Here is a 57,287-nt window from a genome sequence, read left to right on the forward strand (position 1 = left end):
AAAAAGATTATAGCTTCCTTGTAGATATGTACAGTGGGTGTTTTACAGATCGGCACACAGTGGGCCTAAGAGGTCGACGCTATTCAGTACAGGTTGACACACGACTCGGTACTAAGTCGAAAATGTACGTTAGAGGTCGATACACACTGTGCCACAGTATGCTATAGAAGTCGACACTTGCCATATGGTCGACAGTATGTGCCTCACAGGTCGATATGACATATGCCAAAGGTTTGCGTTTCATGTGTTCGAACAGCAGATACTGAGTTTCGAAGCTTTGCTTCGACACTCTCTAACGCTCCCACACGTTTCGACATTGCCTTAACACCGCCCCTAATGTTTTACCAAGAAGCTTGACGAACAAAACTCATTTGGCCTCAAGAGACAGAAGTTAATAATAGTGCACAACAATGCACTGCCCCTGCAGAAATGGGAATGGTCTCATGGTTTTACGAAAGGCTTAGAAAACTCCGCGGACATGAAGAAAACATTTTTGTCTGCTTCAAACGAAGCTCTGAATCTTCTACACGAACGTGGTCTTTAGCAAGTCTTATATTCATGACAAATTGTGGTTTTTGTGTCACATCAATAAACGAATATGTAAAGCGAAGAAAAGACACCTAAACATCGACGGAGATTATCCGCAACAAATGCAGGTAAGAGGTCGAAAAAAAAAGGAGTGTTACCATTTGCTGGGATTTTCTTTAGCCCGCGACATGTGGCTGAGCCCAGAACCTGAGTGACGTCTAACGGGGAGATGATACTGTTGGTCAAATGGTTGATACTTTGCGTCATATGGTTGATACCGTTGTTACTGTACGTCAGATGGTTATACCGTTGATACTGTACGTCAGATGGTTCATACCGTTGTTACTGTACGTCAGATGGTTCATACCGTTGATACTGTACGTCAGATGGTTCATACCGTTGATACTGTACGTCAGATGGTTCATACCGTTGTTACTGTACGTCAGATGGTTCATACCGTTGATACTTTGCGTCAGATGGTTCATACCGTTGATACTTTGCGTCAGATGGTTCATACCGTTGGTACGTTGCGTCAGATGGTTCATACCGTTGGTACGTTGCGTCAGATGGTTCATACCGTTGGTACGTTGCGTCAGATGGTTCATACCGTTGGTACGTTGCGTCAGATGAGAATAAGCATCCGGGACTTGGGTCGTGTAATGCACTGGATCCAGGCGAAGCTGCTGCTGTTGGTTGGCTGGGTAATTTGATGCTGTTGCCTGACTGAGCTGCTGCTGGGTTGCTAAGCTATTGGTTGGTCGGCTGGCTAAGCTGGTTAAGTCGGTGCTGCTGACTGGCTAAGCTGCAGCCGGCTGCTTGGCTGGGTTGCTGCTGAATGGCTAACTAGATGCAGCTGGATGGCTGGTTAGGGTGTTCCTAGTTACCTTGCTAGGCTGTTCTTTGCTGGCTGATTAGGTTGCTGGTAGTTAGCTCGTTAGGTTGCTGCGGCTTGCAGTGCGGCTGGTGGTTTGTTAAGGCGCTTCTAGTTCGCAATTCGTTGGATAAGCTTCTGCTTGGCTATTCATCGTTGCTGCTTGGCTGCTACTGGCTGGCTGAAGCCGCTAGTGGCTGGCTAGGTTGATGGCTGGTTGGCTCGCTAGGATGTTGTTGTTAACTGGCTATGCTGCTACTGATTGGCTAAGTTGCTGTTCACCGCTAGGCTGCTTGCTTGCTGCTGCTGCTGCTGCTAGCTGGCTGGCTGCTGCTTGCATGCTAACGTAAACACCAACGGCTGCGGTCTCTAATTTTACCCGGAGTCAGCCAGTCAAGGAATGAGTCATGTGAACTGGTCCACTGAAACGAAGGCTCATCAAATAAGTATTTCTCTTTCAACCTAACAAATAATACAGCAAAATCCCGCGAAGAGTTGCCAAAATCATGTCAGGTAAAAGATATATTAAGGGAGTGAAGACAACTGTGTGCACATGGTGGTTGTACCTGGTACACAGTTCATTCCTTACGAGGAAAAAATATTTTCTTGGAAACAGTTCCTTCAACAAACGAACTGTAAGCCATGAGAGTTGGTAAATATCTGTTTATAGTCGAGATAATTCAGGGTTATACAAAGGAATACGAAGGAAGACAAGAAGTAACAGATTGTCATTTCGAAACTAATTTTGTAAGTGGAAGAAACTCAGATTAATGTGTAAGGAGACGCAAATAATGTGTATGTCGTGGACTTGAAGAAAAGTATATGTCATCATAAGCATATCTATAGTACTGCTTTCAACAACTCTAAAATACCTAATCGTTCCATCCGTGAACGATCCTGTTGAAGAAAAAGCACTTCGCCTCATTCGTGGTAAGAACTTACATCGTTGTCCTCAACATTATTCAAAGCCTGAAACCGATTTCTTGTAATTACTGACATCAAAGTTAAATGTTTGGGATTTTCCACCTCGTTGCGCCAATGTTTTCTCAAGCACACGTGTAGTATTTTTTTTTTTTTCTCAATTTCCTGCACTCCAATGTGTTATACAACTAGCTTAACACTTCAAGACACAGAAAAACATTCTGTTTGAAAAGATAGTGACAACACTGAAAAATCACAACAAAAAGGATATTAGATGCGATCCAGTAAATCGCTATGTGAAGCACACTGGAATGTCTGACCGTACCATACGTTTGTGACAGTCATTGCTGGAATATCATTTTTGTTATTTATTTTGAATGTAAAACGGATGGCCCTAGAGACGGCCAAGACGAGTACTGAAAGATAAGGACTGATACAGTGTGACTTGCTGATGTAGTCATGATACCAGCGTTATATTTTCATCTTGCAATGCATAGTGAATGAGTAAGAGGCACTGTAGTACACTGAAAGACTGTATCTAAAGCACATTGAACTTTGAGAGACTTGTAAGTTACGTGAGTTGATGGGCGTTGGAGCTCATGATCCAGCCCATGTAAATAATGTCATATATAAATAGTCACGAGGCAGACCTTCTGTCTTCCACCGTACTGAAACTCAAGATTATTCTCTCTATATTTTGTTGTTTTCCCCACATGTTCTCATCTGCACCATCGCATCTGTCCCTTCCTTCACATGTATACTTGCTTACACAGACTTCACTTATGCACCAAGTTGCATTTCTAGGTGCGAGGAAGCGGCAAGAGCTGTTACTAGCGGGTGTAAAGAGTCGAGTGATAGTGGTCGTGGCTCAGATGTTTGTGGTACATACATCCTACAACCTGGCAGTTTGCCTGATGTATGAGGAAGGAGACATAATGGGCTCAGCGTTTTTACCACTGTCAGGGTTTACATGGTAAAAGCCCTGGTAAGGGGTCTCAAATCAGTCCTTTCAAGCAAACATCTTTATATTCTTCCCTGGAGTGCCTCGGCCGCCACATGAGTTCTACATTAGTTTGCCTATCCGGGTATACAGGAAACAGTGGTCAGGTTTCAGGTGAAGATCACTGTCCATTTTTGCAAGTGGCTGAACCAGATCGACTTCTCTACAGACTCGCTCTCTATCATCCAGAAAAGAGTCCATTTGTCCAGACCTTAAGTAGGTGGATGCAGCAGCATTCACAGACTCAGCAACAGCCACTGAGAACAGAGGCATGGAATGTATTTTCAAGCCAAGATCATTTCATTCATTCATCCCTCAAATAAGCGTTTTTATTTTGCACATAGTTGATTAGAACAACGAAATTTAATATTGTGCTATGTAGGAGGCAACGTGCTGTCAGGAGGTTGAACCGGGTTATATGAAGCGGTCAGGTTAAGCCATGAAAGAGTCTGTGAGGCTTGGCAGTGGCTGGTTGGCGCTGGTTTGAGTCCAATGTCCATGACAGTGGATGTGTGCAAATGAGCACGTTGTCCGTCTTTCCTAAAACAATATCACTAGGGCAAAAAAAGCAGTTAGGTTTACATTCTTTTATTCATGGATCTGATTTCTTATTGCTGTTCCTGTACCTTTTTTTTTTTTTTTAAAGGTTTCATCGTAACTTATTTATTCCGGTTTGCACTGGCCAAAGAAGGATGCCTGGAGTTAATTCTACTATACCACCTGTTCATCCATAATTGATAAATGGATGAATTAAGCACAAGCGTCCATATGGTAACGTTATACACTGTTCTCACAGATTACGTAAAACACGACCCGGTCGATCTTGGAGGCGATTAACGCCTATTTGGGTATTCTTATGTCTGCGTCTTATACCTTGGGGAATCTAAGTTTGATATCAGGGCTATGTACAAGTTGCTTATATCTAAACATATTCACATGAACACTCATTATTACATAAAACACAGATCGAGTTACATTTTTGGTTCTCGAGGATGCTGCTAAAATTATCAAACGAATGATGAAAATAAAGTAATCAAAGACAAATGTTTATGGGCACCGCTGAATTACTTTTAAATAACACCGTGAAAAGTGATGCAGAGCTACTCATTAATCTTATACCATGATTACTACCTGCTTTACATATAATAAATGTAAGGAATTATATACAGAACACATTACTTATGGCTAGTGAGGCTAGGAATAGGTTCGGCCATGTGACTGTGTAATCCTTCTAATCTTAGGCATGACCCACGACATGACTCCTTCCCTCTGTATATAAAGTATAAAAATAAACAATTAAAGCGTCGGGACGGCTAATGTATGTCACATTTTAAGGAAAATAAGCCTAGTGCTGCTGTAAATTCTGCTCTCGTCTTTAAAGTTCTAATTTATACTCTGCTGGAAGGCTCGCGGAGTTGATCAAGCCTTGTTCCTCTCCCCTGTTAAATGGAAATGAAAGACTGCGAGTGGAGGTCCTTTCAAAACCCTCGTATCTCAGATAAAGGATTGGAAACGAGATTAAGACATAGACACTATAAAGACAGAAACAAGACAGAGATGGAGGCAATAAATTATTACAATAACTGCCGTGCGTCGTCAAGTAACCACAGTAATTTCTGATATACCACGTAAAGAATGAGGGCGCTTCAGTTCACTAGGGGGAGGGGGTTAAGATTAGCTGCCATGGTACATTTCTTGCCTGGCTACACCTCTGGGAGCCCAACACATGAACCGAAGAACCTTGTATGGTAAATGCTGTTAACATCTGATTTCTGCCAATCATAAAATCGAAAATGACATTAGACATAAACAGCTACAAATCCGAATGCTTTAATTCGTATCAAATCCAGATTACCAATATTTTAACCCGTTTTACATTCAGGTACGGTTACTTTATTTATAGCACTTATCTAATATATACATATAATACATTTTTAAGATTTCTAGAATTTCTGCATCATAGCCTAGCCTGCGCCAAACCCAAGTCGCCCAAGCCAGTGGTGCTGAGGTGAGGGTGGCTCTTAAGTTTAAATATGGAATGCAAAGAAATTCGCAGGCTTGGCACCGGTCCTGGAGCCTATCCTACTTCCTCACCTTTATCATACTTAAAATGTTGATTGCTTGGTGTTTACAGGAGGTAACTCAATCTTTTATAACGTCATAGCACTTCTCATAAACTGCTATGACTCAAACAACTATAAAGTCGTAATTTCTAATCTGTAGGATGACAAAACGACTGCATAGCTTCCACTGGACTCTGAATCATCTTCATTTTAACGGCAGTGTACAGGATATAAACCGGTAATGTCTAAAAGCATTTAATAATGGTGAAAAGAAACTGCCCGCATGTAAAGGCATTGTAGAAAAGTGGGAAAAAAGATACAGCTAATTTCTGAACTTCTTAGTATCATTGAAGTCTGACATTTTATACTACGCAACATCGTTAACTTCAAAATGTAAAGAACACAAAATAGAGTTGTTGCAGTTAACCATTTTCTCAAACAACATAAGACTAATAACGTTATTCCTTATGGAAGGGAAAAAAAATTCACCTTAAGTAATTGTCAAGAAATATTAAAATGAATTATAAAGGATATTCGTATCCATGGCGTCCTCACTCAAAACTTTGAATGCTAATTACAAAAGAATGCAAAAGGGTCGTTATTGTGAACTACTCTAATTACTAAGCAACATGAAAAAATCCAAAGAGGTTAGCAAAGTACTCGAGAATCTCCGCAATTGTAAGTACGAAAAGAATGTGTCAGCTATGAGAAGTTGCTGAGGAAAAGTCCACAAGGGGAAAAAAATAATCCACAAATTGATATATGACCAATTCACTCGTTTTGCTGACCCCACGTCCAAAAACATATAAATAGATTTGATATCTCACAGCAACATTATCATCTACTGTTTTATGCAGGTTGTTCCCTACCGTGACCAGGTGACCTTCACGTCCGTAGATGGTTAAGGATATTCTTTATAAAACAAACCAATATTCCATCAGAACCACTTGCGAGACACCATGTGAACGCCCACGTCTCACAGGAGCCACTGTCCGAGCTTTCAACCTCTCAACCGTTTCACAGCGGCCACTTACACAATATGAACTTGCCCTCTCTCCAGCTCCCCTCACTGTGAGAGATCCAAGGTGATCGCCGGCAAACCTCCGACCGGGAGCCTGAAATAGAACTACCTTTGCCTTTAGGAGAAACCTGTTACCAACATCCAAACAGGTGCCATACGTTTTCTTCATTTCTCCTACCATTACAGAAAATGTTACTTTTTATGGGCTACCTAATCAAATTATCCTTACGTTCCAACCTATTCGTGAGAAATGTATTTTGTGCTCAAATAAGTACTATTTTACCGTAAACTACATATTAAAACTATCAGGAATTTATTTAACATTAAAGTATGTAATATCAAATTAAAGTGAATACGTTCAAAGGGTAAACACAGGGTTTTTGGGCAAGCGGAACATGATGCCTATAACTTAAACCAAACTCGGTATGATCCTGGTGCAGGAAGTATATTAGCCTCAGCTTTTGCTACCTAATCTCCGTCATCAGATACTGGAAGATTACCTAAAAGGAATGGATAGACTAACACGACTTGACACTCAAGAGATATGGACTGATGCATTCTAATTTACCTGTCAGTTTCCATCGTAAGTCAGTTTCCTGACAGTGTCCCGTTAGGTCTGACTGTGGCTGTTGGGTCTGGATAACAGGGATGTCATGGAAAACTTTTAATCAGATCACGGAACCGAAAATTCAATAAGATTATCTGCTGCCATGAACAGATCATGTGTTTTTTTGTACTTCATTTCCTATTCCACTCGATTACTACCATTGCTATTGTTACAAATTAAATTCGAATCATACGTGCATACAAGTAAAGATCCGACGTAAGATTTTTATTTTTCACGTGTGTTTAATGTCACGACATAAGTAGAAAAATGAAATGGTAAAACTCAGAGAGAATCGGAATCACCCATAGTGTGAAAGTATTCAAGAATTGTATAACAAAAAGTTGGCACTGGTCAAATAGACTGCTATTTCCACAAGTATGGCATCACACGTGCGATAATGTGACGTGGTTAGCTGTGTTTTATATAACGAATCCTACACCAAGAATGGAAGGTTTAAGTGTGGTCGCTGAAACTGTCTCAGGTATTTATAGCACGTCACAAGTCTTGTTCCTAAGTTGAAACAAGATACAGAATCATCATCTGTACATTCAAACTCTCCCTTTCCTCCAAACGTTTTTCTTGGCTAGGGTAGTGTAGTGTTTCAGTTGGGGTACAGATCTAACTAAACCAAACGTAACCTAATTTAGCCATATATTTTCTAGAAAAATATGAAATAAATCGTTTTATTGGCGCAATTGTAATGTCCAGAGTGCTAATGATTCTTGTTGTCTTAAAACCAGTGATGGCAATATTTGCATGCACAATTATAGGAAATTTCTCCTATATCCTCAACACTATGATTTAGCATGTGTACTGTACATTACATCTGATTCTGGTGTTGTACGGTACGGTTGTAGATCTATACTATCTATCGCCTAAATAGATGTGACTCAGGTTCAACTATAGGGTGTTTGTGACGTCACGCATTCTCCATCTGTCATTATGGAGGACACACTAAGCGTGTGCATGACAGAAACTAAAGCCACATACTAAACTTTTATGCTGTTTTTGGGTGCACAAATCGTTATGACCAAGAAACGGGAAAGAGCTTCATTTCGAATTCGAAATGAAGTTGAACACGAGGATAGAGAAACATGAATTATACAAGAAACGAAAGCAAAATGGATACCAGAGCTCATCAAAACTTTTACTTCTCTCACCCAGTCACAGGCATAATACTTGTATGCTTCCATACGTTTGTAATTTTTATAGTTCGTAGTTGAAGGGTGTTGGTGCAAAAAGCAAGTCAATGCCATCCTATTTACGGGAATATGGACCTATACTTCCCATTGATTTATATTTTCGCTAATATGTCGTTTTTATATTTCCATGAAGGCTCTTGTAGTCTTTGTTTTTTTCTATCCGCGATTGTCTGGTTATACTCCATAATAACAAATGCGTTTCTGTTATGACGTCGACGACGACACCCTATATAGAGCTCTAGCAGGCATCGGATTCTTTGGTATGCTCACAGCGAGGAGCGTCTGGCATCGCTGTACAGACACGACACCTTAGAATAACGTCCCCAGAACCTGTCACAGTACAGACAGTGTGTGCGTGTTTGTGTGTGTTTGTGTCCCATCTCTCAGAACTTTACTATCATTCAACTCTTTAAACCTTTATTTACTGCTAACGTTCACAATTTTAGCTTATTCAATTCATTTTCCACTCTTATACAAACATAACATACGGGTCTACTGCAAGTAAAGATGAATAATTTTCGCAGAAAATTTCAAAGGCGAAAGTTAAATCAGTTAATGTGGAAAGTTTCAAAGTTTGTGAGTTGTCCACGAGTTTAAAAGTCCTCCGTTTGTACCACGACAAGTTCCAATGATACTGTTTATACATTATTTATCAACTGAATTAACCATTAACTAATGCGCTTCAAAATGCTGATTGCTGATTCGTCTTTGTTGTTGAAACATTTTCAAAGTGCCAATGTCAATATATATGACGCACTGTAATTCACATTCCTGTTGGTACAGAATAGTCTGGCTTAAAAGAACTCATGACACTTGTTAATGACAGACTCATCATTAAAATAGTAGACCTGGACGTAAATGACACCGACATTGACGATTTATCAAGGTTCACGTCTGGAACTCATCGGTTCCGAAACCCTCAGCTGCTGCCACATATCGTCCGATTCACTGGAGACTGACTTAGACTCGCGCAATCAAACAAAGTTTCAATGTCATCAAGTCTCTTCATAAATACTGATAATTTGAATGTACATATGTATTTAGTGTATTTTTATGAAAAGAATTGTACCTCTGAATTGGAAAATATTGATGAGTGATATATGGATTTTTAAGTCATGATTTGGGATGAGTGTTTACAAACTGGTGTGGGTGAGAGAGACGTGAAGTGGACGCTGAATTTACTTACCAAGGGGAGAAAAGTGTAACGAAGTGCCCCATATCTCTGTTCTTCTTTACATCACTCCCTTCTAAAGGGACGCTGACGAAGAAGAGACCAGTAAGTCTTTTCGTGATAGCTTAGAATGATTGCTGACGTTTGTGATGATTCTTGTTGTGGTCGTAAACGTCAAGCTTTTCATTTTTGAAGGGTTAAGATACTGAGTTTTGAGATGAATCTTATCCCCGGTTTGAGATCTGTTTTAAGCAGAAGTCATTCCTGAAACATGTTGCGCTCTTTTTAGGATCTTGAAAGTGTGAGACGATATAGCATACCGCTGCCGGGTCATGTATTCAAACTGCCCTTCACGTACATGGTCATTTGGAAATTATTAAGCACTAAGAAATTTATTTACTTTGCCGCTGTGATTGTTTATTGCTTCCTTAGACCATGTTACATACTTGGCTGTGAATGATATGAAACATGCAGTTTTTTCATAAGGGTGTAATAACACTTCGTAAAACTCAACATTGTATTCTATATTGGGTTCAAAGCGAACTCTGAAGTTTGCAAAAATCAAGTTTTCATTGCTATGGTATTTTAAAACTAACCCGGTAATTTTCCAGTTTAGGGACTCGTATAGCTTTGGGTCCTCGACCTGCGCTCATGTTTTTATTTGGATTCACAATAAGAAGTTGAGAGAATGGCTTTTTCATCAGCATTTCAGGTAGGAATAAGTTAGTAATGAGGAGGATATGAAGGAAATGAATAATGAGGGGTTTGGTAAGAATAATGTAAAGTATACATGACCAAGAGGATATATGTGTCGGAGGTGGAGGGAACGAGGAGAAGAGGGAGACCAAATTGGAGGTGGAAAGATGGAGTGAAAAAGATTTTGTGTGATCGGGGCCTGAACATGCAGGAGGGCAAGGAATAGAGTGAATTGGAGCGATGTGGTATACCGGGGTTGACGTGCTGTCAGTGGATTGAATCAAGGCATGTGAAGCGTCTGGGGTAAACCATGGAAAGCTGTGTAGGTATGTATATTTGCGTGTGTGGACGTATGTATATACATGTGTATGGGGGGGGGGGGGCCATTTCTTTCGTCTGTTTCCTTGCGCTACCTCGCAAACGCGGGAGACAGCGACAAAGTATAATAATAATAAAAAAAAATACTAATTTACTAAAAACTATTATGACATCCATTATGGAGTGCTAAAGATGAAATGTTCGGTCTTGTATTAGCTAATTAACAGCATTTCAGGTTGGTTGGTTGTTTGTGCTTTAGGCCTATCAACTGCCAGGGTCATTAAGGCCGCCAATGTAAGTTACATCCACCAACCGAAATATCTTTAACACCTTCTTCAGGTGTTGAAGATAATTATAAGATCACATACACTCTCACTATGCATGTGGTCCATGACTGGGCATTTCAGAGGAGATGCACCTTTGTTATCAGCAAAGAATGATGCCATATATCATAGGGCTTGAGATGTAAACAAAATAGAGATAACTTATATGGAATTTACCAAAGACAAAAGAGGAGTCAGCATGTTATAGATGCATTTCAGTACCTTCCAAATAGAATGTGATACCTTAGTCCATGGTATTTATTTTCTCTGACAGATGTAATATAAATCTGTTTATAAAGGACTGGATGTTCAATAGGATATGAGTCTGTTTCTAGGGGAAATAAGGGGATACAATTACTTTTTAATGATGATTTATTATTGTTCTTTATCTGCATGACATCTTGAAATGTCTTTGATTTGAACGTGCTTAATATGATGTACTTCAGTTTCATGATATACATTCCTTAGATCCATTTCCCCATGCCCCAAAACTCAGCAATTATGATTTGTAGTTCTTTTCCTTATGTTTAGTTTACACTTGTTTATACAATGGCTAGTAGCCAGAGTACACAAGCAGACAATACAGGGCATGAGCTACATATTATCTTGGTGAATTGCTGGTTCCTCTGTGGTTACATGCTCACTGGGTGAAGGAAGCTTTAACTTTTCATGTTTTTGTTTATTGCCCACATATGTTTTGTTGTAGTTAAAGAGTTCATGCAGTTTTCATTACTGTATTGTAATATTTGCACTCATTTGAACTGATTGAGAATTTCTTAGAACATTTCTAATCTTTAATTTTAATACGTAAATATCAGAAGTATGTGAGAATTTCTTAGAACATTTCTAATCTTTAATTTTGATACATAAATATCAGAAATGTGAATAAGAGCAAGGTTATTAGGTACAGTAGGGTTGAGGGTCAAGTCAATTGGGAGGTGAGTTTGAATGGAGAAAAACTGGAGGAAGTGAAGTGTTTGAGATATCTGGGAGTGGATCTGGCAGCGGATGGAACCATGGAAGCGGAAGTGGATCATAGAGTGGGGGAGGGGGCGAAAATTCTGGGAGCCTTGAAGAATGTGTGGAAGTCGAGAACATTATCTCGGAAAGCAAAAATGGGTATGTTTGAAGGAATAGTGGTTCCAACAATGTTGTATGGTTGCGAGGCGTGGGCTATGGATAGAGTTGTGCGCAGGAGGATGGATGTGCTGGAAATGAGATGTTTGAGGACAATGTGTGGTGTGAGGTGGTTTGATCGAGTAAGTAACGTAAGGGTAAGAGAGATGTGTGGAAATAAAAAGAGCGTGGTTGAGAGAGCAGAAGAAGGTGTTTTGAAATGGTTCGGGCACATGGAGAGAATGAGTGAGGAAAGATTGACCAAGAGAATATATGTGTTGGAGGTGGAGGGAACGAGGAGAAGAGGGAGACCAAATTGGAGGTGGAAAGATGGAGTGAAAAAGATTTTGTGTGATCGGGGCCTGAACATGCAGGAGGGTGAAAGGAGGGCAAGGAATAGAGTGAATTGGAGCGATGTGGTATACCGGGGTTGACGTGCTGTCAGTGGATTGAATCAAGGCATGTGAAGCGTCTGGGGTAAACCATGGAAAGCTGTGTAGGTATGTATATTTGCATGTGTGGACGTATGTATATACATGTGTATGGGGGTGGGTTGGGCCATTTCTTTCGTCTGTTTCCTTGTGCTACCTCGCAAACACAGGAGACAGCAAAAAAAAAAAAAAAAAAAATCAGAAGTATATGTCACCTGTATAGCACATTTTTTTCTCTCTGACAGGCATGACCAAGTAAGTCAGATGAAGGATAATGACTTCCAATGCTGCATGTGAAGACGGCACTGTGGTGCCATCATATCTCCGTCCACCTCATCTTTCCTTCCTTGCTGCAGGAGCTGTTGCTCGATGTCTTACATATGAAGATTATGAGGAATGTAATCATTATAGGTAAGAATACATTATCTCTGTCATTGATTAATTTTTGATGGATGTAATGCTTTTGTTATCAAGTAGAGCAGCTAAAAATGTTTGGCGTTCACAGGTAGGCTGTTCACGTTATATATCCTCCAGGTTTATGCATTTCCTCACTCTGTGCTTTTATTTGATGTAAGATTTTCTTTACACCTATTCACACTCATTCATTTTATCAGTTCATGGCTCTGAGTTCCTTTCCTGAATTGTCATTCAACCTCACATTTTTTATTTTTTGATTTACTCCTTTCATTGCATCATACCTTCTGCATGTGTCATTTTTTCCTCACTTTCCATTATTTAACCCTATTATTCCTCAGTCATTTTTTGATTGTAGTTCCTTTATCCCCATTTCAGAAAGTTCATCAAAGAAGCTTTTACTTCTCAAACTCCCAACATTGCTATATTTTCCTATGAAGCATTAATAGGCATTAAATGCAAACTTTCACTTTTGTACTTCTGTCATTGGAGTTGCCATGTGCCTGCTCCAGAGTATACTGTTCTATCATCCTGTTTTCTCCTTTCTAGATTTCTGATCAAATGTTTATTTTGAACATCGGGTCTGAGTTTATTTTTATTTATGATCAGTGGACTGAACCCACCCCCATACACATGTATATACATATGTCCACACACGCAAATATACATACCTACACAGCTTTCCATGGTTTACCCCAGACGCTTCACATGCCCTGATTCAATCCACTGACAGCACCTCAACCCCGGTATACCACATTGATCCAATTCACTCTATTCCTTGCCCTCCTTTCATCCTCCTGCATGTTCAGGCCCCGATCACACAAAATCTTTTTCACTCCATCTTTCCACCTCCAATTTGGTCTCCCACTTCTCCTCGTTCCCTCCACCTCCGACACATATATCCTCTTGGTCAATCTTTCCTCACTCATTCTCTCCATGTGTCCAAACCATTTCAAAACACCCTCTTCTGCTCTCTCAACCACGCTCTTTTTATTTCCACACATCTCTCTTACCCTTACGTTACTTACTCGATCAAACCACCTCACACCACACATTGTCCTCAAACGTCTCATTTCCAGCACATCCATCCTCCTGCGCACAACTCTATCCATAGCTACGCCTCGCAACCATACAACATTGTTGGAACCACTATTCCTTCAAAGATACACATTTTTGCTTTCCGAGATAATGTTCTCGACTTCCACACATTCTTCAAGGCTCCCAGAATTTTCGCCCCCTCCCCCACCCTATGATCCACTTCCGCTTCCAAGGTTCCATCCGCTGCCAGATCCACTCCCAGATATCTAAAACACTTTACTTCCTCCAGTTTTTCTCCATTAAAACTTACCTCCCAATTGACTTGACCCTCAACCCTACTGTACCTAATAACCTTGCTCTTATTCACATTTACTCTTAACTTTCTTCTTTCACACACTTTACCAAACTCAGTCACCAGCTTCTGCAGTTTCTCACATGAATCAGCCACCAGCGCTGTATCATCAGCGAACAACAACTGACTCACTTCCCAAGCGTGTCGTAGAAGGCGACTAAAAGGGGAGGGAGTGGGGGGCTGGAAATCCTCCCCTCTCTTTTTTTTTAAATTTTCCAAAAGAAGGAACAGAGGGGGCCAGGTGAGGATATTCCAAAAAAGGCCCAGTCCTCTGTTCCTAACGCTACCTCGCTAACGTGGGAAATGGCGAATAGTTTAAAAGAAAGAAAAAAGAATATGTATATATATATATATATATATATATATATATTATCCCTGGGGATAGGGGAGAAAGAATACTTCCCACGTATTCCCTGCGTGTCGTAGAAGGCGACTAAAAGGGGAGGGAGCGGGGGGCTGGAAATCCTCCCCTCTCTTTTTTTTTAAATTTTCCAAAAGAAGGAACAGAGGGGGCCAGGTGAGGATATTCCAAAAAAGGCCCAGTCCTCTGTTCCTAACGCTACCTCGCTAACGTGGGAAATGGCGAATAGTTTAAAAGAAAGAAAAAAGAATATATATATATTTTTTTTATTATACTTTGTCGGTCTCCCGCGTTTGCGAGGTAGCGCAAGGAAACAGACGAAAGAAATGGCCCAATCCCCCCCCATACACATGTATATACATACGTCCACACACGCAAATATACATACCTACACAGCTTTCCATGGTTTACCCCAGACGCTTCACATGCCCTGCTTCAATCCACTGACAGCACGTCAACCCCGGTATACCACATCGCTCCAATTCACTCTATTCCTTGCCCTCCTTTCACCCTCCTGCATGTTCAGGCCCCGATCACACAAAATCTTTTTCACTCCATCTTTCCACCTCCAATTTGGTCTCCCTCTTCTCCTTGTTCCCTCCACCTCCGACACATATATCCTCTTGGTCAATCTTTCCTCACTCATCCTCTCCATGTGCCCAAACCACTTCAAAACACCCTCTTCTGCTCTCTCAACCACGCTTTTTTTATTTCCACACATCTCTCTTACCCTTACGTTACTCACTCGATCAAACCACCTCACACCACACATTGTCCTCAAACATCTCATTTCCAGCACATCCATCCTCCTGCGCACAACTCTATCCATAGCCCACGCCTTGCAACCATATATATATATATATATATATATATATATTATCCCTGGGGATAGGGGAGAAAGAATAATTCCCATGTATTCCCTGCGTGTCGTAGAAGGCGACTAAAAGGGGAGGGAGCGGGGGGCTGGAAATCCTCCCCTCTCGTTTTTTTTAAATTTTCCAAAAGAAGGAACAGAGAATGAGGCTAGGTGAGGATATTCCCTCAGAGGCCCAGTCCTCTGTTCTTAACGCTACCTTGCTAACGCGGGAAATGGCGAATAGTATGAAAGAAAAAATATATATATATATATATATATATATATATATATATATGCTCTGTGGAAGGTATTAAGAATATATGGTGTGGGAGGCAAGTTGTTAGAAGCAGTGAAAAGTTTTTGTCGAGGATGTAAGGCATGTGTACGTGTAGGAAGAGAGGAAAGTGATTGGTTCTCAGTGAATGTAGGTTTGCGGCAGGGGTGTGTGATGTCTCCATGGTTGTTTAATTTGTTTAGGGATGGGGTTGTTAGGGAGGTGAATGCAAGAGTTTTGGAAAGAGGGGCAAGTATGAAGTCTGTTGGGGATGAGAGAACTTGGGAAGTGAGTCAGTTGTTGTTTGCTGATGATACAGCGCTGGTGGCTAATTCATGTGAGAAACTGCAGAAGCTGGTGACTGAGTTTGGTAAAGTGTGTGAAAGACGAAAGTTAAGAGTAAATGTGAATAAGAGCAAGGTTATTAGGTACAGTAGGGTTGAGGGTCAAGTCAATTGTGAGGTGAGTTTGAATGGAGAAAAACTGGAGGAAGTAAAGTGTTTTAGATATCTGGGAGTGGATCTGTCAGCGGATGGAACCATGGAAGCGGAAGTGGATCATAGGGTGGGGGAGGGGGCGAAAATTCTGGGAGCCTTGAAGAATGTGTGGAAGTCGAGAACATTATCTCGGAAAGCAAAAATGGGTATGTTTGAAGGAATAGTGGTTCCAACAATGTTGTATGCTTGCGAGGCGTGGGCTATGGATAGAGTGGTGCGCAGGAGGATGGATGTGCTGGAAATGAGATGTTTGAGGACAATGTGTGGTGTGAGGTGGTTTGATCGAGTAAGTAACGTAAGGGTAAGAGAGATGTGTGGAAATAAAAAGAGCGTGGTTGAGAGAGCAGAAGAGGGTGTTTTGAAATGGTTTGGGCACATGGAGAGAATGAGTGAGGAAAGATTGACCAAGAGGATATATGTGTCGGAGGTGGAGGGAACGAGGAGAAGAGGGAGACCAAATTGGAGGTGGAAAGATGGAGTGAAAAAGATTTTGTGTGATCGGGGCCTGAACATGCAGGAGGGTGAAAGGAAGGCAAGGAATAGAGTGAATTGGATTGATGTGGTATACCGGGGTTGACGTGCTGTCAGTGGATTGAATCAAGGCATGTGAAGCGTCTGGTGTAAACCATGGAAAGCTGTGTAGGTATGTATATTTGCGTGTGTGGACGTATGTATATACATGTGTATGGGGGTGGGTTGGGCCATTTCTTTCGTCTGTTTCCTTGCGCTACCTCGCAAACGCGGGAGACAGCGACAAAGCAAAAAATATATATATATATATATATATATATATATATATATATATATATATATATATTTATTTATTTATTTATTTTTATTTTGCTTTGTCGCTGTCTCCCACATTAGCGAGGTAGCGCAAGGAAACAGACAAAGGAAATGGCCCAACCCACCCACATACACATGTATATACATACACGTCTACACATGCAAATATACATACCTGTACATCTCAATATATACATATATATAAACACACAGACATATACATATATACACATGTACGTAATTCATACTGTCTGCCTTTATTCATTCCCATCGCCACACATGAAATAACTACCCACTCCCCCCTCATGTGTGCGAGGTAGCGGTATGAAAAGACAACAAAGGCTCCTCCATTCGTTCACATTCAGTCTCTAGCTGTCATGTAATAATGTTCCGAAACCACAGCTCCCTTTCCACATCCAGGCCCCACACAACTTTCCATGGTTTACCCAAGACGCTTCACATGCCCTAGTTCAATCCATTGACAGCATGTCGACCCCGGTATACCACATTGTTCCAATTCACTCTATTCCTTCCACGCCTTTCACCCTCCTGCATGTTCAGGCCCCGATCACTCCAAATCTTTTTCACTCAATCTTTCCACCTCCAATTTGGTCTCCCACTTCTCCTCGTTCCCTCCACCTCTGACACATATATCCTCTTTGTCAATCTTTCCTCGCTCATTCTCTCCATGTGACCAAACCATTTCAAAACACCCTCTTCTACTTTCTCAATCACACGTCTCTCTTACCCTATTATTACTTACTCTATCAAACCACCTCACACCACATAGTGTCCTCAAACATCTCATTTCCAGCACATCCACCCTCCTGCGCACAACTCTGTCCATAGCCCACGCCCGCAACCATACAACATTGTTGGAACCACTATTCCTTCAAACATACCCATTTTTGCTTTCTGAGATAATGTTCTCGACATCCACACATTCTTCAAGGCTCCCAGAATTTTCGCCCCCTCCCCCACCCTATGATTCACTTCCGCTTCCATGGTTCCATCCGCTGCCAAATCCACTCCCAGATATCTAATACACTTCAGTGCCTCCGGTTTTTCTCCATTCAAACTTACCTCCCAATTGACTTGACTCTCAACCCTACTGTACCTAATAACCTTGCTCTTATTCACATTTACTCTCAACTTTTTTCTTTCACACACTTTACCAAACTCAGTCACCAGCTTCTGCAGTTTCTTACATGAATCAGCCACCAGCGCTGTATCATCAGCGAACAACAACTGGCTCGCTTCCCAACCTCTCTCATCCACAACAGACTGCATACTTGCCCCTCTTTCCAAAACTCTTGCATTTACCTCCCTAACAACCCCATCCATAAACAAATTAAACAACCATGGAGACATCACACACCCCTGCCGCAAACCTACATTCACTGAGAACCAATCACTTTCCTCTCTTCCTACACGTACACATGCCTTACATCCTCGATAAAAACTTTTCTCTGCTTCTAACAACTTGCCTCCCACACCATATATTCTTAATACCTTCCACAGAGCATCTCTATCAACTCCATCATATGCCTTCTCCAGATCCAGAAATGCTACATACAAATCCATTTGCTTTACTAAGTATTTCTCACATACATTCCTCAAAGCAAACACCTTATCCACACATCCTTTACCACTTCTGAAACCACACTGCTCTTCCCCAATCTGAAGTTCTGTACATGCCTTCACCCTCTCAATCAATACCCTCCCATATAATTTCCCAGGAATACTCAACAAACTTATACCTTTGTAATTTGAGCACTCACCTTTGTCCCCTTTGCCTTTGTACAATGGCACTATGCAAGCATTCTGCCAATCCTCAGGCACCTCACTATGAATCATACATACATTAAATAACCTTACCAACCAGTCAACAATAGTTACCCCCTTTTTTAATAAATTCCACTGCAATACCATCCAAACCTGCTGCCTTGCCGGCTTTCAACTTCCGCAAAGCTTTTTCTACCTCTTCTCTGTTTACCAAATCATTTTCCCTAACCCTAACTTTGCACACCACCTCGACCAAAACACCCTATATCTGCCACTCTATCATCAAACACATTCAACAAACCTTCAAAATACTCACTCCACCTCCTTCACACATCACCACTACTTGTTATCACCTCCCCATTAGCCCCCTTCACTGAAGTTCCCATTTGTTCCCTTGTCTTACGCACTTTATTTACCTCCTTCCAAAACATCTTTTTATTATCCCTAGGGATAAGGGAGAAAGAATACTTATCATGCATTCCTCACGTGTCGTAGAAGGCGACTATAGGGTACAGGAGCGGGGGGGCTAGAAACCCTCCCCTCCTTGTATTTTAACTTTCTAGAAGGGGAAACAGAAGAAGGAGTCACGCGGGGAGTGCTCATCCTCCTCGAAGGCTCAGATTGGGGTGTCTAAATGTTTGTGAATGTAACCAAGATGAGAAAAAAGGAGAGACAGGTAGTATGTTTGAGGAAAGGACCCTGGATGTTTAGGCTCTGAGTGAAACGAAGCTCAAGGGTAAAGGGGAAGAGTGGTTTGGGAATGTCTTGGGAGTAAAGTCAGGGGTTAGTGAGAGGACAAGAGCAAGGGTAGGAGTAGCACTACTCTTGAAACAGGAGTGGTGGGAGTATGTGATAGAGTGTAAGAAAGTAATCTCTAGATTGATATGGGTAAAACTGAAAGTTGATGGAGAGAGATGGGTGATTATTGGTGCATAAGCACCTGGGCATGAGAAGAAAGATCATGAGAGGCAAGTGTTTTGGTAGCAGCTGAATGAGTGTGTTAGTGGTTTTGATGCACGAGACCGGGTTATAGTGATGGGTGATTTGAATGCAAAGGTGAGTAATGTGGCAGTTGAGGGAATAATTGGTATACATGGGGTGTTCAGTGTTGTAAATGGAAATGGTGAAGAGCTCGTAGATTTATGTGCTGAAAAAGGACATGATTGGGAATACCTGGTTTAAAAAGAGAGATATACATAAGTATACGTATGTAAGTAGGAGAGATGGCCAGAGAGTGTTATTGGATTACGTGTTAATTGATAGGCACGCAAAAGAGAGACTTTTGGATGTTAATGTGCTCAGAGGTGCAACTGGAGGGATATTTGATCATTATCTTGTGTAGGCTAAGGTGAAGATTTGTAGAGGTTTTCAGAAAAGAAGAGTGAATGTTGGGGTGAAGAGAGTGGTGAGAGTAAGTGAGCTTGGGAAGGAGACTTGTGAGGAAGTACCAGGAGAGACTGAGTAGAGAATGGAAAAAGGTGAGAACAAAGGACGTAAGGGGAGTGGGGGAGGAATGGGATGTATTTAGGGAAGCAGTGATGGCTTGCGCAAGGGATGCTTGAGGCATGAGAAGCGTGGGAGGTGGGCAGATTAGAAAGGGTAGTGAGTGGTGGGATGAAGAAGTAAGGTTATAAGTGAAAGGGAAGAGAGAGGCATTTGGACGATTTTTGCAGGGAAATAATGCAAATGACTGGGAGATGTATAAAAGAAAGAGGCAGGAGGTCAAGAGACAAATAAGAGGGCAAATGAGAGTTGGGGGTGAAAGAGTATCATTAAATTTTAGGGAAAATAAAAAGATGTTTTGGAAGGAGGTAAATAAAGTGCGTAAGATAAGTAAACAAATGGGAACTTCAGTGAAGGGGGCTAATGGGGAGGTGATAACAAGTATTGGTGATGTGAGAAGGAGATGTAGTGAGTATTTTGAAGGTTTGTTGAATGTGTTTGATGATAGAGTGGCAGATATAGGGTGTTTTGGTCAAGGTGGTGTGCAAAGTGAGAGGGTTAGGGAGAATGATTTGGTAAACAGAGAAGAGGTAGTAAAAGCTTTGTGGAAGATGAAAGCCGGCAAGGCAGCAGGTTTGGAAGGTATTGCAATAGAATTTATTAAAAAAGGGGGTGACTGTATTGTTGACTGGTTGGTGCCTGAGGATTGGCAGAAAGCTTGCCTAGTGCCATTGTACAAAGGCAAAGGGGATAAAAGTGAGTGCTCAAATTACAGAGGTATAAGTTTGTTAAGTATTCCTGGGAAATTATATGGGAGGGTATTGATTGAGAGGGTGAAGGCATGTACAGAGCATCAGATTGGGGAAGAGCAGTGTGGTTTCAGAAGTGGCAGAGGATGTGTGGATCAGGTGTTTGCTTTGAAGAATGTATGTGAGAAATACTTAGAAAAGCAAGAGGTGCAAGAGGTGAAAAAGAGGGCAAATGAGAGTTGGGGTGAGAGAGTATCATTGAATTTTAGGGAGAATAAAAAGATGTTTTGGAAGGAGGTAAATAAAGTGCGTAAGACAAGGGAACAAATGGGAACTTCAGTGAAGGGGGCTAATGGGGAGGTGATAACAAGTATTGGTGATGTGAGAAGGAGATGGAGTGAGTATTTTGAAGGTTTGTTGAATGTGTTTGATGATAGAGTGACAGATACAGGGTGTTTTGGTCGAGGTGGTGTACAAAGTGAGAGGGTTAGGGAAAATGATTTAGTAAACAGAGAAGAGGTAGTAAAAGCTTTGCGGAAGATGAAAGCCGGTAAGGCAGCGGGTTTGGATGGTATTGCAGTGAATTTATTGAAAAAGGGGGTGACTGTATTGTTGACTGGTTGGTAAGGTTATTTAATGTATGTATGACTCATGGTGAGGTGCCTGAGGACTTGCGGAATGCTTGCATAGTGCCATTGTACAAAGGCAAAGGGGATAAGAGTGAGTGCTCAAATTACAGAGGTATAAGTTTGTTGAGTATTCCTGGGAAATTATATGGGAGGGTATTGATTGAGAGGGTGAAGGCATGTACAGAGCATCAGATTGGGGAAGAGCAGTGTGGTTTCAGAAGTGGTAGAGGATGTGTGGATCAGGTGTTTGCTTTGAAAAATGTATGTGAGATATACTTAGAAAAGTAAATGGATTTGTATATAGCATTTATGGATCTGGAGAAGGCATATGATAGAGTTGATAGAGATGCTCTGTAGAAGGTATTAAGAATATATGGTGTGGGAGGTAAGTTGTTAGAAGCAGTGAAAAGTTTTTATCGGGGATGTAAGGCATGTGTACGTGTAGGAAGAGAGGAAAGTGATTGGTTCTCAGTGAATGAAGGTTTGTGGCAGGGGTGCGTGATGTCTCCATGGTTGTTTAATTTGTTTATGGATGGAGTTGTTAGGGAGGTGAATGCAAGAGTTTTGGAAAGAGGGGCAAGTATGCAGTCTGTTTTGGATGATAGAGCTTGGGAAGTGAGTCAGTTGTTGTTTGCTGATGATACAGCGCTGGTAGCTGATTCGGGTGAGAAACTGCAGAAGCTGGTGACTGAGTTTGGTAAAGTGTGTGAAAGAAGAAAGCTGAGAGTATATGTGAATAAGAGCAAGGTTATTAGATACAGTAGGGTTGAGGGACAAGTAAATTGGGAGGTAAGTTTGTATGGAGAAAAACTGGTGGAAGTGAAGTGTTTTAGATATCTAGGAGTGGATTTGGCAGCGGATGGAACCATGGAGGCGGAAGTGAATCATAGGGTGAGGGAGGGGGTGAAAGTTCTGGGAGCGTTGAAAAATGTGTGGAAGTCGAGAACGTTATCTTGGAAAGCAAAAATTGGTATGTTTGAAGGAATAGTGGTTCCAACAATGTTATATGGTTGCGAGGCATGGGCTATAGATAGAGTTGTGTGGAAGAGGGTGGATGTGCTGGAAATGAGATGTTTGAGGACAATATTTGGTGTGAGATGGTTTGATTGAGTAAGTAATGAAAGGGTAAGAGAGATTTGTGGTAAAAAAAAAAAGAGTGTGGTTGAGAGAGCAGAAGAGGTTGTTTTGAAATGGTTTGGTCACATGGAGAGAATGAGTGAAGAGAGATTGACAAAGACGATATATGCGTCATAGGTTGAGGGAACAAGGAGAAGTGGGAGACCAAATTGGAGGTGGAAAGATGGAGTGAAAAAGATTTTAAGTGATCGAGGCCTGAACATGCAGGAGGGTGAAAGGCATGCGAGGAATAGACTGAATTGGAACGATGTGGTATACTGGGGGCGACGTGCTGTCAGTGGATTGAACCAGGGCATGTGAAGCATCTGGGGTAAACCATGGAAAGTTTTGTGGGGCCTGGATATGGTTTCGGTGCATTATACATGACAGCTAGAGACTGAGTGTGAACTAATGTGGTCTTTGTTTTCTTTTCCTAGCCCTACCTCGCACACATGCGGGGGGAGGGGGTTGTCATTTCATGTGTGACGGGGTGGCGACGGGAATGAATAAGGACAGACAGTATGAATTATGTACATGTGTCTTTATGCATATGTCTGTGTGTGTATATATATGTATACATTGAGATGTATACGTATGTAGGTGTGCTGTGTGTGGACATGTATGTATATACATTTGTATGTGGGTGGGTTGGGCCATTCTTTCATCTATAACATGAAAAGAAGTATTAAAGCTGGAAAAGATTTATTCTGAGAAAGATGTTCGTAAGATCATTACAGTGTGCAGTACGATACACAGCTAGAGTAGCTGACCTAGATGTACGAGTGGTTTAAGCAACTATGGGGTAAATTCATACCTATTGCTTGCCCACTTTTTTCAGTTTTCAAGAGCTGAAAATTAGTGAGCCTTGTGAGTTTACCCCGAGCACTTCATCTTTATAGTTGCAAATATCTACTTAAGCTACAGTATACTTGTTAGAAGTGAAGACAGGGAAGAAGTATGGGTAAGAATAACAGATTATGTTTGTTTAAATTCACATAGATCACATATAAACTTAAAAACTACATTGGGTTTACAGACTCACCGGAATTATAATTATGAAATGGTAGGACTTAGTCTTGGCCAAGTGGAAAGATTGCTTCCTGTAATTTGAATAAATTTTCATACAAACATTGCTTATTCCAAAGGAAATTGGACAGATCTTCTGTATTAATCCTCTTCATGTCTTAAGCATAGTTTATTACAAGATAGAATTAATTTGTCTCATTCTTCTTTTTTTTTATGCCACAGATGGGACCCAGTTATGATATGGCAGTTTGAGTTACCACAGAAAAAGAAAAAAAGTAAAAAGTCTACAGAGAGAAGTCAGATCTACAATCTAAATGAGGTGACCATGCCACCTCCCAAGCCACAGTGGGTATGTTCTCTTAAATGCTTACTAGACATAGGTATTAACTCTATTGCTGTAAATTGCAGGGTGTAGTTTATCAGGAATAATCATATGATAATTAACCTGTATGAGACACATTCTTGGGAGGAAAGCAGTTTTCAAGAAAGACAGGCGTATTTCTCAGATGGGTATGTCTTCTATTCAGGGATGGCATGATGATTCTTACTTGTCCAGTAACTATCACTTATATCAGACGATGCCTATATGGTTAATTTGGAACCAGTGCATCAGGTGTAACAATTCAGTTATGTTCTTTTAAGCTTTTGGAGTAATTATTTGTCTGTTTTACCAGTTTGATTGACTTAGGCATCTCATTTAGACTGACGACTTCAAATAACATAAAGATAGCATATTTGTGAAAACTGTTTTCTAGTGTCATCATGTAGCAGTAATTGAGAAACTTATATAGTACTTGCATGCTGCTTTAGCCATCATATAAGTTATAGTTGCCTTTTGTTTCACAATGAGAGAAGCTTGTAATATACAAGAGTAAGTTATTCGAGGCGGATGTAGTTATAAATGTCTCGTGTAATATTGATATAAAGGGAAAACCATTTGTCCCAGAAAAAGTTTTAACCATTTTTTTTACCATTACTATGAGATGTAAATGTAATTAATTTCTGTTAAACTGAAATGCAGTACTTGCTATATAGCTACTGTTTGATTTACTCTACAGCAAGAAATTAAGAAGTTTCGTGATTGGTGGTGGAACACGAGCACTCTTGGAAGTTTAGATTCTGTATTACGGTCGCAGATTGTGGATGCGTTTGAGCAGCTGAGTTGGACTTCAAAAACAGAAGAAGAGTTTGTTCTTTTTTTACTACTGCGACTTTGTGTTGATACAAAAATTGAGCTTGGAGGAGAACGCTTCGAAATTTTAAGGTAGGGCCATCTTTAGCATTTCTTTATATTAAAGACAAAACTTAAACATTAAACATTACAAGTGTTGATATTTTAGAATTATTTATATATATTTATCTTATTCTTTACTTCCTAGTGTAAAGTGTATATATATATATATATATATATAAGTGTATATATATATATATATATATATATATATATATCTTTCTTTTTCTTTCTTTTAAACTATTCGCTGTTTCCCGCGTTAGCGAGGTAGCATTAAGAACAGAGGACTGGGCCTTTTTTGGAATATCCTCACCTGGCCCCACTCTGTTCCTTCTTTTGGAAAATTAAAAAAAAACGAGAGGGGAGGATTTCCAGCCCCCCGCTCCCTCCCCTTTTAGTTGCCTTCTACGACACGCAGGGAATACGTAGGAAGTATTCGTAATCCCCTATCCCCAGGGATAATATCCTCCCCTCCTTGTATTTTTAACTTCTAAAATGGGAAACAGAAGAAGGAGTCACACGGGGAGTGCTCATCCTCCTCAAAGGCTAGACTGGGGTGTCTAAATGTGTGTGGATGTAACCAAGATGTGAAAAAAGGAGAGGTAGGTAGTATGTTTGAGGAAAGGAACCTGGATGTTTTGGCTCTGAGTGAAACGAAGCTCAAGGGTAAAGGGGAAGAGTGGTTTGGGAATGTCTTGGGAGTAAAGTCAGGGGTTAGTGAGAGGACAAGAGCAAGGGAAGGAGTAGCAGTACTCCTGAAACAGGAGTGGTGGGAGTATATGATAGAATGTAAGAAAGTAAATTCTCGATTAATATGGGTAAAACTGAAAGTTGATGGAGAGAGATGGGTGATTATTGGTGCATATGCACCTGGGCATGAGAAGAAAGATCATGAGAGGCATGGGAGCAGCTGAATGAGTGTGTTAGTGGTTTTGATGCACGAGAGCGGGTTATAGTGATGGGTGATTTGAATGCAAAGGTGAGTAATGTGGCAGTTGAGGGAATAATTGGTATACATGGACTGTTCAGTGTTGTAAATGGAAATGGTGAAGAGCTTGTAGATTTATGTGCTGAAAAAGGACTGGTGATTGGGAACACCTGGTTTAAAAAGCAAGATATACATAAGTATATGTATGTAAGTAGGAGAGATGGCCAGAGAGCATTATTGGATTACGTGTTAATTGACAGGCGCGCAAAAGAGAGACTTTTGGATGGTAATGTGCTCAGAGGTGCAACTGGAGGGATGTCTGATCATTATCTTGTGGAGGCTAAGGTGAAGATTTGTATGGGTTTTCAGAAAAGAAGAGTGAATGTTGGGGTGAAGAGGGTGGTGAGAGTAAGTGAGCTTGGGAAGGAGACTTATGTGAGGAAGTACCAGGAGAGGCTGAGTACAGAATGGAAAAAGGTGAGAACAATGGAAGTAATGGGAGTGGGGGAGGAATGGGATGTACTTAGGGAATCAGTGATGGATTGCGCAAAAGATGCTTGTGGCATGAGAAGAGTGGGAGGTGGGTTGATTAGAAAGGGTAGTGAGTGGTGGGATGAAGAAGTAAGATTATTAGTGAAAGAGAAGAGAGAGGCATTTGGACGATTTTTGCAGGGAAAAAATGCAATTGAGTGGGAGATGTATAAAAGAAAGAGGCAGGAGGTCAAGAGAAAGGTGCAAGAGGTGAAAAAGAGGGCAAATGAGAGTTGGGGTGAGAGAGTATCATTAAATTTTAGGGAGAATAAAAAGATACTCTGGAAGGAGGTAAATAAAGTGCGTAAGACAAGGGAGCAAATGGGAACTTCAGTGAAGGGCGCAAATGGGGAGGTGATAACAAGTAGTGGTGATGTGAGAAGGAGATGGAGTGAGTATTTTGAAGGTTTGTTGAATGTGTTTGATGATAGAGTGGCAGATATAGGGTGTTTTGGTCGAGGTGGTGTGCAAAGTGAGAGGGTTAGGGAAAATGATTTGGTAAACAGAGAAGAGGTAGTAAAAGCTGTGCAGAAGATGAAAGCCGGCAAGGCAGCAGGTTTGGATGGTATTGCAGTGGAATTTGAGGGGGTGACTGTATTGTTGACTGGTTGGTAAGGTTATTTAATGTATGTATGACTCATGGTGAGGTGCCTGAGGATTGGCGTAATGCGTGCATAGTGCCATTGTACAAAGGCAAAGGGGATAAGAGTGAGTGCTCAAATTACAGAGGTATAAGTTTGTTGAGTATTCCTGGTAAATTATATGGGAGGGTATTGATTGAGAGGGTGAAGGCATGTACAGAGCATCAGATTGTGGAAGAGCAGTGTGGTTTCAGAAGTGGTAGAGGATGTGTGGATCAGGTGTTTGCTTTGAAGAATGTATGTGAGAAATACTTAGAAAAGCAAATGGATTTGTATGTAGCATTTATGGATTTGGAGAAGGCATATGATAGAGTTGATAGAGATGCTCTGTGGAAGGTATTAAGAATATATGGTGTGGGAGGCAACTTGTTAGAAGCAGTGAAAAGTTTTTATCGAGGATGTAAGGCATGTGTACGTGTAGGAAGAGAGGAAAGTGATTGGTTCTCAGTGAATGTAGGTTTGCGGCAGGGATGTGTGATGTCTCCATGGTTGTTTAATTTGTTTATGGATGGGGTTGTGAGGGAGGTGAATGCAAGAGTTTTGGAAAGAGGGGCAAGTATGAAGTCTGTTGTGGATGAGAGAGCTTGGGAAGTGAGTCAGTTGTTGTTCGCTGATGATACAGCGCTGGTGGCTGATTCATGTGAGAAACTGCAGAAGCTGGTGGCTGATTCACGTGAGAAACTGCAGAAGCTGGTGACTGAGTTTGTTAAAGTGTGTGAAAGAAGAAAGTTAAGAGTAAATGTGAATAAGAGCTAGGTTATTAGGTACAGTAGGGTTGAGGGTCAAGTCAATTGGGAGGTAAGTTTGAATGGAGAAAAACTGGAGGAAGTAAAGTGTTTTAGATATCTGGGAGTGGATCTGGCAGCGGATGGAACCATGGAAGAGGAAGTGAATCATAGGGTGGGGGAGGGGGCGAAAATCCTGGGAGCCTTGAAGAATGTGTGGAAGTCGAGAACATTATCTCGGAAAGCAAAAATGGGTATGTTTGAAGGAATAGTGGTTCCAACAATGTTGTATGGTTGCGAGGCGTGGGCTATGGATAGAGTTGCGCGCAGGAGGGTGGATGTACTGGAAATGAGATGTTTGAGGACAATGTGTGGTGTGAGGTGGTTTGATCGAGTAAGTAATGTAAGGGTAGGAGAGATTTGTGGAAATAAAAAGAGCGTGGTTGAGAGAGCAGAAGAGGGTGTTTTGAAATGGTTTGGGCACATGGAGAGAATGAGTGAGGAAAGATTGACCAAGAGGATATATGTGTCGGAGGTGGAGGGAACGAGGAGAAGTGGGAGACCAAATTGGAGGTGGAAAGATGGAGTGAAAAAGATTTTGTGTGATCTGGGCCTGAACATGCAGGAGGGTGAAAGGAGGGCAAGGAATAGAGTGAATTGGATCGATGTGGTATACCGGGGTTGAGGTGCTGTCAGTGGATTTAATCAGGGCAGGTGAAGCGTCTGGGGTAAACCATGGAAAGTTGTGTGGGGCCTGGATGTGGAAAGGGAGCTGTGGTTTCGGGCATTATTGCGTGGCAGCTAGAGACTGAGTGTGAATGAATGGGGCCTTTGTTGTCTTTTCCTAGTGCTACCTCGCACACATGAGGGGGAGGGGGATGGTATTCCATATGTGGCGAGGTGGCGATGGGAGTGAATGGGGGCAGACAGTGTGAATTGTGTGCATGGGTATATATGTATGTGTCTGTGTATGTATATATATGTGTACATTGAGATGTATAGGTATGTATATTTGCGTGTGTGGACGTGTGTGTGTATACATTGTGTATGGGGGTGGGTTGGGCCATTTCTTTCAACTGTTTCCTTGCGCTACCTCGCAAACGCAGGAGACAGCGACAAAGCAAAAATATATATATATATATATATATATATATATATATATATATATATATATATATATATATATATATTTTTTTTTTTTTTGCTTTGTCGCTGTCTCCCGCATTTGCGAGGTAGCGCAAGGAAACAGACGAAAGAAATGGCCCAACCCACCCCCATACACATGTATATACATACGTCCACACACGCAAATATACATACCTACACAGCTTTCCATGGTTTACCCCAGACGCTTCACATGCCTTGATTCAATCCACTGACAGCACGTCAACCCCGGTATACCACATCGCTCCAATTCACTCTATTCCTTGCCCTTCTTTCACCCTCCTGCATGTTCAGGCCCCGATCACACAAAATCTATTTCACTCCATCTTTCCACCTCCAATTTGGTCTCCCTCTTCTCCTCGTTCCCTCCACCTCCGACACATATATCCTCTTGGTCAATCTTTCCTCACTCATTCTCTCCATGTGACCAAACCATTTCAAAACACCCTCTTCTGCTCTCTCAACCACGCTCTTTTTATTTCCACACATCTCTCTTACCCTTACGTTACTTACTCGATCAAACCACCTCACACCACACATTGTCCTCAAACATCTCATTTCCAGCACATCCATCCTCCTGCGCACAACTCTATCCATAGTCCACGCCTCGCAACCATACAACATTGTTGGAACCACTATTCCTTCAAACATACCCATTTTTGCTTTCCGAGATAATGTTCTCGACTTCCACACATTCTTCAAGGCTCCCAGAATTTTCGCCCCCTCCCCCACCCTATGATCCACTTCCGCTTCCATGGTTCCATCCGCTGCCAGATCCACTCCCAGATATCTAAAACACTTCACTTCCTCCAGTTTTTCTCCATTCAAACTGACCTCCCAATTGACTTGACCCTCAACCCTACTGTACCTAATAACCTTGCTCTTATTCACATTTACTCTTAACTTTCTTCTTTCACACACTTTAACAAACTCAGTCAGCAGCTTCTGCAGTTTCTCACATGAATCAGCCACCAGCGCTGTATCATCAGCGAACAACAACTGACTCACTTCCCAAGCTCTCTCATCCCCAACAGACTTCATACTTGCCCCTCTTTCCAAAACTCTTGCATTCACCTCCCTAACAACCCCATCCATAAACAAATTAAACAACCATGGAGACATCACACACCCCTGCCGCAAACCTTCATTCACTGAGAACCAATCACTTTCCTCTCTTCCTACACGTACACATGCCTTACATCCTCGATAAAAACTTTTCACTGCTTCTAACAACTTGCCTCCCACACCATATATTCTTAATACCTTCCACAGAGCATTTCTATCAACTCTATCATATGCCTTCTCCAGATCCATAAATGCTACATACAAATCCATTTGCTTTTCTAAGTATTTCTCACATACATTCTTCAAAGCAAACACCTGATCCACACATCCTCTACCACTTCTGAAACCACACTGCTCCTCCTCAATCTGATGCTCTGTACATGCCTTCACCCTCTCAATCAATACCCTCCCATATAATTTCCCAGGAATACTCAACAAACTTATACCTCTGTAATTTGAGCACTCACTCTTATCCCCTTTGCCTTTGTACAATGGCACTATGCACGCATTACGCCAATCCTCAGGCACCTCACCATGAGTCATACATACATTAAATAACCTTACCAACCAGTCAACAATACAGTCACCCCCTTTTTTAATAAATTCCACTGCAATACCATCCAAACCTGCTGCCTTGCCGGCTTTCATCTTCCACAAAGCTTTTACTACCTCTTCTCTGTTTACCAAATCATTTTCCCTAACCCTCGCACTTTGCACACCACCTCGACCAAAACACCCTATATCTGCCACTCTATCATCAAACACATTCAACAAACCTGCAAAATACTCACTCCATCTCCTTCTCACATCATCACTACTTGTTATCACCTCCCCATTCGCGCCCTTCACTGAAGTTCCCATTTGCTCCCTTGTCTTACGCACTTTATTTACCTCCTTCCAGAACATCTTTTTATTTTCCCTAAAATTTAATGATACTCTCTCACCCCAACTCTCATTTGCCCTTTTTTTCACCTCTTGCACCTTTCTCTTGACCTCTTGTCTCTTTCTTTTATACGTCTCCCACTCAATTGCATTTTTTCCCTGCAAAAATCGTCCAAATGCCTCTCTCTGAGTAATGTGGCAGTTGAGGGAATAATTGGTATACATGGGGTGTTCAGTGTTGTAAATGGAAATGGTGAAGAGCTTGTAGATTTATGTGCTGAAAAAGGACTGATGATTGGGAATACCTGGTTTAAAAAGCGAGATATACATAAGTATACTTATGTAAGTAGGAGAGATGGCCAGAGAGCGTTATTGGATTACGTGTTAATTGACAGGCGCGCGAAGAGAGACTTTTGGATGTTAATGTGCTGAGAGGTGCAACTGGAGGGATGTCTGATCATTATCTTGTGGAGGCTAAGGTGAAGATTTGTATGGGTTTTCAGAAAAGAAGAGTGAATGTTGGGGTGAAGAGGGTGGTGAGAGTAAGTGAGCTTGGGAAGGAGACTTGTGTGAGGAAGTACCAGGAGAGACTGAGTACAGAATGGAAAAAGGTGAGAACAATGGAAGTAAGGGGAGTGGGGGAGGAATGGGATGTATTTAGGGAATCAGTGATGGATTGCGCAAAAGATGCTTGTGGCATGAGAAGAGTGGGAGGTGGGTTGATTAGAAAGGGTAGTGAGTGGTGGGATGAAGAAGTAAGAGTATATATATATATATATATATATATATATATATATATTTTTGCTTTGTCGCTGTCTCCTGCGTTTGCAAGGTAGCGCAAGGAAACAGACGAAAGAAATGGCCCAACCCTCCCCCATACACATGTATATACATACGTCCACACACGCAAATATACATGCGTACACAGCTTTCCATGGTTTACCCCAGATGCTTCACATGCCCTGTTTTAATCCACTGACAGCACGTCAACCCCGGTATACCACATCGATCCAATTCACTTTATTCCTTGTCCTCCTTTCACCCTCCTGCATGTTCAGGCCCCGATCACACAAAATCTTTTTCACTCCATCTTTCCACCTCCAATTTTGTCTCCCACCTCTCCTCGTTCCCTTCACCTCCGACTCATATATCCTCTTGGTCAATCTTTCCTCACTCATTCTCTCCATGTGCCCAAACCATTTCAAAACACCCTCTTCTGCTCTCTCAACCACGCTCTTTTTATTTCCACACATCTCTCTTACCCTTGCATTACTTACTCGATCAAACCACCTCACACCACACATTGTCCTCAAACATCTCATTTCCAGCACATCCTTCCTCCTGCGCACAACTCTATCCATAGCCCACGCCTCGCAACCATACAACATTGTTGGAACCACTATTCCTTCAAACATACCCATTTTTGCTTTCCGAGATAATGTTCTTGACTTCCACACATTCTTCAAGGCTCCCAGAATTTTCGCCCCCTCCCCACCCGTATGATCCACTTCCGCTTCCATGGTTCCATCCGCTGCCAGATCCACTCCCAGATATCTAAAACACTTTACTTCCTCCAGTTTTTCTCCATTCAAACTGACCTCCCAATTGACTTGACCCTTAACCCTACTGTACCTAATAACCTTGCTCTTATTCACATTTACTCTTAACTTTCTTCTTTCACACACTTTACCAAACTCAGTCACCAGCTTCTGCAGTTTCTCACATGAATTAGCCACCAGCGCTGTATCATCAGCAAACAACAACTGACTCACTTCCCAAGCTCTCTCATCCCCAACAGACTTCATACTTGCCCCTCTTTCCAAAACTCTTGCATTCACCTCCCTCACAACCCCATCCATAAACAAATTAAACAACCATGGAGACATCACACACCCCTGCCGTAAACCTACATTCACTGAGAACCAATCACTTTCCTCTCTTCCTACACGTACACATGCCTTACATCCTCGATAAAAACTTTTCACTGCTTCTAACAACTTGCCTCCCACACCATATATTCTTAATACCTTCCACAGAGCATATATATATATATATATATATATATATATATATATATATATTCTTTCTTTCTTTTAAACTATTAGCTATTTCCCGCGTTAGCGAGGTAGCGTTAAGAACAGAGGACTGGGCCTTTTTTGGAATATCCTCACCTGGCCCCCTCTGTTCCTTCTTTTGGAAAATTAAAAAAAAAACGAGAGGGGAGGATTTCCAGCCCCCCGCTCCCTCCCCTTTTAGTCGCCTTCTACGACACGCAGGGAATACGTGGGAAGTATTCTTAATCCCCTATCCCTATATTTTATTTATTTTGGTTTGTCGCTCTCTCCCGCGTAGCAAGGTAGTCCAAGGAAACAGACGAAAGAATGGCCCAACCCTCCCACATACACATTTATATACATACACGTCCACACTCACAAATATATATACCTATACATCTCAATGTACACATATATATACACACACAGACATATACATATATACACATGTACATAATTCATACTGTCTGCCTTTATTTACTCCCATCGCCACCTCGCCACACATGGAATAACAACCCCCTCCCCCCTCATGTGTGCGAGGTAGCGCTAGGAAAAGACAACAAAGGCCCCATTTGTTCACACTCAGTCTCTAGCTGTCATGTAATAATGCACTGAGACCACAGCTCCCTTTCCACATCCAGGCCCCACAGAACTTTCCATGGTTTACCCCAGACGTTTTACACACCCTGGTTCAATCCATTTACAGCACGTCAACCCCGGTATACCACATCGTTCCAATTCACTCTATTCCTTGCATGACTCACCCTCCTGCATGTTCAGGCCCCGATCACTCAAAATCTTTTTCACTCCATCTTTCCACCTCCATTTGGTCTCCCACTTCTCCTCATTCCCTCCACCTCTGACACATATATCCTATTGGTCAATCTTTCCTCACTCATTCTCTCCATGTGACCAAACCATTTCAAAACACCCTCTTCTGCTCTCTCAGTCACACTCTTTTTATTTCCACACATCTCTCTTACCCTTGCATTACTTACTTGATCAAACCACCTCACACCACATATTGTCCTCAAACATCTCATTTCCAGCACATCCACCCTCCTGCGCGCAACTCTATCCATAGCCAACGCCTCGCAACCATACAACATTGTTGGAACCACCATTCCTTCAAACATACCCATTTTTGCTTTCAGAGATAATGTTCTCAACTTCCACACATTCTTCAAGGCTCCCAGAATTTTCACCCCCTCCCCCACCCTATGATTCACTTCCGCTTCCATGGTTCCATCCGCTGCCAGATCCACTCCCAGATATCTAAAACACTTTACTTCCTCCAGTTTTTCTCCATTCAAACTTACCTCCCAGTTGCCTTGACCCTCAACCCTACTGTACCTAATAACCTTGCTCTTATTCACATTTACTCTTAACTTTCTTCTTTCACACACCTTACCAAACTCAGTCACCAGCTTCTGCAGTTTCTCACATGAATCAGCCAACACCACTGTATCATCAGCGAACAACAGCTGACTCACTTCTCAAGCCCTCTCATCCACAACAGACTGCATACTTGCCCCTCTTTCCAAAACTCTTGCATTCACCTCCTTAACAACCCCATCCATAAACAAATTAAACAACCATGGAGACATCACACACCCCTGCCGCAAACCTACATTCACTGAGAACCAATCACTTTCCTCTCTTCCTACACGTACACATGCCTTACATCCTTGATAAAAACTTTTCACTGCTTCTAACAACTTGCCTCCCACACCACACATTCTTAATACCTTCCACAGAGCATCTCTATCAACTCTATCATATGCCTTCTCCAGATCCATAAATGCTACATACAAATCCATTTGCTTTTCTAAGTATTTCTCACATACATTCTTCAAAGCAAACACCTGATCCACACATCCTCTACCACTTCTGAAACCACACTGCTCTTCCCCAATCAGATGCTCTGTACATGCCTTCACCCTCTCAATCAATACCCTCCCATATAATTTCCCAGGAATACTCACCAAACTTATACCTCTGGAATTTGAGCACTCACTCTTATCCCCTTTGCCTTTGTGTGTGGGTTGGGCTATTCTTTTGTCTGTTTCCTTGCGCTACCTCGCTAATGCGGGAGACCGGAAAAAAAAAATATACACACACACACACACACACATATATATATATATATATATATATATATATATTTATTTATTTATTTTTTATTTTATTTATTTTGCTTTGTCGGTGTCTCCCGCGTCTGCGAGGTAGCGCAAGGAAACAGACGAAAAGAAATGGCCCAACCCAGCCCCATACACAATGTATATATATACACGTCCACACACGCAAATATACATACCTATACATCTCAATGTACACATATATATACACACAGACACATACATACATACCCATGCACACAATTCACACTGTCTGCCTTTATTCATTCCCATCGCCACCTCGCCACACATGGAATACCATCCCCCTCCCCCCTCATGTGTGCAAGGTAGCACTAGGAAAAGACAACAAAGGCCCCATCCGCTCACACTCAGTCTCTAGCTGTCATGCAATAATGCCCGAAACCACAGCTCCCTTTCCACATCCAGGCCCCACACAACTTTCCATGGTTTACCCCAGACGCTTCACATGCCCTGATTCAATCCACTGACAGCACGTCAACCCCGGTATACCACATCGATCCAATTCACTCTATTCCTTGCCCACCTTTCACCCTCCTGCATGTTCAGGAGGTGGAAAGATGGAGATCTTTCCACCTCCAATTTGGTCTCCCACCTCTCCTCGTTCCCTCCACCTCTGACACATATATCCTCTTGGTCAATCTTTCCTCACTCATTCTCTCCATGTGCCCAAACCATTTCAAAACACCCTCTTCTGCTCTCTCAACCACGGTCTTTTTATTTCCACACATCTCTCTTACCCTTACATTACTTACTCGATCAAACCACCTCACACCACACATTGTCCTCAAACATCTCATTTCCAGCACATCCTTCCTCCTGCGCACGACTCTATCCATAGCCCACGCCTCGCAACCATACAACATTGTTGGAACCCCTATTCCTTCAAACATACCCATTTTTGCTTTCCGAGATAATGTTCTCGACTTCCACACATTCTTCAAGGCTCCCAGGATTTTCGCCCCCTCCCCCACCCTATGATTCACTTCCGCTTCCATGGTTCCATCCGCTGCCAGATCCACTCCCAGATATCTAAAACACTTTACTTCCTCCAGTTTTTCTCCATTCAAACTTACCTCCCAATTGACTTGACCATATATATATATATATATATATATATATATATATATTTATTTTTTTTTTTTTTAATTTTCCAAAAGAAGGAACAGAGAAGGGGGCCAGGTGAGGATATTCCCTCTAAGCCCCAATCCTCTGTTCTTAACGCTACCTCGCTAATGCGTGAAATGGCGAATAGTATGAAAGAAAGAAAGAAATATTTATATATATTATCCCTGGGGACAGGGGAGAAAGAATACTTCCCACGTATTCCTAGCATGTCTTAGAAGGTGATTTAAAGGGATGGGAGTAGGGGGCTAGAAATCCTCCCTTCCAGATTTAACTTTTCCAAAAGAAGGAATAGAGAAGGGGGCCAAGTGAGGATTTTCCCTCAAAGGTTCAGTCCCTATTCTTGATATTACCTCGCTAATGTGGGAAATGGTCAATGTTTTGAAGGATTGCTGAATGTTTTTGATGATAGAGTGACAGGTGTAGGGTGTTTTGGTCGGGACGGTGTGCAAACTCAGAGAGTCAGGGAGAATGGTTTGCTGAAGAGAGAAGGAGTGGTGAAAGCTTTGCAGATGATGAAATCTGACAAAGTGGCAGGATTGGATGGTATTGCAATTGAAATTATTAAGAAAGGGGTAACTGTATTGTTGATTGGTTGGTAAGGATAATCATTGTATGGTGAAGCACTTGAGGATTAGCAGAATGCTTGAATAGTGCTACTGTATAAAGGCAAAGGGGATAGAGTTGAGTTTTCAAAACTACAGAGGCATAAGTTTGTGGAGTATTCCTGGGAAATTATATGGAAGGATATTGATTGAGAGGGTGAAGGCATGCACAGAGCATCATATTGGGGAAAAGCAGTGTGGTTTCAGAAGTGGTAGAGGATGTGTGGATCAGGTGTTTGCTTTGAAGAATGTATGTGAGAAATACTTAGAAAAGCAAATGGATTTGTATGTAGCATTTATGGATCTGGAGAAGGCATATGATAGGGTTGATAGAGGTGTGTTGTGGAAGGTCTTAAGAGTATATGGTAAGCTGCTAGCAGTGAAAGTTTTTACCAAGGATGTAAGGCATGTGTATGAGTAGGAAGAGAGGAGAGTGATTGGTTCCCAGTGAAGGCTGGTCTGCTGCAGGGGTGTGTGATGTCCCCATGGTAGTTTAATTTGTTTATGGATGGGGTGGTTAGGTAGGTCAATGCAAGAGTTTGGAGAGAGGGGCGAGTATGCAGCCTGCTGCAGATGAGAGGGCCTTGGAAGTGACTCATTTGAGTGAGAAACTGAAGAAGTTGGTGATTGAATTTGGAAAAGTGTGTGAAAGGAGAAAGTTGAGAGTAAATGTGAATAAGAGCAAGGTTATTAAGTTCAGTAGGGTTGAGGGACAAGTTAATTGGGATGTAAGTTTGATTGGAGAAAAATTGGAGGAAGTGAAGCATTTTAGATATGTGGGAGTGGACTTAGCAGTGAATGGAACCATGGTAGTAGAAGTGAGTCATAGGGTGGGGGAGGGGGCAAAGGTTCTGGGAGCGATAAAGAATGTTTAGGAGAGAACATTATCTCGGAGAGCAAAGATGGGTATGTTTGAAGGAACAATATTCCAACAATATTATATGGTTGTGAGGCATGGGCTTTAGATAGGGTTGTACATACGAGGGTGTATGTGTTGGAAATGAAATGTTTGAGGACAATATGTGGTGTGAGATGGTTTGATTGAGTAAGTAATGAAAGGGTAAGAGAGATGTGTGGAAATGAAAAGAGTGTGCTTGAGAGAGCAGAAGAGGTGGTGTTGAAATGGTATGGACATATGGAGAGAATGAGTGAGGAAAGATTGACAGAGAGGATATATGTGTCAGAGGTGGAGGGAACAAGAAGTGGGAGACCTAATTGGAGGTGGAAGAATATAGTGAAAAAGATTTTGAGTGATCAGGGCCTGAACATGCAAGAGGATGAAAGGCGTGCAAGGAATAGAGTGAATTAGAATGAGGTGGTATACCAGGGTCAACATGCTGTCCGTGGACTAAACCAGGGCATGTAAAACGTCTGGGGTAAACCATGGAAAGGTCTGTGGGGCCTGGATGTGGATAGGGAGCTGTGGTTTCACTGCATTACGTGTGGCAGCTAGAGACTGAGTGTGAATGAATGTGGCCTTTTTTTGTATGTTTTCCTTGCGCTACCTCACATGTGGTAGCGTGTCGTAGAAGGCGACTAAAAGGGGAGAGAGCGGGGGGCTGGAAATCCTTCCCTCCCATTTTTGATTTCCTGCTTCTGCATGTAGTGCAGCCATGGGCTGCAGTTACATTTTGAAGAGCCCTTGGTAACACCAGGAATTTTTTATAGAAATTGATCAGGCGTGATTTTAAATTTATAGTTTTCTTCATGAAGGGATTGTGTTAGTTTTATGGCAAGCTTTATTTATGTGTTCCAATTCATTCTCCTCAGAATGACTTTGCTTTCTTAGGAGTGCCAGTTGATACTTTATTTTTTGATTATTTCCAGTGAGTGGTGTATGGATATTGCTCAAATAATAACTCACTTAGGACCATACCCAATGCAGAAATTGTTTGTCACTCATGATGCATTGGGAATCAAGCCTGTCCTTACTGCACTGGTGCAACAATCGCCACATTTGCAGGTCAGGATCTACAATATTGGTAAGGTATATGTTCTTCATGAATATATGAAATTTTTGAAATTCTTAGTATATTTAGTTTTGACATTCTTATTTACTTATAGGTAGTTTATAAATCATGGATTTTCATAATGTAATGTCTCTTGCAACAGGTCGTCAGAATGAACCAATGGGCCCTTAGTAACGACTTTATGATGTCCTTGGGCAGTCACTGTGGAATGCTCACAGAATTTGCCATCCCGTACATGCAGCCAGAAGTATTTATGAGTGATGAAGCTCTTTTTGCATGTTTCTTTGATGGCATGACCAGTGAAGAAGTCATGCAGTGTTGGAAAGAAGGCACAAAACCAAGACTTTCATTTAGACAAATGAGATATGTTGATATCCTATACTGGAAGCAAACAGAAAGGTTTATTCAAATGTTGTGTGTGTTTTATCCAAGTGTGCGCTTGTGTGGAATTGATGCCTATATTGATGATAATGAAAAAAGTCTTGTGAAGCCCTTTTTAGATGTGGGTGCCCAGGTCTCTGCTCTGAGAGTAAGCTGCAGGACTAAAGGTGTCCTTGATGATAGATTAAAGTGCCTAATAAATAATGCTCCATATTTACGAGAACTTAGACTGCATGTGGATGACAATTTTGAAGGGGCAGATTGTGACTCCGTGTTTGAGAGGAGACTAGAAGAAGCAGGAACAAAACTAAAGAAATTGGTTTCTCAGATGGGTGCATTTGAGTCTTTAGCTCTTCGCCCTCATGATGGTGTTGATATTACAAAAGTAGTGTTACCAACACTGCATGCACAAGGGAGCTGTATCACCAGCCTCCAGATATGTTATGAATATGCACAGCTGAATTCCAATACACTGTTTCAACTCATCAACCTGTGCCCAAGATTATATTATCTTGCTGTATCTATGGTGATGGGGGACAGTGATGATGCATCAACAAGTTACAGGTGCGTGAGCATGACCTATGAGTTTTTTTTTCTTATCCCCAAATAATGCAGCAAAACATATTTTTGGGTCCAGTGTTTGTCCATCTTTACATGAACATCCTTATGTCCAAAGCTCAATACAGCCAGAACATTGAGTACTGCATGATAAGGATTTAGATGTGCTTTGACCAGACAGTTAATCATGTGATTAGATTTTGATATTCTTAGGTAAATTTTTACTTGGGTTTTGATAAAACTAAATCTGTGGACACGGTGTACACATGACCATAATATTTGTTAACAGTAACCCTCCAGATAAGACTTGTAAGTACTGAAATTTACTGGCAGTCTGACTGGTTTCAGAGAAAAAAAAATCTACCAGTAGAAGTTTGAGATTTGCAAAAGAATGACTACTGTACTGCAGTCATGCACTTAGGGTTGGGATGAGTAAGGAGTACTAGCATGTACTTCTGAGAGAGTATCATGAAAATTTTTTTTGCGTATGTTGCTTATACTGAATTTTCTTCATATTTAAAGACTTTTAAGGATAACGAAATTTGTCACCCTTGTTTTCAGTGCAGAAGTTCTTTAATTTGTAGTTGCCAAATCATTTTACTTAAAATTCAGTTGATACATCTTTTAACAAATGGAAGGGAGTCGTGTGAATTCGAGGGAAAGGGTTATTTAGGAAGTGAATATATTGTTAGTTCAAGTATATAATACCTGCAGTACATTCTCATGTTTTGTTTAAACTGAGAAGTGTAAGAGTTTCTGAGCATGTGTACACAATAGGAATTTGTGGAAGGCTTGAAAGAAAATTACTCGTAGAATCTTTGTCAATTTTTTTAGTGGTATCATCACCAGATTAAATTATTTTTCTGTATATTTACTACATTAAAAGTATAAGTAGTAATTTTAAAGTTAAGGCCTCTGTAATTTTACCTAATTTCCTGTTTTGCATACTTTAGGGGGAAAAAGAATGAGTTGCACTAAATTATATGATGGAAATTTGGTACCAGATAGTTTTTAATTTCTTCTCTGAGAAGTTGTGTCACGTTGATAAGCACAACCAGCTACAAAGTCTTTTCTGAAATGAAAGTATCACAGCCTTCAAGGCCATTTACATTTGTATGAATATGAGTTTTCCATTTATTGCAGTATTGTAATGATAAACCCCTGAGGATGAGATTTCTGATATTCCATGAGAGGTACATTTCTAAGTTTTCATTTTTGCATTATTATTAATGATGATATGAGAAGACTACCTAGTATATAGGGAAATAAGAGTGGAAGAGTCCTGAAGGGAGAGTAGTGGGGGAAGAATGTGAGGAATGGTGTATGCAAGGGAGGCATGGAGGGACAGGAATAAGTGGAGACTTTTACAGTGGCCACTCCCTCTATGTAAGTGCTTAAAGGGAATGGATATTAGAGATATAGATGGATAGATATTAATGAGGAAGTAAAATTTATCTCCCCAGTATTCTTTCTGCTGTTTTTATTAGTTTATAATGCATTGTTGAAGCATGAGAGACAAGTGTTTTAGGAGCAGCTGAGTGAATGTTTCAGCATTTTTGATGCAAGAGACTAGGTATTAGTGTATTAGTAATGGGTGATTTGAATGCAAAGGTGAGAAATGTGGCAATTGAGGGTATAACTGAGGGGCATGTGGTATTTAGTATTATGAATGGAAATGATGAATAGCTTTTGGAAATGCAATGAGTTTTACTGAACATAGTCTCATTTATGTTTTGTTTTCCAACAGGACCATACTTCATCCATGTGTGGCTTTACATACCCTTGTTATTCAGGATATATCTTCGGAGACAGATAATACACGTGACTCTGCCTTCACCAGGGTGGCGGGCCATATATTGAAAGCAGCCCCAAATTTAGAGGTGAGTATGTTGTAAGTAAAAGACTTATTTACAACAGTCACCAATAGACTTGTTTTTCCCCGTTCTTGACCTGTTCCATCTTAACCTTTAACCACCACTCCAAAATTATATCCCTCTCATGTCATAGTTTCATACTACTCCAGAACCCCACAAGCAACAAATGTCAATCAGCAAAACATCTGAACATAGAGTGCTGGCTGAAACAAAGTAGCATGATAGTATTACACCCAAACATTTCAATATTCAGTCAACCACTGTTGCATGTAAATACCAGACCATTCTTAACATGACATTTGATGAAAATTTGACAGTTACACAGTACATTTCAAACATTAACATCACATATTAATACACTACAAACATTAACAGTCTCTACATATTAACAGCAAGAAAAAATATCACTTAAGATAACATAACTAATTCATCTGTAGGACAATAATTTGAGGTAGCCCTATTGGATTCTACAAGTACTTTTTATAGCACTCATAACCTTTAAAAAAATCAAAACAAAGCACTGTGCATAACAATGTGCTGTACATGCCAAAGCATGAGTGATATTAGATTCCGTGTACACAATGTCATACTGTGATTGAAAAGCTGCCCTTTGGCATTTTTTTATCACTTTCAGTGGATGAAAAGAGTACAATCTTGTTGAAGAACTTTTCACACCATAAGAGTCCAACATTTCCATGCAGCTTTTTTGTCGTGTAGCTCTTAAAGTAGATTAATGAAAATGTAAGATGGATTTGTTCAAAAAAGATAATTCAGAATGTGATGTACAACTTTAAAGACAGAAAATTGAGGCATTAGAAATATATAAGTACTGATATTGATAAATCTTCAGTCAGAATATCCACATATGCCACCTTGTCATGTAACATTCAGCAGTCTTTCAGAATACTCCTTTATCATCTGTTTACTTATTTCTTGCTTATTCCACTTCATATCTGCTCCCTCATTTTTTCTTGTTTTTCTCACAGTTCACCTCCTTTCATATAATTTTCTTGTTCTCCCTAAAGTTTGCTGATACTTTTTCACCCCATCCCTCATTTTTCTCCTTTTTCAGTCCCTTCCTGTCACTTTCTATTGTACATGTCCCAGCCACCCAGCAGGTAGCTTCAATTCCCTTTCCTTTCACTAGTTTCATTCACTCTCACCTTATGTCATTCCTCACCCAATCTTTCTTTGTACTTCTGTACACAAGCCAGAAAGAGGATATATGTGTCAGAGGTAGAGGAAACGAGAAGAAGCAGGAGACCAAATTGGAGGTGGAAGGATGGAGTAAAAAAGATTTTGAACGATTGGGGCCTGAAAATACAGGAGGGTAAAAGGCGTGCAATGAATAGAGTGAATTGGAACGATATGGTATACTGGGGTCGACATGTTGTCAATGGATTGAACCAGGGCATGTGAAGCATCTAAGGTAAACTATGGTAAGTTTTGTGGGGTCTGGATGTGGAAAGGGAGCTGTGGTTTTGGTGCATTACACATGACAGGTAGAGACTGAGTGTGGACAAATGGGGCCTTTTTGTCTTTTCCTAGTGCTACCTCGTGGGTGTGTGTGTGCTATTTTATGTGTGGTGGGGTGGCGACGGGAATGAATGAAGGCAGCAAGTATGAATATGTACATGTGTTTATATGCATATGTCTTTATATGCATATGTTTTTCCAAAAGAAGGAACGGAGAATGGGGCCAGGTGAGGATATTCCCTCACAGGCCCAGTCCTCTGTTCTTAATGCTACCTTGCTAATGTGGGAAATGGCAAATAGTTTGAAAGAAAAAGAAAGTCTGTGTATGTATGTATATGCTGAAATGTATAGGTATGTACATGTGCATTTATGAGTATTTATGTATATACATTTGTATGCAGGTGGGTTGGGCCATTCTTTCATCGGTTTCCTTTTCCTACCTCGCTTTAACAAGGAAAAGTGAATTAAATAAATAAAAATATAAATATTTCTGAAGTAAACTTGCAGAACTAGAATATAGTTGCACCCTTCATACTAAAGAACCCAGTTATTTTTGCAGATTGTTGAGATGCATGCTATGTCTGAAGAAAAATGAATAGGCTGAATCAGGCAACCAGAATTGCAAGTTCTGTGAAATATTTGAAAACCTCGAGATGGGTAACTTTTACATACATTTTTGCAAGTAATATGTACTAAAAACAAAACACTCAGCAGTGTAGTGCAATAGTCTCATTCTTTTCTTCATTGCAGATGCTGGGACTATCTTGTGCAATGCATATGGAAGAAGATTTTGCTGTGTTATCATCTGATGTTGTTACAAACCTTCATCTTCAGTTTTGCTCTAATTTAAGCAGTGTGTCAGCCTTACATTTTTTCTTGCAGCATCTGCTACCCAATTTTCCCAACCTGAGGATGCTATCTTTGGAAGAAAGAGATGGTATTTTTGAGAGTGAGTCTTTGACTTTTTTGTCAAGGAGAAGCATAAATGTTACTAGATGGAAACCAGAGTTTTTCCAATTGCCAAAGTGGGACAGCTCCTGCGGCTCACAGAACACATTTGCTCTTTATGTGATGTGAACATATCAGAAAGGAGTCTTGATGAGGAAGTTTTATAGCTTGTTCTTCAAAGAATTTTATACATCTGACCATCTTTATATGAATTTACAATGGTATCAATGTCTGTTTTCCCACCAGATTAACATTCGTTTATATGTTGGGTTACATACTCGGATAAGCCATTTTTGCTGGCTTATACAATAACATTTTATAAACCTGCTGGGACATTGGTTAACCTGCATCATCTTAAAACCAACCTGTTCATCTACAGCTTAGGACTTTACTTACCAGGAACTTGTAAAACCAATGCAATTTTCAGTTGATGGAAGTTGGTGACACACCTTTTCATGTTAATATTAGTTGGGCCTATGTAATGAACAACACTTCATGCATGTCAAGTGTTAATACTGTGTATTTTAATAAGTACTGCAGCCAGTTGTTCTTGAGTTGATGAAATGACTTCATTTGCAATTACCTCAGAATTGATATTTCACCTGAAGTTATACAACTAAAATGAATAATGAAAAGTGAAGATGGGCATTCATAGATAGCTATCCCAGCTCCAATATCATCTTGTTTATGTTTAAAATTTTCTTTGTATATTATCATTGTAAGATGCATGTAGAACAGGTGCAAAAATTATATTCTTTAAGAAGGATCTCCCTCTTCGAAAATTGCTGAAGGATATGAAAATCTGTTTAGAATACACACAGGTTATTAACCCCTTCAGAATGATGTGCTGGCGTGTAGGTGTGAGCAGCAGTGCAGTGCCCTCTGAGGTTGTCATATATTTTTTTTAATATACATAAGTAAACAAAAAGCAATAAATATATTTAGTATATTACATTACACATTATATAAAGCATTATGTATCTAACAAAATGTATGTTAATAGAGATGTTGGATAGATTGTACCAAACAACACAAAAAGTTTTAGAGGTGCAGCAAAATTAACAACGTGTATCTCACACTCATCCTTGAGAATCATGGTTAGTTTATTCTTTCAGAAACACACACTCATGTAATTTTAAATGTGTGTGCATTTATGTGTGTCACATATTGTATTTTTCTGTCAGAAGAGAGAAAATATGTATTTGTACAAAAAAGAGGAAATTAAGAACTGATGAATGTGGGAGAAGATGAGGCAGCAGTTATTACATGCATGGGTATGGAGGATGGAAGGAAAAGGATACAAGTGCAGGATGGGTTTGATGAAAAGGATACAAGTGCAAAGACCTACAGCAAAGAGGGAGGAAAAAGGGTGATAGGTTGAAGGAAGGAAAGGCACCTGGAGTGGATGGGATTATGGCTGAAATGTTGAAGTTTGGAGGAGAAAGTGTTCACAGTGCATTTGATATGTATTTTAGCATGGAAACAGAAGGCTGTGCCTGATAATTGGATGAAAGTTTTTGTTTTTCTTTATTCAAAGGAAAAGCTGCTAAGGACGTATATATCACTTACAGGGGAATGAGTCTTTTAAGCATACCAAGAAAAGTTTGTGCAAGATTGAGTGATGAAAGTGACTGAATGCAGCATAAGGGAGGAGCAAGCTGGTTGTCGGTAGAGTGGATGTATAGATGAGATTTTTTTGGTGAATATGATTGTGGAAAAGGTAAGAAGCTGTATCTTATATGTATCTGGAGAAAGCATACAACAGTCATGTGGAATGCTTTTTGGGATTTGTTAGGGATATATGGGTTGGTGGACAACAGTTGGATGGTTTGAAAGTCTTCTATGGATGGAGTGGCAAATGCATGTGTATGAGTGGATGGAGAGTTTAGCTAAAGTTTCGGTATACATGTGGGTGTGAGGCAGGGTGTTGTGTGATGTCCCCATAGCTTTTGAGCACATATATGGAATAATGAAGGGCAGAGGTGTAAGTATGGAAATGAAGAATGGATTAAGGGACTACATAGTCCTCCCAACTCTGACCTATGCAGCTGAAATATGGACATGGAATAAGTGACAGGTCAAGTATTCAGGCTTGGGAGATGATCTATTTGAAAGGGGCAAACACTGATGAGATGGAATGAAGAAAGAAATGATGGGATGTATGAGAGATTTGGTATGGGAGGGAATGCAAAGGGAATGAATCCTGGAGTGTTAGAGTAAGTGAAACATAATATTTTGAAAGGTTTTGGGCATGTGGAAAGAATGCAAGATGGGAAGGTTACAAGGAGACATACGATATTACGATTAAAGGGATCGGTGTAAGAGGAATACCACCTGTGACATGGGGAAATCAAGTAGAAAAGTACTGGAGAGAGAGAAATGGTGGGAGAATGCATGGGTATGTGAGGAGGGGCATGTAAGGATAGGGATAAATGGAGACTTTTGTTGTGGCCACTCCCTTTCTGGGATAAGAAATTGCAATAATAAATTACAGAATGTTTCGGGGGCATTAGGAGTATGTTGATACAAAGCTGGTTGTATGAAGCAGGCAGAAAGGCCAGTGGCAGCTGCATTACAAGATTTATAACATTTCAAATGCTTACAGAGCCTTTATTATTTTTTGTCATCCATCATGAAAAATTGTGCTGTATTTGCAAATAGTTTCATCAGTGTAATCCACTGGTGATGATTTGGCTAGAGGTGGTAAGCATGTAGTATTAGTTGGGCAGAGCATCAGCAAAGCTTTGAATCACTAAGATAATGTATTACCAAATTGTATAATTTTTTTTCACTGCAGTGTTGAGAATACAATAACATGTCAATAAAATAACACTAAAGTGAACACTACAGACTTCCATCTTCACAGCATATCCACATTGTTCAAAACTGAATTATTCACAGAGATGCTGCCATACCTTGGTGATTGTATAGATTTCCACTTACTACTTAAAGAACAGATAGAGCTTAAAATCAAAGGAATAGGCCACCTTGTCCACATAACATGCATTTTTTCAAGCAATTCAAGTTCCTTCTATGCCTTGCAAGTATCAAGTGCTGTTATTGTACCACAATATGAAGTTAGTTTTTTCTTAGCTTATATTTATAATACAGTGCTGAGGCTCACCAGGGAAGCCCATCATTCAAAGGGGTTAATATAAAATGTTTACATTTTTTAAATGCATGTGCATTGTATTATACAAAAGAACACTGAAGCTATGCTTGAAATGTTTTATGAAAGGGAAAACTTGGAAATAGAACTACATATTGGTTTCATTGTAGGAGGTTTCCTATAATCTCGCTCTACAGTTCATAATGCTAGCAGAATGTTACATGAGAATGTTATGAAGTATTTACCTCAGCAGTGACATATTTTTTCTGCATTGACAGAAGTAATGGTGCTCAGATAATTATAAGTAGATAAAGGGTAATATGAATTATATAGGTCCTTTTTATTACAGTATAAATTTCTCACACCTAAACTGAGTAATAAATGGGAAGTATCAGAGGGGAAGTTTCATTAACTTAAAATTCATATTTCACTTTACATGTAATGAAGTATACATTTTGTGAAAAACTTTGCACTGTAGTTAATTTAAACAATAAAATTTATGTAAACTCTTCCCCCATATAACTACCCAGATAAAGAAGTCCTACTTCATCTCCCAGAATTACAATAAATGAGTTACACATACACTCATACTCAGTTTTAATTCCTTTTCTTTCAAACTATTCGCCATTTCCCGCATTAGCGAGGTAGCGTTAAGAACAGAGGACTGGGCCTTTGAGGGACTACCCTCACCTGGCCCAATTCTCTGTTCCTTCTTTTGGAAAATTAAAAAAAAAAAAAAAACTGCCACAAAATATTTGGGCTTTTGTAGACTTACCTTCAACTTAATGTTTTTGTCCACATAGCTAGGTTTCATCTCATTAATTCCCTAATGTTCTGAAACATTTTTTTCCCTCAAAATGAAATCTTAAAATTACATATGTTGAATTTAATTCTCCAAGCCACCCAGATAAGATTTACATCATTTTCATTTATTTTAGTAATTTAGCTTACAATTGTACCTCTTTAATGTTTAGGGAGTGCAGTTTCAACCGTTTCAGACTGAATAGGAAGGGTGCATGGTGGATCACTTTGATGCACATTATGGTTTGTCGGTATACTGTTTGTTGGGGTGTGTGGGTGTTTGTGAGTGTGAAGCAGAGGTAAGCTTTTTATTTGTACTTGGGGGTTGGTGGTTAATTACAGATTGGTTTGGATGGGAGAGGTCTAGTACTGTTGCCTAGACCTGAGTACCAAGCATATTTAGGTGGCATTGTGTTAGAAGGATCTTTGTTTCATTGTGTATTTACTGTTTTTCAAAAGTGAATTTTGGTGAAACCTTTCTCATATATTTTTAAATTCATTAATGATTTTGAGTTTAAAAATTATTTTTTATAATAAAACATTGCAGAAAAAGTGTATGGGTGGTAACACTGTTGAAATGAATGATAGCATATTAGTATGAAACCTTAAAATAGTTATCCTAGGTTGCATTTGTGTACTGCATCCACTATGGATGATGGCCTATCATTTGCTAAGTTCTAATGGAATGTACGCATGACCAACCAAAAATACTCAATTTACTGTTCTGAAATTTAAGGAATTATAAATTCTTAAAACCTCTATGGTCCTTCAGACAGTGATAACTAGGTTCCTGATCTGATAGGAAACCATACTTACCAAAATGATAAGAATTTTCCTCCTAGAGATGGTTTTCCAAGTGTATGTTCCTCCATTAAATACCTCTGACACACTGGGGTTACATATGTTCTGTAATTTTCTATTTTCAAAGTTTCCAGAACTAGTGTTTTTTTGTGCAGGGAATTATATGTATATAATTTACAATTATTATAACATGAAAGTACTCGGATATCTAGGTATAAAACTTGATTCAGCAAGCACAGCTGTTACAGAGTTTTTCATCTTATTATGTATGATGTAAGAAAGTGAGAATCGAATACCTTACATTTCTTCTCTGTCATCCATCTTAAAGTAATTTTTTTTAACTGAACTAATACTGGATACTGAATACTGTTAATATATTACATCCTGGTGTTAACATTTTGGACAACAGTTTAAATGGAAGCAACATAATAGCGGAAGGTGATGTGCCAAGGATGTAGAAACTAAGAAGTAAATTAAGGCACTATGTGTTCCAACTCACACCTAATACCATCCTAAGCCATAGGAAGCTCAGAGACAGCAGCATAACGGCCATAAACGTAGTGGAAGAGCTGGCGTTCAATGTCTGCCAAGAGTCCTGATGCTCCAAACCTGTTTTAAATTGTGAAATTGATTTTAGTATATGTTTATGAAATGTTCCATAATGGGAAATCAAATGTGTTATGTAGAATCAAATGTAAACTGGAAAAGATGAGTGAAGTACATAAAGTCAAGGTAAAGGTAAAAAGCTATCAATCTTCAGGACTAAACTCAGTTCCTATTGAAGGATGGGACCTTGTGCATGTAGCCTCTCAGATTTATGTCTAAGTGTGCTGAAACAAGCAAAGGCTCTGATACTTAAATGAATTTTTTTTTTTTTTTTTTTTGCTTTGTCGCTGTCTCCCGCATTTGCGAGGTAGCGCAAGGAAACAGACGAAAGAAATGGCCCAACCCACCCCCATACACATGTATATACATACGTCCACACACGCAAATATACATACCTAAACAGCTTTCCATGGTTTACCCCAGACACTTCACATGCCCTGATTCAATCCACTGACAGCACGTCAACCCCGGTATACCACATCGATCCAATTCACTCTGTTCCTTGCCCTCCTTTCACCCTCCTGCATGTTCAGGCCCCGATCACACAAAATCTTTTTCACTCCATCTTTCCACCTCCAATTTGGTCTCCCACTTCTCGTTCCCTCCACCTCCGACACATATATCCTCTTGGTCAATCTTTCCTCACTCATTCTCTCCATGTGCCCAAACCATTTCAAAACACCCTCTTCTGCTCTCTCAAGCATGCTCTTTTTATTTCCACACATCTCTCTTACCCTTACGTTACTCGATCAAACCACCTCACACCACACATTGTCCTCAAACATATCATTTCCAGCACATCCATCCTCCTGCGCACAACTCTATCCATAGCCCACGCCTCGCAACCATACAACATTGTTGGAACCACTATTCCTTCAAACATACCCATTTTTGTTTTCTGAGATAATGTTCTCAACTTCCACACATTCTTCAAGGCTCCCAGGATTTTCGCCCCCTCCCCCACCCTATGATCCACTTCCGCTTTCATGGTTCCATCCGCTGCCAGATCCACTCCCAGATATCTAAAACACTTTACTTCCTCCAGTTTTTCTCCATTAAAACTTACCTCCCAATTGACTTGATCCTCAACCCTACTGTACCTAATAACCTTGCTCTTATTCACATTTACTCTTAACTTTCTTCTTTCACACACTTTACCAAACTCAGTCACCAGCTTCTGCAGTTTCTCACATGAATCAGCCACCAGCGCTGTATCATCAGCGAACAACAACTGACTCACTTCCCAAGCTCTCTCATCCACAACAGACTTCATACTTGCCCCTCTTTCCAAAACTCTTGCATTCACCTCCCTAACAACCCCATCCATAAACAAATTAAACAACCATGGAGACATCACACACCCCCGCCGCAAACCTACATTCACTGAGAACCAATCACTTTCCTCTCTTCCTACACGTACACATGCCTTACATCCTCGATAAAAACTTTTCACTGCTTCTAACAACTTGCCTCCCACACCATATATTCTTAATACCTTCCACAGAGCATCTCTATCAACTCTATCATATGCCTTCTCCAGATCCATAAATGCTACATACAAATCCATTTGCTTTTCTAAGTATTTCTCACATACATTCTTCAAAGCAAACACCTGATCCACACATCCTCTACCACTTCTGAAACCACACTGCTCTTCCCCAATCTGATGCTCTGTACATGCCTTCACCCTCTCAATCAATACCCTCCCATATAATTTACCAGGAATACTCAACAAACTTATACCTCTGTAATTTGAGCACTCACTCTTATCCCCTTTGCCTTTGTACAATGGCACTATGCACGCATTCCGCCAATCCTCAGGCACCTCACCATGAGTCATACATACATTAAATAACCTTACCAACCAGTCAATAATACAGTCACCCCCTTTTTTAATAAATTCCACTGCAATGCCATCCAAACCTGCTGCCTTGCTTTCATCTTCCGCAAAGCTTTTACTACCTCTTCTCTGTTTACCAAATCATTTTCCCTAACCCTCTCACTTTGCACACTACCTCGACCAAAATATAAGTCAGTTGATATACATCGAAGAGACAAAGCTAGGATGCCATTTGGTAAACATGTGATTGTCCAAAACATGGTCTTGGACAATCACATGTTTACCAAATGGCGTCTCTTCGATGTATATCAACTGACTGTTATATTTCTCTCTTGTGTCTCCCCTGATGATGTCATTATTACACGAAAGTGCACTTGGGAACTTTTTGTGTTTCATTTTCCCCATGGACTCATAGGAATACATACATATACATTTCTATTTCTATTCTATTCTATTCTATTTTGCTTTGTCGCTGTCTCCTGCGTTAGTGAGGTAGTGCAAGGAAACAGATGAAAGAATGGCCCAACCCACCCACATACACATGTATATACATACATGTCCACATACGCAAATATACATACCTATACATCTCAATGTACACATATATATACACACACACAGACATATACATATATACACATGTACATAATTCATACTGTCTGCCTTTATTTATTCCCATCGCCACATATACATACACAGACATATACATATATACACATGTATATATGTATGCCACCCTGCCACAAATGAAATGGCAACCCCCTTCCCCAGCGCGTGTGCGAGGTAGCACTAGGAAAAGACAACAAAGGCCACATTCGTTCACACTCAGTCTCTAGCTGTCATGTGTAATGCATCGAACCACAGCTCCCTTTCCACATCCAGGCCCCACAAAACTTTGTATAGTTTAACCCAGATGCTTCACATGCGGTATACCACGGTATACCACATCGTTCTAATTCACTCTATTCCTTGCACGCCTTTCACCCTCCTGTATGTTCAGGCCCCGATTGCTCAAAATCTTTTTCACTCCATCCTTCCATCTCCAATTTGGTCTCCCACTTCTCGTTCCCTCCACCTCTGACACATATATCCTCTTTGTCAATCTTTCCTTGCTCATTCTCTCCATGTGACCAAACCATTTCAATACACCCTCTTCTGCTCTTTTTATTACCACACTACTCTCTTACCCTTTCATTACTTACTTGATCAAACCACCTCACACCACGTATTGAACTCAAACATCTCATTTCCAACACACCTACCCTCCTCTGCACAACCCTATCTATAGCCCATGCCTTGCAACCACTATTCCTTCAAACATACCCATTTTTGCACTCTGAGATAATGTTCTCGCCTTCCACACATTCTTCAACACTCCCAGAATCTTTGCTCCCTCCCCCACCCTGCAAGTGTGCTGTGTGCTCTAGATGAGAGGGCATGGGAAATGAGTCATTTGTTGTTTGCTGATGATACAGCACTGGTGGCTGATTCTTGTGAGAAACTGCAGAAGCTGGTGACTGAGTTTGGTAAAGTGTGTGAAAGAAGAAAGCTGAGAGTAAATGTGAATAAGAGCAAGGTTAATAACCTTGTTCAGTAGGGTTGAGGGACAAATTAATTGGGAGGTAAGTTCGAATGGGAGAATAACTGGAGGAAGTGAAGTGTTTTAGATATCTGGGAGTGGACTTAGCAGCGGATGGAATCATGGAAGTGGAAGTGAGTCATGGTGGGGGAGGGGGCAAAGGTTGTGGGAGCGTTGAAAAATGTGTGGAAGGCAAAAACGTTATCTCGGAGAGGAAAAATGGGTATTTTTGAAGGAATAGTGGTTCCAACAATGTTATATGGTTGCAAGGCATGGGCTATGGATAGAGTTGTGTGCAGGAGGGAGGATGTGCTGGAAATGAGATGTTTGAGGAATGAAAGGGTATAAGAGATACGTTGTAATAAAAAGTGCGTGGTTGGGACAGCAGAAGAGGGTGTGTTGAAATGGTTTGGACACATGGAGAGAATGAGTGAGGAAAGATTGACAAAGAGGATATATGTGTCAGAGGTGAAGGGAAGAGAAGTGAGAGACCAAATTGGAGGTGGAAGGTTGGAGTGAAGAATATTGTGAGGGATCGGGTCCTGAACATGCAGGAGGGTGAAAGGCGTGCAAGTAATAGAGTGAATTGGAACGATGTGGTGTACCAGGGTCGACGTGCTGTCAATGGATTGAACCACGGCATGTGAAGCATCTGGGGTAAACCATAGAAAAATTTGTGGAGCCAGGATGCAGAAAGGGAGCTGTGGTTTCAGTGCATTACACATGACAGCTAGAGACTGAGTGTGAATGAATGTGGCCTTTGGTCCTTTCCTAATGCTACCTCATCGGGGGAGGGGTGATGCTATTCTATGTGTGGCGGGGTATCGACGGAAATGAATAAAGGCAGCAAATATGAATTATGTACATGTGTATATATGTATATGTCTGTGTGTGTATATATATATATATATATATATATATATATATATATATTTATATATTTATTTTTTTTTTTTTTTTGCTTTGTCGCTGTCTCCCGCGTTTGCGAGGTAGCACAAGGAAACAGACGAAAGAAATGGCCCAACCCACCCCCATACACATGTATATACATACGTCCACACACGCAAATATACATACCTACACAGCTTTCCATGGTTTACCCCAGACACTTCACATGCCTTGATTCAATCCACTGACAGCACGTCATCCCCGGTATACCACATCGCTCCAATTCACTCTATTCCTTGCCCTCCTTTCACCCTCCTGCATGTTCAGACCCCGATCACACAAAATCTTTTTCACTCCATCTTTCCACCTCCAATTTGGTCTCCCTCTTCTCCTCGTTCCCTCCACCTCCGACACATATATCCTCTTGGTCAATCTTTCCTCACTCATTCTCTCCATGTGACCAAACCATTTCAAAACACCCTCTTCTGCTCTCTCAACCACGCTCTTTTTATTTCCACACATCTCTCTTACCCTTACGTTACTTACTCGATCAAACCACCTCACACCACACATTGTCCTCAAACATCTCATTTCCAGCACATCCATCCTCCTGCGCACAACTCTATCCATAGTCCACGCCTCGCAACCATACAACATTGTTGGAACCACTATTCCGTCAAACATACCCATTTTTGCTTTCCGAGATAATGTTCTCGACTTCCACACATTCTTCAAGGCTCCCAGAATTTTCGCCCCCTCCCCCACCCTATGATCCACTTCCGCTTCCATGGTTCCATCCGCTGCCAGATCCACTCCCAGATATCTAAAACACTTCACTTCCTCCAGTTTTTCTCCATTCAAACTCACCTCCCAATTGACTTGACCCTCAACCCTACTGTACCTAATAACCTTGCTCTTATTCACATTTACTCTTAACTTTCTTCTTTCACACACTTTACCAAACTCAGTCACCAGCTTGTGCAGTTTCTCACATGAATCAGCCACCAGTGCTGTATCATCAGCAAACAACAACTGACTCACTTCCCAAGCTCTCTCATCCCCAACAGACTTCATACTTGCCCCTCTTTCCAAACCTCTTGCATTCACCTCCCTCACAACCCCATCCATAAACAAATTAAACAACCATGGAGACATCACACACCCCTGCCGCAAACCTACATTCACTGAGAACCAATCACTTTCCTCTCTTCCTACACGTACACATGCCTTACATCCTCGATAAAAACTTTTCACTGCTTCTAACAACTATATATATATATATATATATATATATATATATATATATATATATATATATATATATATACATATATATATATATATATATATATATATATATATATATATATATATATATATATATATATATACATATATATATATATATATATATATATATATATATATATATATATATATATATATAGGTGTGTGTGTGTACATGTATGTATATACATGTGTATTTGGGTTGGTTGGGCCATTCTCTCACGTGTGGGGGGGGTTGGATGGTATTGCAGTGGAATTTATTAAAAAAGGGGGTGGCTGTATTGTTGAGTGGTTGGTAAGGTTATTTAATGTATGTATGAACAAATAGGATCTTCAGTGAAGGGGGCTACTGGGGAGGTGATAACAAGTAGTGGTGTTGTGAGAAGGAGATGGAGTGAGTATTTTGAAGGTTTGTTGAATGTGTTTGATCATAGAGTGGCAGATATAGGGTGTTTTGGTCGAGGTGGTGTGCAAAGTGAGAGGGTTGGGAAAAATGATTTGGTAAACAGAGGAGAGGTAGTAAAAGCTTTGTGGAAGATGAAAGCCGGCAAGGCAGCGGGTTTGGATGGTATTGCAGTGGAATTTATTAAAAATGGTGGTGACTGTATTCTTGACTGGTTGGTAAGTTTATTTAATGTATTTATGATTCATGGTGAGGTGCCTGAGGATTGGCGGAATGCGTGCATAGTGCCATTGTACAAAGGCAAAGGGGACAAAGATGAGTGCTCAAATTACAGAGGTATAAGTTTGTTGAGTATTCCTGGTAAATTATATGGGAGGGTATTGATCGAGAGGGTGAAGGCAAGTACAGAGCATCAGATTGGGGAAGAGCAGTGTGGTTTCAGAAGTGGTAGAGGATGTGTGGATCAAGTGTTTGCTTTGAAGAATGTATGTGAAAAATACTTAGAAAAGCAAATGGATTTGTATGTAACATTTATGGATCTGGAGAAGGCATATGATACGCGAGTTGATAGAGATGCTCTTTGGAAGGTATTAAGAATATATGGTGTGAGAGGCAAGTTGTTAGAAGCAGTGAAAAGTTTTTATCGAGGATGTAAGGCATGTGTACGTGTAGGAAGAGAGGAAAGTGATTGGTTCTCAGTGAATGTAGTGAATGTGTGTGATGTCTCCATGGTTGTTTAATTTGTTTATGGATGGGGTTGTTAGGGAGGTAAATGCAAGAGTTTTGGAAAGAGGGGCAAGATTGCAGTCTGTTGTGGATGAGAGAGCTTGGGAAGTGAGTCAGTTGCTGTTCGCTGATGATACAGCGCTGTTGGCTGATTCATGTGAGAATCTGCAGAAGCTGGTGACTGAGTGTGGTAAAGTGTGTGAAAGAAGAAAGTTACGAGTAAATGTGAATAAGAGCAAGGTTATTAGGTACAGTAGGGTTGAGGGTCAAGTCAATTGGGAGGTAAGTTTGAATGGAGAAAAACTGGAGGAAGTAAAGTGTTTTAGATATCTGGGAGTGGATCTGGAAGCGGAAGTGAATCATAGGGTGGGGGAGGGGGCGAAAATTCTGGGAGCCTTAAAGAATGTTTGGAAGTCGAGAACATTATCTCGGAAAGCAAAAATGGGTATGGTTGAAGGAATAGTCATCCCAACAATGTTGTATGGCTGCGAGGCGTGGGCTATGGATAGAGTTGTGCGCAGGAGGGTGGATGTGCTGGAAATGAGATGTTTGAGGACAATGTGTGGTGTGAGGTGGTTTGATCGAGTAAGTAATGTAAGGGTAAGAGAGATGTGTGGAAATAAAAAGAGTGTGGTTGAGAGAGCAGAAGAGGGTGTTTTGAAATGGTTTGGTCACATGGAGAGAATAAGTGAGGAAAGATTGACCAAGAGGATATATGTGTCAGAGGTGGAGGGAACGAGGAGAAGTGGGAGACCAAATTGGAGGTGGAAAGATGGAGTTAAAAAGATTTTGAGTGATTGGGGCCTGAACATGCAGGAGGGTGAAAGGCGTGCAAGGAATAGAGTGAATTGGAACGATGTGGTATACCGGGGTCAAGGAGCTGTCAATGGATTGAACCACGGCATGTGAAGCGTCCGGGGTAAACCATGGAAAGTTCTGTGGGTCCTGGATGTGAAAAGGGAGCTGTGGTTTCGGCGCATTATTACATGACAGCTAGAGACTGAGTGTGAACAAATGGGGCCTTTGTTGTCTTTCCTAGCGCACATGAGGGGGGAGGAGGTTGTTATTCCATGTGTGGCGAGATGGCGATGGGAATATATAATGGCAGACAGTATGAATTATGTACATGTGTATATATGTATATGTCTGTGTGTGTATATATATGTGTACATTGAGATGTATAGGTATGTATATTTGTGTGTGTGGGCATGTATGTATATACATGTGTATGTGGGTGGGTTGGACCATTCTTTCATCTGTTTCCTTGCACTACCTCGCCAATGTGGGAGACAGCGACGAAGCAAAATAAAAAAATATAAATATATCTTTTATTATTATT

At 40.7% G+C, this 57,287-nt stretch overlaps 2 protein-coding genes across 5 annotated transcripts in view; one reads left to right on the forward strand and one right to left on the reverse strand.

Moving 5' to 3' along the window:
- Positions 1 to 6,532, reverse strand: part of Axs (Abnormal X segregation) — an 88,224-nt gene extending 81,692 nt beyond the window's left edge. For 2 of the 4 annotated variants that reach the window (XM_071682190.1, XM_071682188.1), the window contains exon 1: positions 6,418 to 6,532. The gene's annotated coding sequence lies outside the window, so the exon portion shown is untranslated. Of the gene's footprint in view, positions 1 to 6,252 lie in introns of all 4 variants that reach the window. The other 2 variants (XM_071682191.1, XM_071682189.1) reach the window with 2 other exon arrangements.
- Positions 6,533 to 9,350: 2,818 nt separating this feature from the next.
- On the forward strand, positions 9,351 to 47,605 carry LOC139759753 (uncharacterized). Its single transcript, XM_071682192.1, has 8 exons — positions 9,351 to 9,489; positions 12,514 to 12,679; positions 23,817 to 23,943; positions 24,653 to 24,858; positions 38,529 to 38,664; positions 38,814 to 39,616; positions 41,358 to 41,490; positions 43,711 to 47,605. Exons 2-8 carry the CDS (start codon positions 12,543 to 12,545, stop codon positions 44,035 to 44,037), a joined length of 1,869 nt encoding a protein of 622 aa, XP_071538293.1. The 5' UTR covers positions 9,351 to 9,489; positions 12,514 to 12,542; the 3' UTR covers positions 44,038 to 47,605.
- The last annotated feature ends 9,682 nt before the right edge of the window (positions 47,606 to 57,287 follow it).

The sequence above is a fragment of the Panulirus ornatus genome, chromosome 34 (assembly GCF_036320965.1).
Source record: "Panulirus ornatus isolate Po-2019 chromosome 34, ASM3632096v1, whole genome shotgun sequence".
In the NCBI taxonomy this organism is placed as follows: domain Eukaryota; kingdom Metazoa; phylum Arthropoda; class Malacostraca; order Decapoda; family Palinuridae; genus Panulirus; species Panulirus ornatus.

Bases quoted from the DNA above. Each gene is read 5' to 3' on its own strand.
- LOC139759753 (XM_071682192.1), top strand. From the start codon at position 12,543: ATGACTTCCAATGCTGCATGTGAAGACGGCACTGTGGTGCCATCATAT. The intron at 38,665-38,813 runs GTCAGGATCTAC...CTCTTGCAACAG, and splicing joins AACAATCGCCACATTTGCAG to GTCGTCAGAATGAACCAATG. The intron at 39,617-41,357 runs GTGCGTGAGCAT...GTTTTCCAACAG, and splicing joins GATGCATCAACAAGTTACAG to GACCATACTTCATCCATGTG.